The sequence below is a fragment of the Manduca sexta genome, chromosome 21, assembly GCF_014839805.1.
Source record: "Manduca sexta isolate Smith_Timp_Sample1 chromosome 21, JHU_Msex_v1.0, whole genome shotgun sequence".
Classification (NCBI taxonomy): domain Eukaryota; kingdom Metazoa; phylum Arthropoda; class Insecta; order Lepidoptera; family Sphingidae; genus Manduca; species Manduca sexta.
Genome location: NC_051135.1, coordinates 10,026,378 through 10,084,339, shown reverse-complemented (window position 1 = coordinate 10,084,339; position 57,962 = coordinate 10,026,378). Strand labels below are relative to the sequence as shown.

At 40.3% G+C, this 57,962-nt stretch overlaps 3 protein-coding genes across 10 annotated transcripts; 1 reads left to right on the top strand and 2 right to left on the bottom strand.

The window, feature by feature from the left end:
* The first annotated feature begins 6 nt into the window (after positions 1-6).
* On the top strand, positions 7-20,087 carry LOC115440185 (CUB domain-containing protein 2). Its single transcript, XM_037441045.1, has 14 exons — positions 7-52; positions 6,684-6,858; positions 7,233-7,259; positions 8,281-8,492; positions 12,471-12,678; positions 13,229-13,437; positions 13,553-13,688; positions 13,761-13,859; positions 14,179-14,387; positions 14,867-15,095; positions 15,563-15,761; positions 16,127-16,331; positions 16,979-17,108; positions 17,944-20,087. The coding sequence occupies exons 4-14, from the start codon at positions 8,297-8,299 to the stop codon at positions 18,149-18,151; spliced, it is 2,028 nt and encodes a 675-aa protein (XP_037296942.1). The 5' UTR covers positions 7-52; positions 6,684-6,858; positions 7,233-7,259; positions 8,281-8,296; the 3' UTR covers positions 18,152-20,087.
* A 6,830-nt stretch (positions 20,088-26,917) lies between these two features.
* Positions 26,918-27,691, bottom strand: LOC119190091. The gene has a single exon (XM_037441146.1). It carries the CDS (start codon positions 27,689-27,691, stop codon positions 26,918-26,920), a length of 774 nt encoding a protein of 257 aa, XP_037297043.1.
* A 2,178-nt stretch (positions 27,692-29,869) lies between these two features.
* LOC115440178 (heterogeneous nuclear ribonucleoprotein R) lies at positions 29,870-57,691 on the bottom strand. Of its 8 annotated transcripts, none has more exons than XM_037440860.1 (16): positions 55,763-56,111; positions 55,136-55,339; positions 54,761-54,872; positions 49,561-49,754; positions 43,627-43,754; positions 42,666-42,907; positions 40,407-40,542; positions 39,844-39,977; positions 38,154-38,225; positions 37,425-37,574; positions 36,933-37,078; positions 36,437-36,528; positions 34,936-35,078; positions 34,251-34,310; positions 32,006-32,159; positions 29,870-30,839 (listed from the first exon to the last, which is right to left on the bottom strand). In XM_037440860.1, the coding sequence occupies exons 3-16, from the start codon at positions 54,869-54,871 to the stop codon at positions 30,712-30,714; spliced, it is 1,890 nt and encodes a 629-aa protein (XP_037296757.1). In that variant the 5' UTR covers position 54,872; positions 55,136-55,339; positions 55,763-56,111; the 3' UTR covers positions 29,870-30,711. The 8 variants fall into 8 exon arrangements, with proteins under 8 accessions (XP_037296757.1, XP_037296753.1, XP_037296755.1 ...); XM_037440856.1 differs by lacking the exon at positions 40,407-40,542 and adding an exon at positions 40,878-41,013 and having other exon boundaries at positions 55,763-56,107; XM_037440858.1 differs by lacking the exons at positions 40,407-40,542; positions 55,136-55,339; positions 55,763-56,111 and adding exons at positions 40,878-41,013; positions 57,570-57,691.
* Between the last annotated feature and the right edge of the window lie 271 nt (positions 57,692-57,962).

Genomic DNA, 57,962 nt, shown 5'->3' with positions numbered 1-57,962 from the left:
GAGCTCTCAAGCCGGGCACCACTCGCTGAGCCCTCGCCTACTAAACTTCCAAGTACGTCATTTATATAAATAAATACGATATAACAAGATCTCTAAACCTAACACATTAGGAATACTAGATCACTTTTAGCATCGGCGATTCTATCACACCATCCATGCCCTATCGTAATTTAGTAACATCTTGATCGCTATATCGAAATTTTGTCATAAATTACATCTTACGCCTTCGAAGAAACAAATCAACAAACGTCAATGCTATAATTATCACGTCAAAAATTCAAACAGAATTCATTGTTGGCTAAGGATGAAATTTTACGAAAGGGAAGCCGACACGAACTGTAGGTACTAATACTAATTATAATTAAATTTTAGCCCACTACGCTATAAATATTAATTATTCATTTTTAAATAATATCATTGATTTTTATAGTTTGCATATATTATATTACAAAGGTGAAGCCGGTAGGAATCTTCGCCATTGAAACATTTATATCTAACTATAAGCAAGTAATATTCGATCGCTGATGCTAAAACGTGTTTTCCGTCCTCGCAAAAACCTATTACAAATATCCTTAGACTTTCTGAATTCATTTGATTGAACACAACGAGTTTGTTCCATACAATTCCTTAATCGGAGATTAATGGAACTTAGTACTTTAATAATAGATGAACACTCCGCTCCGTCGAATTCAATAATCTTCACTTAATTCGGTAAAGTAATAAGTTTGCGGGTAAATAACAGAGATCTTGTTATGGCTTTATGTTCGTAATCCCGCTGGTACCTGCAACAAAATTAACTGGACACGAAATTAAATTCACTTTTCAAAGGATATTAAATGGAAAGCCGTTTAAAATATGCTATTTAGCAGTGGCGAAAGGTGTAAATTTTCGGAAAGGGAACCCGATACAACGTATAAGTACTAATGTGCATAAATGCGGTCTTCAAATCATTCTGATGATAATAAGATTCTACAGAAATTCTACATAAAGTGAAGCCGGCAGGAATCGGGCTATGTGGACCCTTCGCCACTGCTATTCAGCTTGTTTGAAAAACAATCCTGGCGTATTTCCAAAGGCGACACCCGCACAATGTAGATTCAAATCACGTATGCCCTATTTTTATCGCTTCCTCCCTTCCACTGTCATTGGTTTCGTGTGTTTTGTTCACAAGCATGTCTGTGTTATTTTTATATATTTTTATTGAATGTGGGTTTGAATGTTAGAGAACCTCCGACTTAAATTGTATGTTCTTTATCGATACTTAAAGCAATTCCAATTTAAATCGTATGTTGGTTTTAATTTATGTCACTGGTGATAAAAATAGTTTTGTGCCTCGATGAAAGATTTTTAAAAATAAAACATGGTTCAGATATTAAATATAAAAGTATTGTTACAGAGCTCTAACCGCCACCCACTTTAATCCAACGAGCGCGCATTAAGTCACGTGACGCAAATTGCGGCACACATTTGTAAATACAATGTCATTACTTTTATAAAGCACTCGAAAACGTCACGACTTAACTTTGGCTTCATATTAATATAATATTAAAAATAAGTTAAAAAATACTTTTTGCAAAATATAAATAAAATAAAAAACTAAAAAAAAAAAATAAAAAAAAATTAAGAATCGGAAAAAAAAAAACTTAGACCCCATTAAAAACAAGTGCTTACAATATTAAGCAAAAAAAAATAATAATAATAAATAAAAGAAACTTAAAAATCTTAGGAACAGCCTCTATTTCAACTTGTAATTAACATCTACCGCCGCATTATATACTTATTAACGATACGCAGTGCGACGGCCGGCTCAGTAGGTTATACACAATATCATATTATTTAAATTATTGTAATCTACCTTGTACACAACAATTATAAAAATATATTACTGTCAATGATAGTGATAATGATGCACGGAAAAACTCACTGATTTTATGATTGCATTAGTTAGAAGAATATGCTATGCAAGTTTTTAACAAATATGTAAAAAAAATAAATAAATTATAGTAGATAAACGGACCAGCCCAGTCGTATTTAACCTTTTTGTACGGACCACAAAAATTTCTCAATTATGGTGCTTCAAGCTACGATGTAAATTCAGTGTTGAAAGAAATTATTAAAATTTAATATTTTTTATTTTATTCATGAATATTGATAATTAATGAAAGATTTTATTTTAAAAGCTAATATACAGACCACGTGATCTTGGAAAGTTTCTTTGGCTTTAGTTATTTTTTTGAAATCGGATGAGCCACTTGCATAAGTACAGTCATAAAATATCAGTGTACAGATTAAAGCCCGTCACGCATGACTGTGCTTGCGGCAAAATTCGAAAACAACACGTTTTATTAACTCTGTTTATATTAAATATATCAAGCTGGTATGCCGCATCCGCATAACGCACAGAGATAAGCGTGTCATATAACATTTATTTAATTTGCACTAGCTTTTGCTCGCAACTTGGCCTGCCAGTGCTTTCTCTGAATAACATTTTAAGTAGAATACGCCGAGAAGTCATGTATACAATATTTAATTTATATGATGTGGATACAGTTCCCCCGTGACCATGAAGGCTGCAAAGTCTTCGAAACGTCGGGAGAAAAGTAAAATATTAAAACCGCGATAAAATTCGTAAAATAGTTTAATTTAAATTATATGATGTTTTCAGTGTTCATATAAGTGTTAACCAGACATTTGATGATTTCGTCCTAGTCGAATTTCGTCCACGGTGGCCACTCTCTACGGAGATCAGCCAGGTACGCAGGAGATATTATAGTGCATAAGTGTGTGCGCAATACACAGGTGCACTCTCTATTCTATCACTCTTATAATCCGGTGAGACTGTGATCTGGCATCACCGGAGAGAGATTTGGATACAATTTTACACAAATAGAAAATATTCAATAGTGTACTTTTTACTTCGGAAATTTACTTCCGTGGGAAATCTTTGCATTTCTGAAAGTTTTTTTTTTAAATTAAATGGCGCTGGCGTGATTTCGTATAAGATTATGAATCGCTACAGTAATTTAGGGGTTTTTGTAGTGGGAAGGGCTTTTTACGTGAGTATAGCCTCTAGCAAAACCTAATAATTCATATCAAGTCTCAAACAGACTTAACGCGTGTAGTCATCGCCTTTTCTCCTACAGGCCGCTATACGCTTAATCTAAGCGCCGTAAATCCTAAGTAATGAAGTTGTTAATAAGCCAGTGAGTTCAGTGTTGGGAAAACTTTTAATGACGGCACTAACAGGGGAGAGGGCACTCGGAGCGTGTCTTAGAGCTCGTGACGATTAGACTCTTTGCGACTGGCACCTTTATTGATAGCTAGATTTCGCTCTAGGCGTCAGAAAAGTAAAAGTGTGTTACCTATCTGTGCCAATATGTAAAAATTACCTAATATTTTGTGATTACCTTAAGTTTAAAGCGTGAAATGGAACTGCTTAATACCAATATAATACTAGTCCAAGAGCAGATCCTTATTATAATATGTGATCCTACAAAATCAAAAAGTGTATTCCACCTTCTGTTTTAATATTTTCTTAAACTTTAAAGTCTGTTTTTATCGCTGGTTTATATTCCAACTTTAGAAAAGGACCGATCTATCTGTGAATACCATAAAATCCGCATCAGTCACAAAGTGGTTATCGTTTGGTCGTAAAACCAAATGTAGTATTAGCATGAACCACACTTTGTAGTCATTGAAAATGACAATATTTTTCCGATTTAATCACTTTTTTAAAATTTTGTAATTATACACTTATTAATTGTAGATAGATATTCTAGCTTTGACTTTTCGGACGACAAAAGTCCGCCCCGTGACCATGAAGGCTGCAAAGCCTTCGAAACGTCGGTAGAAAATTAAAATGTAAAAACAGCGACAAAATCCGAAAAATAGTTAAATTTAAAAAGATATTTGTAAACCAATTATCCTTATTCTTGTGAGCACATAGTGTAATACTAACATTTATTTTCCTACGTAATCGAAAAAAACTTTCTTTATCCTTAATCTCATAAAGACATTTTCCATTTCAAAAGAACCGTTAATATATAACGAGATGAGAAATTCTAGAAATAGTTTTCTGATTGCGTTGACTTTTGAAAACTTATGCCAACTAAAGTAATTGCTTTATTTCTGATTATTCCTTAGAAACTTGCATATTAAACACGCTTGGTAAGTCTTGAAGTCTTCATATAGCTATTAATAGTCTGAATTTACCGACGTAATATCCAATTAGCATAAGGTAAAAAATCCTCGCTCTCTTTAATCTAGTGTTAACACATAATATGCGTTAGGGGTAGTCTTGGGTATCATTCCCAAATCGACAGCTAGCAGCTATTTATGAGTTATTCTATTACAATTTGCAAGTAGGTTCGTCAGGATTTGATATCAGGCAGGCAATGGTTCCAAAACTGCTGTGTTTCCACCCCACATTGGACCCTCCGAGACAACTCTTTTGCGCTCGGTCTTCATACCGAATGCACGTCCATGTATGAGGAATATTTATCACGACCACCGACCAGTGTATATACCTCATGGCTATAACTACATTTTGAGGCCTTTGAGCTCCCACGAATATTTCCGGGCCTTGTCCCCACCTTCCCATCTTAAGAGGTTTCCTCCTCTTTCCCCCACACTTCCTTCCTCAGATATCCCGTCTCAACCTCCTCCAGTGCCCGTCAGTCGTCAAGGGATTCCAGTATTCCATTCGCAGGCTTCCCCTAATGTTGGCTGTGGGGTCCGAAAAGGACGGTATAAAGTAAAATAAACTTCGAATTGTTGAAACATTTCCTACTTAAATGAAGGTAATATTTATGCATTAAATCTCTGTCTCTTACGCTAGATAATTTCAGAAACAAAGAGATGAAATACATACTAAATGCCTATATTTTAAGTATATTTAAAGAGGAAAATTTTAGGAAATACCTTTATTTTAAATATATATTTTTGCAATTTTAAAAGCTGTTTTAATACTTAATCCTTTGTGGAATATTTAATTAAGCCAGCAAGCATGTTAATTGCGTACAAAGAGAGTAATGCCTTTGATAGCTTTAGAAAGGATCCTTCAGCATAGTTCAGCTTACTTTAAACCGCTAAGAATATTTAGTAAGGCGAAGGTATTCATTTTAAACTGTATTTAATTGTTTAGTCTACGATATAGTATTACATATCAATGCGAAAGTTTGCTGAGATTTATAAATGTTAGAATTTTAGGTCATACAAAATGAAAGAACTGAGAAACTGCTTAATTTTTTAATTGGTTTTGTATGACGGTATGGGGATAGGCTATGTGAATTGCCTGCTTATTACGTGAGAAAAGTACAGTTTTTTTTATCCGTAGAAAAGTCATTCACCCCGGCAAAGGCTTGAACAACACTCCAACAATCAGACATCAATGCAGCTCCTATCTTGTAGTCTTTCTTTCTCGTTAAATTAATATCGATAAGATAAAAAAGGTATGAGGTCGGTTAACTAAATCATGCTATATTTTCTCACAGTCGATGCGTGAGCATTGCGTTGTCATTGCAACTGATGAATATTAATCTCAGATATTTATACAAAGACATATATGTATGTACTATGTGAATGTATTATACATGCCATCTTTAGATAATCGCCCATAGGTAGAGCTTCGAATAATTGAAAGAATACCTCATCCAGCAAGAAGCAAGGATGTAGCTCGTACGTATACGATACACTCTATATTTATGTATTTATAATGACACAAAAAAAAAAAACTTATAGCTATTGCAAAGAATGGTTGTATTTAAAATAACAGAAAAAAATCATCTGTTTTTGCATAATGATTAAAAACGTTTAACCAAAATTTCATCTACTCTTATAAATGTTCAAGGCACTCCAACATTCTGCCTGTCGAATGAGAAAAAAAATAAATCACGGAGCTAAATTCACGAGAACATAATAACGCAACGCGCACGAGAAATACTGCCGTTTTCATAATTATACAAAACAAAGGGCAAAGGAGTGGTAAAAAGGTCGCCGGCACAGAGCACTTAACCATGACAAGTTTATTGCTACTTACCTGAAAATCCTTAGTGTTTCTCAACATCTGCGACTCCTAAGGCTAGGCACAGATGAAACAAACGAGCGCGAGTAGACGTGAACGAATGTGTAAGGGCGATTTACGAACGGCGAGCAAGCGTGCGGTCCCGAGCCCCGAAAACCACTTTTTCACGTTCGCTCGCGCTCGTTCACTTGATCTGTATCCGGCATAAGCATACATAGAACGTTTTGTCTTTGAATTTATTTATGTAGAACGGTTTAAGAATAGCAAGCGTTTTGTTGTGCGTGTAACTAGGACTTACGAGGTCACTGTGGGGTTTGAATGTACTGTCTGCTTAAGGATACATTGTACTTATATCTTTTAGACTGCATCATAATACTTTTAAAAGTGGTAATAAGCTATGTAGTAATCGCTCGGTTATTCAGACCCAACCGCAGGTCCAGACTTAATACTAGTGGCGAAGGGTCTATACAACCCGATTCCTGTTGGTTTCCCTTTCATAATTTATGTAAAATCTAATTATTATTTTCTAATGATGAATATAGCCTGCGACTTGCAATGTTGTGTCGGATTCCCTTTTAAAAATGTTCACCCTTCGCAACTGCTTAATATTTAAATGTGCGTAGTTGCTTATAGTAATAACTTACCTTCATTTTGTTATCAGAGTGCGACCGCACATTCGTGAGCCGCGGCGGCGCGAGCAACGGAACGTTCCACGCGCCGGAGCTATTGAACCCGAACAACCAGAGCCGACAGTGCCTGTACACGTTCCTCGCGGCGCCGGGCCAGCGCGTGCTCGTCGAGTTCCGAACATTCGACCTGCGAGGCAAGCCGCCGGAGTAAGTATACCTCTTCAGTTCCACCACAGATTAGAAATCTTACTATATAGTTTGACGTTTAGCCGGAGTTGCTAAACTGAAGGCATTCGAAATTTAAACTTTCAAAATGGAGTTCAACGGAAACTGTAATGCCCCATCTTTGTAACAACAAATATAATATTTTATGGTAGGTATATTTAACTATACCATATAGTTCTGTTCTTACTAAAATCATGTATAAATCCTATAAGACTGATCTTCTATATTAGAATTTTTAAAAAAAATATAATATAAAATTTGTACTAAAATAAAAATAATATTATACAATTGTACAGGAATGCAAATTTACATTGTTAAATCCTAAATTTCGCCGCATAATAATACGTTTGTTACAGCGGGGCCGCGGTCGGAGAGCTTCCAACGTGAGTACACATTTTTCTTTCTAATCCGGATCTGTATATACAGCCGGGTATAAATTACCCGGGTAAAATATGTTTTTCCCCCGGCAGGTTATTATTCATGAATGAATGAGGCTCGGGTCAAGTATAGGTATATGGATGAGTATTGAGATATTTAATTATTTAGGTTGAATGCAATGTTAATAAACTTATATATAGGCTTTAGACAGAATTGAGATTATTTTTACAATCGTAATTAAATTTCTGTGGGTTTTATTTTACAAATAGATGAAAGTTTGTTTGCCAGGTTACTGATTTTCATAATTTAATTATTTCAGTATATTGCGACTCCGAATTTTGTATTACGAAAGGTTGCCTTCGTTTTATAACATAATTGATCTTAGTCCCCTCTGGTAGAACTAATCTCTGGAAAATACGATCTAAAACACACACAGATTTTTTCCTTGTATAGTTTTTAAGTTAATTTAATAGAACCTCTAAATATTCTCTCTGGACAATATCTTCTAATTATGATATCCTGGTATTTGCAATTTTCATTAAACACGAACAAATTGTTTATAAAACATTAAGTAGCCAAAGGATCTGATAAAATTAGCTTGTGATGTGGTTTTCCTTTGTGGAAACATCAAAAAGGAATTTAATTGCAATAGAGATGACCACAATTTATATTTTAAAGCTTTACTGTTTCGAGGGTCCTTAACAAAGCCATAGAGAAAATAAATTTGGGAAATAATTTACAGAATTATGTTAAAAGTTAATTAAAATGCCTGAAAATATTTTGGCATAAAAACACGTCATTTAAGGAAGATAAGGTAGTTATTATTTTTGGTGTTGAGTTAATATGATACCGAAGACTGAATTAACAGCCAACAGAGTACAACATCGTGGATTCGTTTTGGTAAAAAAATTGCAGAGTTTTTTACACTTCACTTAACATGTTATTCGTTTCTTGCTCTTTAACCCACTTCAACAGGGTCGCCGCTACACATTATCACGTATTTCGGAGTGATATGTTTATTTCCAGATGCTTGCACGAGCACATGGACATATACTCGGAGATGGCGTCGCTGGAGGCAGGCGAACTCGTGAACTCGGCGTTTGGCGGGCGGTACTGCGGTCCAATCCCGCCTCGACGGCGCGTGTCCCTCCACCGCGCCGTCGCGCTATCCTTCTTTACCGACAAGACGTACACACCACCAACCCTGTTCACTGGCACATACCGCTTCATCAACTCTTGTGAGTAAATTCACCTTTTTCAAAAATGTTACTTTACTAGTGGTCTCTCATATGTGAGAGTCCGCCTGCCAATTTCTATTTCTGCCGCCTGTCTAGTCACTGTTGTGTTCCGGTTTGAAGGCCATTGTAGTCAGTGCAACTAATGGACATAATGAGACTTAACATCTCATGTCTCAGGATAGCGAGCGCGGTGGAATACCATACAATACTTTGTAATTTTAAGTGTGGGATGGTGTTTCTATTGTTTATGAGCGGTCGTATCGCTTACCATCAGCCGAACGGCGGGCTCTCTCGTCATTCAAAGAAAATGTAAATAACAGACTGGTGTAATTGTGTCGATTGGGGATAACAGCTTATCGTCAGTCGACTCTGAATCCATCTGAATTCTACTCTTTTTACCATCAGGTGTATTGGGTTTTTACCGCATCCGTGTAAAAATAATCAAAGAGACTAGTATAATTGTGTCTACTGGCGAGAGAATTAATCATCTCCCTTCAAAACGATATTCTATCTGGATAATTACACTAATTTCATTCAGTGTGCAGTGGAGATATTTTTTGCCGTTTAAAATAACAATTGGCCAACCAGTTTCCTTTGTAGTGGTGTAAAGGCAGACACCGCTGTAGAGGAACAGATGGTTACGTTCCTCTATGGAAGGGGAAGATTCCCAGTCAGGCAGATGTTGCGCCTGACCGGCCGCGGCCCCTCCGACGGTTACTATTCGGAGATGGTATATATGCAACGCGTCGCTCAAATTGTGCAAGCGTGATTCAGGATCGACGTCGCCATCTATCGTGATTGCTGTGTGATATTACTGTAGTTGCGTCACTGCATCGATCCTCTTGCAGTTCCGGCGATGTTGACAAGATGGCGGTGTATGCATCGATTGTACCGCCACACCTTCATAAGATTGTCAAATAAATCGCCGGCACGATACCGAGCTTTGAACACAGGAGTTTTTTCACAAAACATTGTTTTTATAGGCGCGTAAAATGTCATTCAGATGTTTAGTGTAATATGGACCTTATGACAAAAATACGGATCCTTTAACTAACAAATAGCCGTCCGAATACTACTAAGTCCGATAAATTTGTTAAACATATACCAACTTTTACAATTCATTCTTCAACCAGTCACTCGCTAAGGTCGTAACTCATCCAACTTGCACACGATCTGTTTGCGAAACATTGGTTCCCAAGTTGTAGCGTGTCATGCATAGTCTGTGGCGGGAAGTTTGTCCGATGGGCCATGTATTTGAACCAACTATTAAATGGAACTTTGGTCTAAAATAATTTCAGACAACTAGGCCATAGGTCGCCACATGTTTAAGTGTTAACTTTGAGCGTGTAGAGAAACTGTTACAAGATGTTTCGGAACTGTTAATAATGTTGGGTTACAGATGTAAACAACATTGAGTCCACCAAAATCTATGTATTTGCGTATTACATATTATAATAACCGTACATATGTTTACATAAGTATTAAACATATAATAAGAGTATTAACAATGTTTGTTGTACGGAGACCATGGCGGAAGAACAGCCTTAGTTATAAAAATTTCGCAAAGCTATGCTTAGTTAAAACACAAATTAAGTCAAATACTGCCATCTTGCCCTTTAATAAGGTTTAAACTAGGAAACCGGTGATGATGTTGACAGCTATTTAAGCAATTCTTAATCACCTCTTAGCGCTAAAACAAGTTTATAAGTAAGAGTGGTGGTAGTGTGCCGCGTGGTTCGCACGCTAACTGCTCGAGCCCACACTGAGTGCCAAAGTTCGCGCTGCGTAGGCTAGGGCGCTTAATTCAATTAAGCGGGTGATTGCCAAAATAACTTTTGACTGGTACAGGTATATTTTATGATGGTGTTGAAAAGAAATATTAGGAGTTTAAAGTTTTTAATAGAATTTTAAACGTTAAAAATGGCAGGAACGTAGAACTAGTGGTCCGTTCTAAGCAACGTAGATATACAATTAAAGCTTAAAGCATGTTATTTACAACTTTGTACTCATTAATGATCGACGTGGCGTCTTTCTCTGCCACTCGCTACCAGAGGACGGGATAATTTATTCGAAGAATATAAATTTTTTGTTGAACATTCTTATACACATGAATGAGACGTGATTAGGCCGAAGAGTTTGACCCACCGACTCAACTTTCGAAGTAGATTTAGAGACTAATCCAGATAAACGAGTAACAATAAATCTTACAACTTTTAATAAACGCAAAATATTAACGCATTTCTCAACAAAGCTGCCACTAAAGTCTAAGTCAAATTACATCGGCTGACACTAAATTGCTCAAAGGGCTTGATATAAGAAAGAATATAAAAAGAAAACGGCAGCCGAAACAGAAAAGAATAATAAAGATAAGTAATGATAGTAGAAAGTTGTTTACGCGCCTGCAGGAAGGGAGCTGGGATCAATTTTGATTTACGGCGGGCAAATGTCAAAACTATTCCGTGACGTGTGTGTTTTATTGAGATGAAGATATCAGAAAATATTTTAGGAAGTAAAGCAAAATTAATGTTATGTCTGTAGGTTTGACAATTACCGGTACCTTAAACAATGTATGATTCTGAGATGAGACTTCGTTAAGCGTTTATGATACTCAATATAATTCAAGTGTACTTAGGATTTGCAAAATTAAAAAAGCGGCGATAGCCTAGTTAGGCGTGGAACGGACCACCGAGTGAAATATACGCTTCAAAACCCAAAGATACGCAGCTCTGACTTTTTTAAGTTATGTGAATATTCTTTGTGAATATCGCTTGTTTTAACGGGAAAGAAAACATCGTGAAGAAACCTGTATAGCTAAGAAGTTCAATATAAGAATTTCGAGGATATGTGAAGTCTGCCAATCCGCACTAGGTCAGCGTGGTGGAGGGTGGTGGTTTCAACAGGCCGGCAGGGGTAACCATCGCTCGTCAATCGATATTCTATTGGACCCCACTCAACCATCAGGTAAAAAGGTGTCACTTTGCTATATTGTATAAAAAAACAATACGATCACTAAATTGTTACTACTACCTACTACCTGAGCCGAGCTTCAATAAACTTATTGTCATCGAATTTGATTTATTCTCAAGAATCCTCAAGCTCTGACTCCCGTAACGAGTTCTACAAAGAGCAAATAAATTGAACACAGTAAACAAGAAGCAATATCGATTTGTTCCATCTGAGAGATGAGCTAGTAATTTCGGAGTTAACACAGTACTTGTGTCGACGTGCGGTGTGTAAATTAATTACGGAGCAATCAACGCATTTGGATACAGTTGTGAAGGAGTTTGGAAGAGATCGGTTGATTATCAAGAGATATTCGTGATGTTATATAGTTTGTATTTAATTCATTATTTTAAGTCAGTGGTGTGTGTATTCTACCTATTGTATTTATTGGAGTACAACAGTCATTGTAGCTTTTGAGCATTGAGAGAATAAAATTATAAAATAGACTTTACTTGAATGTGTTGTGCTTGTCTTTAAGCGGTAATACTCTTGTGATAATTATTCTATATGTAATAATCGACACACTTCAGACCAATTTGTAGACTATGTACCACAATGTGATGTAAAGGCAATTTTTTCGATATCTATAATTTGTTATCACTTTATTAGCGGCGATAATTGGGTGTGGAGCGACCTAGTTGGGTGTGGAACGGACTGCCAAGACGAATGTCCACAGGTTCAAATCCCAAGGGCACACACCTCTGTGTTTTCTAAATAAATTATGTGTGTATTTTTTGGGAATTATCGCTTGATTTAACGGTGAAGGAAAACATCGTGAGGAAACCTGCATACCTGAGAAGTTCTCTATAGGAATTTTGAAGGTGTGTGAAGTCTACCAATCTACACTAGGCCAGCGTGGTGGACTAAGACCTAATCCCTCTCAGTAGTAGAGGAGGCCTGTGCCCAGCAGTGGAACAGTATATATACAGGGCTTGATGATGATGATGATGTGATAATTTGTTAATGTTTCCCCAGCGGAGTTCGAAGTCGGGACACCAGTGCCGAACTCATTGTGCTCCTTCGTCATCGAAGCGAGCAAGCGCAAGACGGGCCTGCTGCTGTCTCCGACGTACCCGGGAATCTACCCCAAAGACATCACGTGCAACTATTTATTCACCGGACAGCGCGGGCAGCGGATCCGCCTCGAGTTCAGGGACTTCGACCTGTTTTTCGGCGGACCTCAGTATGTTATTTAATTAAATTTTCCACACATACACTCACGCATTGAATCTCCGATGGGGTAGGCCGACGCGTTACTGGTACCCACTTTCCGTCGTGTGTATTCCGTCCCTTAATTTGATAGGGGTACATCATATCAGGCTGAAACTCCGGGCTGATACTGAGTGGGAAAACCCAATATCACTTTGCCCGACTCAGAGACCGAACCGAGACTTCAGCACTGCAGTCGAACGCCACCGAAGCAGTTAATGTTCCATAGGTATTAAATGATTGTATCATGTACTTGCCTGATGGTGAATTAACAGTATGTACTACACATACTTTTTGGATCAAAGCACTACAAGTCACAATACTGCGGTCATCTTATAAACTGCTGATTGACGAAAACTATAGACTAAGGAATTGTACATGGCCAAACAAACTTGCATATACAAAACTCTCACTTATTTAACAATTAAATTATAATTATAAATGTTAAGAGCTTTTCTTATCCTATATCCTCGCTTAACCGCGCCGTACATACATAAGTATTAAATTGGCTACTTTGTCTGCAGCTGCCCATTCGACTGGGTGCGCGTGTACGACGGGCCAGACAACTCGTCGGCCGTTATCGGCACGTACTGCGGCCAGCAGCGCAATCTGGTGCTCTACTCCAGCGACGAGAGGCTCCTGGTGACGTTCTACACGCTGCCGAGGGCGGCCAGCACGCAGAACCGCGGGTTTAAGGGGATCTTCGAATTCTCTGAGAGTTTTGTTAAGTTAGGTGAGTGTGGAGGTGACAGGAAATGTAATAACGCGATCTAGCGGCAAATAATGGAACTATCGATAATTACGTGTGTGGTTAATTGCAATTATATATTATGTAAAATTGTTTTCAGATTTTATAAGTAAACACGACGCCGAGCACATTAGGGGCTCAGAGTGCGACCAAAAGATTCTAAGTAAAAAGGAATCCACTGGTTTCGTGTACCATCCAAATTATCCATTCCCCTATATACAAAAAGTTGTTTGTAGGTATGTATGATTGCATTAGTTTATTCTTAACACTATAAATGGAACATTTCGTAAAAATCATTTTGGTTTTAGATATTTTATATACGGTATGCAAGATCATCAAAACCTGGAACGAGTGCGGTTAGAGTTCCAGAACTTTTCTATACCAAAAGGCGAACTTTCGAAACCTGAGTAAGTGCATCATTTTGACGAAATTATTAACATAATTTTACACTTTTAGTTCAAACGTAACACAACTGGTGATATGAAAAAATATATTAATTACGAAATGCTTAATCTCTATCAAAGTTTATACTATTCAAACCCTCATTGCTTGAGCTATTATAGCGGATATTTTACCAGGCGATGCGTAAAATGGTCGCCATTCAGTCGAATGCAAACCAGAACAACTAAATCCTCAAAGAACGAAAGATTTAAAGTCCTCTATAAAAAATACACAGCTTATTTAAATAGAGAGTACCGACACAATACGTAACTCTGTGGCCCACAGCACAGCCTGCCCCGACGGATACCTGAAGGTGTACCTGCGCGGGCAGGAGGCGACCGACTCGTACGACAAGCATGACGCGGAGCTGTGCGGCGAGGGCGCCGGCACCTTCCCGCCGCCGCTCGTCTCCGACGGGCCCAGACTCGTCATGGTCTTCAGCTCGGGAGAGCTGCAGGGCAGGGGGTTCAAGGCCAAGTATACTTTCGAGACTGGTGAGTGAAAGTTAGAGCGCCATCTAGTATTCGTTGTTTGAATTAGCTATGGGATCATAGATGGCGCTAGTAAGTAAAGATATGACGTAGGAGCCGTTCAAGTATTACGTAACGCAATTTTTGAAGATTTTTGACACCCCCACTTCCCCATGTAACGCGCCGTAACGTTCTCCTGTACGCCCCCGCCCCTCCAAAAGTTATCTAACTCTAAAGTGACAATTATTTTGGAATAGTCACTATTATTTTACGCAAAATACCGGAAAGTCGCTAAAATACCTTTGTTATTGTTTTAAAATAAAAAAAAACAATGTTACCCCTGTAATGCATCGTATCGTTTTACAAGGAAAAATTGCGTTACGTAATATTTGAACGGCCCCTTATGAGGACTACGTTGATAAAGATTTGGGTCTGTTGTAATATATTTTTACAGTGGTAGAGATATTTTTTTATATATTGATCGATTATTGATGATGTTCCAGAATACCGAGTACCCGGTACCGCGGCGCCGGGCGGCGAATGCGCGTTCACATACCGCTCCGAGTCGAAGAAGCGCGGCGAGTTCAACTCTCCCCGCTACCCCTCCAACTACCCCTCGCACACCAACTGCACGTACATGCTGGACGCGACACCCAACGAGCAGGTCACTGTCGTCTTCGATCATTTTAAAGTCAAGGCTGATGCGTGGAACGCTACTGCAGGACTGTATGGGTAAGTAGTCTGATGTTTTAAGGAGTTTTTAGATCAAAATTATAGGATAGGATACGTACCGCAGTATATGGAAGTGGTTTAAAAATGCCTACTTCGTTGTGAGATCGACTTTAATGTTAAAACAATAAGATGTAGGGTAATTTACCTTCTTTAAAAAAATATGAAAATGACTCTACATGAATATGTCTCTTATTCGTCATCCCTATTCAAAGATAGAATCAATCACATCAAGATATTAAGATAGGTATACGTTTTTTAGTGTATATTAAAAACATGAAAGATCCTGATCTTGTAACTAATTTCCACAAAATTATAGACTCAAAAAAATATTAAACAAGTGATTGGAGATGTAACCCTATATTTACCGTTTAGAGTTTGCTGCATTCGTATTTAGACTAATGGAAGACTAGTGTAGAGACGAGAAAGGTTTTGGTTTCGTTCTGGTTTGAATGTGCGGTGTGGTGCAGCGGCACGACGTGCAGCGAGGACTGGGTGGAGGCGTGGTGGGTGGGGCGCGAGGGCTCGCGCGTGCCGCTGGGGCGCTGGTGCGGCGCGGCGGCGCCCGGCCCGCTGCACTCGCCGCGCGGCGCGCTCGGCCTGCTCGTCGCGCTGCACACCGACGGCGACGCCGTGGCCTCCGGGTTCAAGGCCAGATATGTCTTCGAGGTTCGTGTAACTTACCACTCATGTACTACTTCTTATGTATCTTTAAAGGGTTCCGTGAAACTGGTGAATGAATTGTAAAGTAACAAGCTTATCTAGTCCGATATGGTGTAATAACATTATTTTTTAAATCAAGCATGAGTTATGCGTATTCCAACAAGATAGATGTTTAGCCAGTGAATGATTCTACCTCTTTATTATTCGTAAATACAGGTAGGATAGACAGAAATAAGTACACATAAATAACATTCCTGCATTAAGTTCTTCGATTCTCAAATCTTAAAACTTTATTATCAAACATAAATCTCAACTACAAATAAAACCTTCTTCTGTTCTGAAGTCAGTTTAAATACCAATACGTGCCCTAGCCCGCGAAGTCGATATTCGGCGACTGCGGCGGCAACATGTCAGGCGCGGAGTGGGGCGTGATCACGTCGCCGCGGTTCCCGCTCACGTACGAGCCGCCGTCGCGCAGCGCCGCCTCGCGCGTCTGCAACTGGTTCGTCACGGCGCGGCCCGGGAAGCGACTGCTGCTCAACTTCCAGCACTTTGCTGTCGAAGGACATCTTACAGGTACTACTCTACTCTGATATTATTAAAACTTACGCGAGACATATTAAATTAGTCGAAAACAACACGGTTTTATTCTCGTTAACCCTTGACGGGTTTACGTGAGTAAAACCGCGACGCGACGTCCTCTTAGCATTCGCTCCTGAGGATGTCCTACTTGGTCGAAACTGGTCGGCGATTCCGCCTACTTTGTTACGTGAGTAAAACTGTGTCGTTTTCGACTAATTTGCTCTAGTCTGGTTGATTGGTGTACTAAGCAGAGCTGTATTGGCTTCTCTTATAAAGCAAAGAGAAATATAGCACGCTCTACGTAGAGCATGAATACTTTTGAAAAATTGACATTTGTAATTCAAAGTAGGTATAAATAGTCGTAACTGTTCGCCGAAAGGGTAAAGGAGATTTCTATTTAGTAACTTTATTATATCTTTCACTCTTGATTGGTTAATGATCCTATTACGCTGTTTCATTAATAATTGGTCGATGACTATTATCTCATGTGTAAGAAACATGTACCATGGTGATAATTTTGGAATCCAAAACGTGATATTAACTAGACCTTCTCAACCCCTACGAACAATGCCGAAGAAAGATATGCTAATTTGACCCCTCACCCATAGACATAGAGTTGTTAATGTGTAATTGTGTTACAGAGCGTGGTTGCGGCGCGGCGGTAGTGCGGCTGTGGTACGAGAGCCCCGGCCCGCCGCTCGAGCTGTGCGGCGAGAAGGCGCCCACCGACCGCTGGCAGTACCTCTCCTCCTCCAACTCCATTAGGCTCTCGTGAGTGTTCACTACACGTGCTACAGTGGCGCAGGGTCCATGTAGCCCGATGGTTATGGTTATGGTTATGGTTATGGTTATGGTTATGGGCTCCTTTTTTCGCACTTAGCCCGTAAAGTAGTCGGGCCATTGTGCGTGACCATGTGACCCGTTATGCCGGCTTTCCTTTAGTAATTCATGTGAAATCTTTTTATCATTAGATTGTTTATGGATCGCATTTATGTATATTATCTATATGTTGTGTGGGGTTCCCTTTCGAAACATTTCACCCTTCGCCCTTACTGTGCTAGTTCCATCAAGTCGATGGTTTTTGTTAAAGGTAGTTGCTTATTCTCGTGAGTATTTATTACAGAACTCTACTAGCTCCATAAAGTTGAAATAATAACGGTTAAGATAGAGTCGCTTGGTAGGTGGGTAAAGTACTTTGAGTTCGCCAGATGTCGCTAGGAGTAGAATCGATTGACCACATTGACGCTCTTTTTGACTGAGTATTAAAGAAAATTGATATTCAAAATAGTTACAGACTAAATAAAGTTTGTGAAAAGGAAACGTAGAAATTGTTTAACGATTTTGGGTGCAATTTAACACATGAATAGATCATGTCTTAGATTAACATATAGGCTTTTTATTTCGATAATTTTCTCCCGTAGACAGTGCTAGAATTTTAATTAGATTTTTTAAATAGGTGATGCTGGTATCCTGCTCACACTGCTATGAACATTTGCAGTGATTTAGGAACTTTTGTAGCTTTTTTTTTTCTCGCGGGCAAAGTCGATCGCAACACCTAGTTGTATGTCATATTAGAATGTTTGAGTATTACACTAAAATATTGCAGGTTCATAATAGCGGACAAGTCAGTGGGCGGGCCGGGGTGGCGCGCCATCTGGACGGAGGTGACGGTGCCGGAGTCGGGCGCGTGCGCGGGCGCGCCGGAGGGCGGCGGCGCGGCGGAGTGCGCGGGCGCGTGCCTGCCGCGCGCCGCCGCCTGCTCCGGCCTGCCGCACTGCGCGCTCATGCCCACCCGGCCGCCCGCACACTGTTAGTACGCACGCACACCGACGCCACTGCGGGTCGCCTTTATACAAAACAAACACAAACACATCATTTAGTCCCGAAGGGGTGGGCAGAGCCAACGCATCCACTTTTCGCCTTATTGATCACTTCCACGCGAAAGGGGCGAGCATATCGCCATATCGGGCAAAAATTTCAGACCAGAAAACCCAATATCAACTTTGCCAAACTCTTATACACAAATTAATTAAAATATCTCATGTAGATAGGTGGAAGTGTGAAACACTTATAACCATAAAATAATACCAAAGAGTTTGCCATTCATTAAACCTCTACATAGGTTATATTCTGTGGTCACGATTTTATTGTAGTGATGTCTATTATATTAAATATTCAATTTTCATTCACCTAAAATAATATATAGCTAATGAATACATAATATAATATATATAATAATAATATGAGTCCTATATTATATACTGTCCCACTGTCGGGCACGGGCCTCCTCTACTACTGAGAGGGATTAGGCCTTAGTCCACCACGCTGGCCTAGTGCGGATTGGTAGACTTCACACTCACGAAATTCCTATACAGAGTTTCTCAATACATCATATTATTCAATTACTATAAATATAAACAGTTAACTTCCTTTCTTTAAAACCATTTCACTCAATATAAAGGCGATCCCTGATATAATAACATTATCCAATTCCAGTTTCTTCATAAAGAGTTCACATAAGTATTTACGATTTATCTCTTAGCGTAATCGATAAGGAACATAAATGATATTTAGTCGATTTGGTAACTAGCAAGTGTTGTATCGATTAATGTGTTTAAATTTTTCGAAATTATTTAACATATCAAATGTGTCATAGATATACCAATATTCTAACTAAAACACATCAATATACAATTTTAAACATTTACCAAGGCTAACCATAGACAAAATCGTATTTTTTCTAAATTTTTAATTTAAAAATTCTCACTGTATTATATACAATTGGCACCGCACTTTACTTACGATTGTATTACACCTTGCATTTTGTCGTTGCATAAGAGAATATAATAATGGTATATTATAAAATTAACAATATAATAAAGTAGATTGTTCAGTACACGTATACGGGGAAAGCAGTACTTGTAGCGAAATATTTCCGTTTCCGGCTTTATGCGACTCTATTAACTCTATATTAATCTATGGATAATAAAATCGTAGTGTAAGAAAATACTTTAAGATTCGATATGTAATATAATTACTAAAATTAGAGGCGAAGATTACGCTGTGCGAGTTGTAAAATTGAATATTTTATGCTAAATTAATCAATGTAAAAATTCTATATGAAAAACAGAGATAATATATTTTATTCGTCTAGTCTGGATTAATGATGAATGCAAAAGTGAATAGTCTTATAAAAATATATATGTAAAATAAACCCGTAGGGCAAAATATTTTTACAGTAGTATATGCATTTTGGCCAAGAATTCGCCGCTGAGGAAATTATAACAAACATTGGTTTATGGGCCTTTATTCCATAGCCTATTCTTTTGGCATAAAAAAAAATATACAGGAATTCTATATTTGAATTATTATGATTCTTTATTTAAATATAATGTAAGCTATGATTTACCGTTATTGCATATTTTTAACCGACTTCAAATAAGGAGGTTTCCAATTCGTCTGAACATTATAATGCTACGATTTTCTAAATAACGCTGTTAAAATTGCTTTGGTTACAGCCCCTACAAGCGCTGCTTACTCCTGCTTTAATCTTCTATATCGTTGTAAATTGTATTCTAAACACAGTAGAACTAACAAACAACTAAACTATGCGTGGTTCCAACCACTGTACTCCGTCAGTATACGATGGGTCAATGCAATGTTTGTCTCGGAGGATGTATTAGGTGTTAGTCTCGATTCAATTATATATTTGTTGATATTAGCGGAATATATTGAATATGTTGCAAGAAACGTGAGTTTTTATTTCACATCCGAGTCCCCAGTTTAGTCTCTTCTATGTACTAAATGTTTTCATCATTTCTGCATTCATGTCTTTATGTCATTATTTCTAAATACTGTGATGACTCAGGATAGTGATTTCGTATGTTGATGTCATTGGATGTTTATAGTTCGGTTTTTGATCGCGAACGAACGTTGTTTAGCGCAGTTATATCCGATGGGACGAAATTTGCATTGAGTCATCGCACTATGGGGCCCGGGGACTATGCATTCGCATGCGTTTTCTGAAGGGATTTCATTAGTACTATGAATAATTATAAAATATATTTAACGGAATATGCGAATTTAGATGTTTTTTATTTCGTATATATTGTTATTGGGTTCTGTTTTGGTTCCTTCGGAAAGCGCTTATGCATTATATAAAGTGGGTCTGACCCTGCACGGTGAGTGTACCTCTGCCACAAAACACAACGGCTACAGAATGTTGCCAGCGCGACTCCTGCCAGTATGAAATTACATTAGAAACATTTTATGGTTGAGATTTACCCTTCTGTCTTCTCTAAAGTGGGCTGAACGTATAAACTTTAAAAATGTTGGAAAAAATATATAATTATTATTAACTGTATAAGATCTTTTGAAGGGGACATAAAATATGCCGGGTTATAGTTAATTTTAACATTTTTATTTTTCTTTCTTATTTGTAGGAAGTGAACTTTTTATACACAAATTTAAAATAATGAAATTCTATTACAGAATATGTTTAAGCAGCAATTGTCATATTTTTATTTTCCTTGCTTGCGTTTATTCACGTACAAAACCTTGGTGTTCTTATTTATAAAATAAAATATAAAAAAATGAATAACATTCCAAAAAAGAAGACGGAAGTATTAACAAGAACGTAGTTGTCAAAATGGCACTGTGAGTCGCGCTGTGGCGCTGTGGTTGGTCGTGGCGCGTGGCGCGGGTGTGGCGGAGCGCGCGTGGCGTGACGCGTGGCGCGCGGGTTGCAGGCGGCGCGGCGGCGGCGCGCGCGCTGCAGCACGCCGGGTTGTTCGCGCTCGCGCTCGTGCTCGCCGCCCCGCGCTAACCACGTGAGTGCGCGCCTTCACCCGAGCCCCGCCACCTCCTCTACTATAATCATTAGTCGTGTCTACATCAGCCTCGGTTGCTCAGCTGCGTCACTCGCGCTACACCGTGCGCTCGGGATGGACACGGCTTCACACGCTTTCACCCTGCCTAGATATAGCTAGCCATTTTCAAAATGTTTTATAAAGACATTGAAATGTATGTTCATCAACACAAATTTTGAAAATGGCCTTAAATTCATGCAGTGCTTTTAGTTTTGTGTTGTTTTGGCGATGCACTAAGTAGGTATTTCAGAATGATTTAAACTTTAGATAATGTGAGCTTAGACATATTTTTGTAGGTACACAATGTCTGTACAAGTTTAAGTACTTCGTCGAATAGTTTCATAATTTATTTTACATTTAATTACCAACTGTCTTAATGTAGAACATCGAAACATGCAGAAAAATGCATTGACGAATAAGTAAATATAATTTGCATTTAAAATAAACTAAATATACACCAAGATGACAAAATATTGGACTTTATCGAATTCCCGAAAATGAAAGAAGAAGTCTGTTATAATTTAAAAGTATCTGTATAAATGTCTGTGAAAAATGTAGTATGCCAAGTTGTGCTTAATAGCTTTTAGGTTGCAAAGATTTTGGGAAAAGTATCGTAGGCAGTGCTGCGCCACATCTCATTGTGCTTTGTCTTTATGTTCACCTGTGATCACATTGATGTTGGTAAAATGCATGTATAAACTAAAATACAGATAAAAATAACTCAACTAAAAAGATAATCTAAATCTTAAACTATGCTTTACAATATTCGATTAAAATAATAGCAGCGAAAATGAATTTTCTGTGAATTGCCATGATATTGAAGGACTCGTACGTTATGGTGGTAATTGTATTATAAAATAACATGGCATTCGTTTTATGTTTTGCAAATTCTAACAGAGGCAATACTTTAGGCCAATGAGCAACTTAACTGATTATGTAGAGCTGTATGAATGTTCCTAAGTTTGTAGTGTCTTGAATATAGTTAGTGTAAAATCTACGTAAGCACCGATTGAATATTGTAAAGCATACAATAAAACAAAACTTAGGATTTTGGGATTCCATAAATTTAACATGCTGTATAAGACTTTTCTGCGGCAAGACCTATGGCAATAACCAGCAAAACATCTTCATTTCTCGCATTGGTATAAGTAATTGTGGTCAACAAATGTGAATTAGTTATTGCCGCATTTCACACCGGCAGCCAGTATTGTGACTGTCGCCAATAACGGTGTCAGCCGAAGGGGTTTAGAAAACAGGGGAAGTGTGATGGGTCCAGCACGTCGGTAGCAGAGTGGGTGTCCGTAGGCGAGAGCGGCGCGACCGGTGACGCTGCGTCGTCGTGGACGTGGTGGTGGGCGGTGTTCGGCGCCGGCGGGGCGGCGGGCGCGGCGGCGCTGGGCGCGTGGTGCCGCCGCCGCTCGCGCCGCCGCGCGCCGCGCCGCCCGCCGCCGCCGCCGCGCCCGCCGCCGAGGCCGCGCGCCCCCGCCGCCCGCCTCGCCGCACCGCCCGCGCCCTCGCCCCGCGACACCGTATGACGACGCGCCCGGCCCAGCGCCGACACATCACCTCACGTACTTCAATACAACACTTTAACGTATTGCTGCGTTTCATTCAATACCCCGTAGTTAGTAAAATAACTTGTAGACGCTTTACGGTATTATTTGGCACAAATGAGCTAACTTGACCGAAATGGTTTCATAATTTTACGATAAAGTAACTTCAGTTGATTTATGTAGAGGCTAGAGACTTTCCCGCCCTCACACCCATCACTACAACTTCTGTAAGCCAGGATCAGCAGTGGCACGCATTTTATGGCACAGGTGAAGCTCGGCGGGTCTCAGGGAATTAGTCTTTATCCCGCCAGTAAAATTATTAAATAGAAAGATAGAGAGAAGTTGGAAATATTAACTGTCCAATTCCCTCCATAGCATAGCTCTGTGGAGGCTAAACAAAGATGAATTAGTTATAGGATTTAACAAGTCTATGGCCATTCTATCTTATAAACATAATAGCGGATGTAGGTATGTGTTAGACTCGAGTGTAGCGGGTAGAAGTAATAGAAGTAAAGTCCACACGTAAAGAGAGTTTATTTGTACAGAGTAAGAGTACAATTCACACAAGAGTAGAATAAACACACACTACAAGAAAGAAGGAGAGAAAATAAAGAGAAAGTCTACAGCGAAACGAAACGAACAAAATACTATGAACGGTTAAATAATAACAAGCGTAAGCGACAGCGAGAGCGTGAGCGATCCGCGCCGCATGCGTCGGCTGACTGACTGCGGTCGGCCGGGGACTACGTGACAGGCGGAGCGTACGCGTCCCGCTCCGACCGGTTCATGTGACGTAGGGCATTGTTAGCTGACCGCTATATATATCGAATGTTGTACCATTTGTACATTGAAATGTTATTTTACAATTTTTATTTTAATGATAATAGTTTAGTATATTTTATGTTTATTAATTTAAGTTTAGTTTTACAATAGTATTTAGGTTTAAACAGATTGATTATTAGTTTTAAGTTTATTTTATTAATTTATAATTTTGTTTATAAAACTGATGTTTTGTGCGGATAATGCCGCCACATCACCCCCGAGAGACCGTCCTACGGGCGATAATAGTTTGGTAGGCGTACAGATCGGCCTGACCTGGTTCTCGTGACGCACGGCTTCTCGGTGTCAAGGTCACTGGGAGTCTGTAGTGGTTGGGATGTGTCTTGTGGCGTGTTTGGTGTATGTTTGTTTGTGTGTGTGTCTGTATGTGTGTTGGCTGCGTATGGGTCACGCAGTATGTAGGCCGGCTTAATGCGGTCTATGGATACTGTGACCGACTTACCATTCAGGAGAATAGTGATCACCTTATCGCTTCTCTTAAGTACCTGATGGGGACCAGTATAAGCAGGTTGAAGGCGACCGCGATTGATTTCCTCCCTAAGAAAGACATGCGATGCCGTCGCTAGATCTTTAAACACAAAGACACTACGATTACCGTGACGTGATGCTTGCGTCGGCCGAATTTTACTCGCAAACGACCGAATTCTAGATAGATAATCCGTCACGTCACTGGAGTTGTCAGGTTGGGAGTGGAAGAATTCTCCCGGTAACCTAAGTGGCTCGCCATAAACGAGCTCCGCAGAAGAAGCTTGTAAGTCTTCTTTATACGCCGACCGGACGCCTAGAAGAACTAGTGGGAGGGATTCAACCCAATTGTCATTGCCGTGGCAAGTAATGGCAGTTTTCAATTGCCTGTGGAACCTCTCCACTAACCCGTTGCATGCAGGATGATATGCCGTCGTGGTCCTGTGCCGGAAACCAACCAGGTCTGACAGACGTTTAAACAGCGCAGATTCAAACTGCATGCCACGGTCAGTAACAATATTCATAGGGCATCCGAAACGCGCTATCCACCTATTTACTAATGCATTGGCAACGGTCTCGGCTGTAATGTCACGCAGTGGCATAACCTCAGGCCAACGAGTAAACCTATCGACGGCAGTGAGGCAATACCGATATCCATGAGACAGTGGTAAAGGACCGACTAGGTCTATATGGATGTGCGCGAACCTTGACCCTGGCAATTTAAAGGTGCCGACGGGTGACGAAACGTGGCGAGATATCTTGGCTTTTTGACAAGCCAGACAAGCTTGCGTCCAAGTTCTACAGTCCTTCCTTACGCCAGGCCAAACAAACCTCTCAGCCACAAGTCTGGCTGATGCTTTGGCTCCTGGATGACTAAGGGAATGCAGGCTCTTGAAGACACTGTGTCGCAACTCCTGAGGGACATATGGCCGGGGAGTGCTGGTGCTCACATCGCAGAACAGTTCAGCGTCCAAACCCGGTACCTTGACTTTTCCAGCCGTAAGGATGTGTTACTATCCAGTAATTGCCTCAATTCGGAATCTGTTTGTTGCAGTATTACCAAGCGGTTTAAGTCAACCGGCTGAGCAATTTCGTCAATTCTGGATAGTGTATCTGCAACCACATTATCCTTACCGGATATGTGTCTGATATCCGTGGTAAATTGGGATATAAAGTCCAGGTGCCTGAACTGTCTGGGTGAGCAGTTCTCCTTGCGGGCGTGGAAAGCATAACAGAGTGGTTTGTGGTCTGTATATACCACAAAGTCCCTAGCCTCGACCATATGCCTGAAGTGTTTGATGGCTTCATAAATTGCCAGCAGTTCCCTATCATAAGGTGAATATTTTTGTTGGGAAGGACTGAGCTTTTTGGAGAAGAACGCAAGTGGTTGCCAAGAGTTATCTTCTGCCAACTGTTGCAACGCTGCTCTTATTGCCGTATCAGAAGCATCCGTGACTAGCCCTAATTTGAATTGGCTATTAGGATGGGCCAACAAGGCAGCCTTACATAGGCCCTCTTTGCTGGCTTCAAAAGCCTCCTGCTCAACCTCAGTGAATGTGACAGGTTGCGAACCTTTTACGGTACCCTGAAGTAACGCATTTAGGGGAGCTTGTTGTTGGGCAGCGTTTGGGATAAATCTGCGGTAAAAGTTTAGCATACCTAAATATCTCCTCAGGTCTCTTGCGGTCTTCGGGACTGGGAAGTTTTGGATGGCCTCAACCTTAGAGGGAAGCGGTGTGGTACCTTCAGCGGTAATATGGTACCCTAAAAACTTTACCTCTGGAACACCAAAAATACATTTTGAGGTATTTATAACCATGCCGTAGTCCTTTAGTCTCGTGAAGACTTCTCGTAGGTGACGCTTGTGGGTTTCCTCATCGCTAGAGAAAACTAAAAGTCATCTAAGTATGCGTAACAAAAATCCAGCCCACGCAGCATCTCGTCTACAAATCGTTGGAAGGTTTGAGCAGCATTCCGAAGACCAAAAGTCATAAATAGGAATTCAAAGAGTCCAAATGGTGTTGCTATTGCGGTCTTTGAAATGTCTGCAGGGTTCAATGGGATCTGATTATAGGCCTTTACGAGATCTATGGTGGAAAAAATTTTACACCCAGAAAGACTATAGGCGAAGTCGGAATGGTCCGTGCGTTAAGCATCCTATAGTCGCCACATGGACGCCATCCGCTGTTCTTCTTAGGGGCTAAATGCAATGGAGAAGACCAAGGTGAGTCGGAAGGTCTGGCTATGCCGATTTGGAGCATAGTAGCAAACTCTTCCTTGGCGATCTTTAATTTATCTGGGGCCAGCCTACGTGGAGTACATGTTACTGGGGACCCGGTGTGGTGCGAATAAAATGTAAAGTGTTATGTTTGGGCAAGTGATGTGTGCCGGATGGGCGAGTGATGTTGGGAAATTCCTTTAATATGTCGTGATATACAGACTCACCAGTGATTACCTTTACCGAGGGAACGATGTCAGGTGAGCACGCAGGTGAAGCCACTGCAACAAGACTAGTCGTGTTATCGATTAGTCGTTTGTTACGACAATCTACCATGAGGTTAAAATGGCATAAAAATCAACGCCTATTATCGCCCTCGTAACGTCCGCAATAATAAATCTCCAGACAAAGTCACGACGCAGCGCTAGGTTTAAATTAAAGTTAATATACCCGTACGTTTTAATTCTGCTGCCGTTAGCGGCACACAAGTCGAAATCCGTTTCAGGGAGGCGTCGAGCCCTAATTCTGGAGACCGGGAACACACATAAATCACTCCCCGTATCTACTAAAATTGCACTTTAGTCCTAGAGTCCTTAACAAACAGGCGACCAGTACTTGGGCAATCGTTCGTCGCCATTATCGATCGCCCGGCACTTTTCCCGCGAAGTCGCACGGTTTAATGCACCGTCTGGCTTTATCGCCGAACTTCTGGTGATACCAACATTGGGGGTACCGGCGGTAGTTGGACTGCGACCTAGTCCCGGAGCGTGGACGACGAGTCTGGGAACGTGCCCTCTGTGTCGGACGGGATCTCCTAACCTCGGCAGCCAGCATACGGACCTCGTCCGTCAGCATTGCAATTTTCTTGTCCATGACTGCCACATCGTTGTTGTCGGCCGGTACTTGACTCGATGTCGATGCAACTTGCATGTTGGGGGTAACCACATCATGGATTCGGTCTGCCAAGTCTGCTAACTCCTCCAGTGACGCCTTCGGTTGAGACGCGATTATAGACTGGGTAGTTTGTGGTAGACGGCTCGTCCATATTGACCTAAGGAAGTCATCAGGTACTCCTGGTCCCGCAAGGTTTTGCAGGTGACGGGCGAACTGCGATGGCTTCCTATCCCCGAGTTCTTCGTGACTAAGAAGCTGTTTAATCTTCTTGTCCCGGGAATCCGACGATCGTCTGATTAGCTCTATCTTAAGCTTGTCGTATTTGCCGGCGGCTGGTGGTGTAGAAATGACGTCTTCGACTTCCACAGCATATTGCGGATCCAACTGGCTGATCGTGTGATAATATTTTGTCGTATCACTGGTGATATTAGATAGCGCGAACTGTGCTTCCAGCTGAGCGAACCATAATGCTGGTTTCTCGGGGTAGAATGGGGTACCCGTATACCCACGCGGCATGACTCAGCGCATTTGGTGGCACAATCTTGCTTATCTTCGCTTGCCATTGCTGCGACTCTTCTTGCTGAACGGCTCGGGGTCACCACTTTGTAGGTATGTGTTAGACTCGAGTGTAGCGGGTAGAAGTAATAGAAGTAAAGTCCACACGTAAAGAGAGTTTATTTGTACAGAGTAAGAGTACAATTCACACAAGAGTAGAATAAACACACACTACAAGAAAGAAGGAGAGAAAATAAAGAGAAAGTCTACAGCGAAACGAAACGAACAAAATACTATGAACGGTTAAATAATAACAAGCGTAAGCGACAGCGAGAGCGTGAGCGATCCGCGCCGCATGCGTCGGCTGACTGACTGCGGTCGGCCGGGGACTACGTGACAGGCGGAGCGTACGCGTCCCGCTCCGACCGGTTCATGTGACGTAGGGCATTGTTAGCTGACCGCTATATATATCGAATGTTGTACCATTTGTACATTGAAATGTTATTTTACAATTTTTATTTTAATGATAATAGTTTAGTATATTTTATGTTTATTAATTTAAGTTTAGTTTTACAATAGTATTTAGGTTTAAACAGATTGATTATTAGTTTTAAGTTTATTTTATTAATTTATAATTTTGTTTATAAAACGGATGTTTTGTGCGGATAATGCCGCCACAGCGGATATCCGATTTTTAACCCCCGACTTAAAAGAGGGATGTCATAAGTTCGAGGTGTGATCTGTGTATCTGTTTGTCTGTGACATCGTAGCGCTCAAATTAATTTAAATGCGGTTTTCGTTTGAGAGTTGAGGTGATCTAGAAGGTTCTTAGCTATAATGTAGGAAGATCTACTCAGGCGTTTGGAAATCATCAGGCTATTACGTATTTTTTCCGGTCGGATTGGTTTGAAATTAAATTATCATTTCAGTGGTATTTTCATAACTTGGCAACTTTGGGTAGATGTAGCAGCATAACGTAATCAGCAGGATATCCAACTTTTCGGCAAGTTGTACAGCATATACAGCATGTTTGGACTCATAAGAATAAACCCGATTATTAGGTATTATAAAAAGGCTGTGATTGAGGCCTATGGTGGAGAAAATATTGAAGATCGAAATATAAATTAAATAAAAATTTAACTAACGCCGATATAAAAAAGCGCTAAAAAGTAAACAAATAAAATATGGGTGTTAGTCATTTAAGTATATTATAAGTACCTAGTAATATTTTTATCCAATCGTCGTCTCGTTGGGAGACCGAACACGGACCGGCTATTAAAATGCTTTTTGACAGTCGCATTTACATTCTATTTATTTCGTTTTCAGGGTTTTTATTTTTGTCAGAGGTTATTTAATTTTATTTTATTATCCTTAGATTCATCATTACTAATGTCATAGTTACAAAAATATTTGCCATAAATAAACAAGTATAAACATAAGTATATCGCAAGCAGCGCTTTGTCCTTACCACTCAAATTATTTAGTGCAAGGGAGATTTACAACACAGTCGTAAATACAGACGGGTGCATACCACAACAATAGGTCAATGCACCGTTTATTATCGAGGGAAGGCCCTTTTTAATCCCTTGGGTTTCAATCCACCCTAGAAAACAATAGATAAATCATGACTGCAGTCATTATGGGCAGATGTGCGAGCCCTTTAGCACCGCCTCCTTTTTGCTATCGTCGTTTCACTATTGGCCACGATATCATAGACCAAGATAAGCTCAGTGCCCTCTAGACAAATAGCAGCTCTGTCAACATGACACATTATATGTTCACTCTATGTAATAGATCCGTCATGGATAAGGGTTATTATTATATGTCGTGTTTTAGAATAGATACAAAATATGTATTGTTTCCCCGATATTGCGATAGGCTCGCACATGACACATATCGAGTTAAAGAATTAATATCATTTGTGTTTTTACCTTGACTAATTAAAACGTGAATTTATACTGTATGTGTATAAGCAGTGGCGTATCAAGTTAACCAAGGCCCGCAGGTATTAAATAAACTAGGGCTCCAACTAAACTACATATTTAACATCGTTTGTTCGTATTCGTCGTATTCCAAATTAGACATACTCCAGATTCCTCAGTCAGCCTATTAAGGACAGCTCAGAAGGTCTAAAGTATGTGGTCCAGGGCCAGAAGTCGATTGGGAGGTGGGTGCGTGTAGTCGAAAGGAAACAAGAAGTTAATAAGGCAAACACAGTTTTTCAAATTTATTCCACATTAAACTGATACAAGATTGATACAAGTCAGAGTTCTAATAGTACGGACATGCTATGTGATCGAATACAAAAAAAAATTGTTTAGTACAGCAATAATAAACATTACAGAAATCCTGAACTTTTACAATACTACTTCCTCACACTAATGTATTTATTTTTAAAGGGACATATGTAATAAAAATAAAGCAAAAAAACTAAAGCAGGAACACAGTCGGGAAATGTCGAGTACAAGATTGGTGGTTCTATTTTAGCTGTAATCTCTATAGTCGTCGAGAGTTCATTCCATCAATTCATTCTCAAGTATCCTAAATTGTAAGTATGTCAAAAAACAACAGTCAAACTCCTTACAATATAATAATTACTGCTAAAATACACATCACATCGCAAAATGCGTTCTCAGGAATAAAATATATCGAATAACATGTATTAAAAAAAATAAACAGACAGTCGAGGGGACGGCCCCAGCTATCAGAGCGGGCGCCCGCAAACAGGCAACCGCGGGCGACCACTCCGGCTCACGACAGAGAAAACATAAGCATAACGGGAAACTTACTATCCAAACATTTCATAACGTCCTACTTTAAATTTTTTACGGAATCGATGTGATACAAAATCGAAAACTTGAAAATCAAATAAAAAACACATATATAGAAAAAAGAGCGACCCCCGCGGTACAGGGCGGGGCCGGGCGCAAACGTGACCGGGGAGCCGATGGCGCGGGCCGCGGCAGAGGCGCTCCCCGCGCAGCTTGTAGTTCTCCGGAGCGGGGCTCCGCCGCGCGCGCCGGCTCCGGGGGAGCGGCGCACTAGCTGCCGGCCGGCGACGACGGCGACGGGGGCGCGCCCCACCCGCACGCCGCCGCTGCCGCCGCACCCAGCCGCCGCTTCGACTCTCCCCCTTGGTTCTGGTGACCCCCGTCGTATTTGCGTTTACCTGCAACCACACCGCACTGTGCACTGCGCCCGCTCACTGCTTACTTACTCACACGGCGTCACAATACTACACTACGTTACTCTACACACTACGGGTTACCAACCAGGAAACCTAAAGGTCTCCCACAAACTTTCAACAGAAAAAATTGGACTCGTGACTCCGCCGAGCTGTGACTTTTGGAACAAGTTTGTGGCAGCCCTGGGGGATATAGGATAGGATATTGGAAGTGGGTAGTTACCAAAAAAGTGTGAATCGCGATCCAGATTACACGCAAACCATTAAACATGCTGAAACCAAACGAACGGGTATGAGACCGGCGAGCAATGAGCGACTGCGACCGAATCAGAGTCCAATGTTTTCCATTTCAATTTTGAATTTGGTTTACAAAAAACTAGATTTTTAAAATTTGTTAAATTTTCTAGTTTATGATCAGGTGATTAGGGACCAACACACTCGGCACTTTGTAGAAATGATATTAAGACGGGCGCACGTTAGACATGCAAAAATCCCACAAGATGTTAATATTCGATTGAATGCTTTATCTGATTAGACATCAGAGTCCAGTTAAAAATCTTGTTAACAGTATCTTATTGGAAAGTTAAATCATTCATTTTTTTAACTACTGTCCATTTTCACCAAACTTTGTTTCATTATATAAGGGAGATTTTAATATTTCAGTTATATTTGGTGTTTGCAGTTATTGTTTTGTTTAATTTGAACAAAGTTTAGAGAAAATAAATATTAAGATATGAAGTAATACTTAAGTAATGTGATTTAGTGTAAAATACTGAGGGGACTATGACCAAACATTAATAAACTTGGAATTGGCATGTTTTGCAAGCTTTGTTGTGTTTTTTTATTCTGGCAATGCTTCAGGGTCAATTTTACAAAGGAAATTTATCAATGACAACTAATATTACGATATTTTTGTCTGATAACTGAAAAATCAGCTCTTATGTTGACGTTTTAATAAATTAAACTTTACAGTTGTTTAGTAAAAAGTGCGCCATGATAGATAGCACTCACCAGGTGGGACAGATTGGTCGGATTGCAATGCTAAAATGCGCTCCTATATACAATAGACAAATCGCAGCGAGGCGACTCGGCGGAGCGGGTCTAGCTAGCGTGTAAGTGTGGTGGTGGTGTGGTGTGGTGGTGGTACTGACCTGGTAAACTTGGCTTGGCGCGCGGGTTGCCACGCATGGCGCTGTGCGTGCGGCGGCCACGCGCGGCGCGCCGCGCACCACCACGGGCTCCAGCCGCGCCCGCCGCCGCCGCCGCGCGCCGCGCCCATCGCGCGCCCCTCCCACATGACCCAGCCTGCGCACGCGCCGCCCGTCACGTACCGCACCGCGCCGCCGCCGCCCGCCCGCCCGCGCCCACACCACCCGCTTCACCCTCTACCCTCGTACCGACTCGCGACATTCAACCCTTATTTATTACCTGCCTTATATTCACTCTTCAAAATCAATACTAAATATTTCTTAACTACTAGACAAATATTTACAAAAATAAATGGTACCTCATCAAGAATTGTACAATACAGTGTAACTAGCATTGGTGAATACCGCGTAAACGTGAGAAAAAAACTGCTTTGTAAAAGAGTTGAAACTTTAAACCGAATGTCGATACTTTATCAATTTGGCTTTTGTCGTCCTTACGCGATATTAACCAGCGCTAGTTAGCAGTATTATTCTATTCCAAACGATGTGAAAACATGAAACATTTTGTAACCAATAAATATTTCAGTTATATGGCAAATAATAAACATAATTTTCTTAATGGCTCGTTTACATTAAATCAGTTATCAAAATCGAATCAATTTAAAACAAATTAGCTGGCGAATATAAATATATAGGAAAACATAAATGAACCATAACTTAACAGAGTTGCACAACGAGATGGTCAATACTTATTTCTTTGACCAATTTATTGCACTTTTTATTCCCGATACTTTTAACTGCTCCAAAACAACATTTTCACGATAAAATTTCTCTCCTATAAACAACTCGGTTGGCAATCAAAATACTGAATTTTCCATCGATTGTAAAACATAATCGGTACGAAGACAGAACGGCGGCGAGACGGTTTACTCATAATTCGATTCTGACTCACAACACTTACAACAACAACGTTTTCACTAAATATAAAACTACAACTATTTCTACTTACAATACATTAATTTCTAATGATATGAAAGGCCAATACTGTGCGGCCAGAATCGAACCCTTTGCGACTGTGTGCAGCGCGGTAGACGCGGGCGGCGTCAAACAGCGGGCGGTGCGTCGTTGGTACAATTTGTACGTTACAAAACATCGATAAAGTAAAAAATTACATTCCTATATGCGCGTGCGCACCTTCAAACATTCCTCAATTAAAACTAAGCAAATCGAACAGCAATTATTCAGATCTATAACTATACTAATTTATTGTCATCGTTAATGTTTCAAAGTACGCAGCTTCGATACCGTGCTAGAATAAACAAGTTTCGTTCGACTTCTGTAGCCATCACAAACAATAACTCAACATAATATCGACATTTGAGTTGCGAGTTTTGCCAAATATATCATTTTAATTATTTTTTTTTAATAAATAGATTTGTCAAATTAGGAACTAATTTTGGAGTGCAACAACTCAATACAATGTGCAATTATATACACCACACAACCACAGAAATCGTCCAAAACCCATACAATTTAAATTCATCCAAGCAACGACACATTCCAAGTCGTAGTAACTCATTCACTACACGAATATAAAGGACAAAGAATGCGCCCTTGTTGAACAAAAACAGACATGCTGCAAATAAAACTAAGTAATATAGATTCAACTTAAACGTAATCTATCGCTAACGTCATATCCGTTGCTTAAAAACATCACATACATCCATTAAACCCGGAAATGTGTGAATATCCAAAGAGATTAATGTAAAGTGTGTGATCATTGTTAGTATTGTTCCCCATATACATAATGTTAAGTCGTTAACACGGGACGCGGGTTAGCGATGTGCAAAACTTCATCACAAACTGTTGAGCAGTGACGGCGCGGCTCGGTTACTACTGTTTTAAAGAAACGGATAACTAGTACTAGAAAGTTGGAAGGTAAAAAGATTCATTCCAATCATTTCACCGACACAAATTAATTGCCAAATTATGTAAATAAAAAAATATATAGATACACATTGTCAATTAAATAAACATTGAAACAATCAGGTACCTACTAAATCATATTCGATCAAAGTATCAAAAAATAAAATTGCATTCTAGGATGGGTTTACACGAGTCGGCATCTAACGACAGTGCTACAGACGTACATGACAAGTAAACTAGGGCTAACATCGACACGACATGGACTACGTGTAGATACGATAGTACATCAATATAAATAAGATTCATGACGTCATGATGGTACCTGAATGCCTCCGGTTAGATCGTAGTAAAGCGAGTTGGGCCCGAGACCGAGCTCGTCGTCCTGAGTGAGGCATTTACCAAGCGGGTCAGTAAGTCTTCTCAACATATTCTCTACCTCGTTGCAACAACGAGAAAATTATAAACATTATTGGAGCGTTCCAAGCATCGGGGAGCGGCATGCCTCGCCTACTGCGCGTGCGCGTGAACGGTTAGTACTAAGCAAAGCGAAGCGCTACATGGGGGGTGACAAGCGCGGCGACATGACCTTAAGCGGTGCAAACGTGAAATGGCAACTGAAAACAACACATACAGGTCAGATACACGGGCATGTTAGTCGGAGTGGCCTCAGCCATATAGACCTGATGGTGAGATCGGCCGACCGGCCACCCCGCGACCCATTCCCGTTCGTTCCCGTTCCCTCAACACTTTTCCCGGCAGTGACAAGTCGAGGCTGCGGTGTAGCGCCCGCCGGCCGCTCGCGATCACCACCGTCAGGCCTACACACTACCGTCTTTACCGAGTCACTAACTCCATTCGAGGATGGGATTAAAATAAAATATAACTACACAAAAAAACAATAGATGATAAAAATTTGGCAACTCAAAAAATCGATAGAACAATGATGAGTACAGCGACTAGTGACTAGTAATATGTGATAACATTAGTGAGTGTGTGTGGGGACCCACCGGTTGCGGTCTGTTGGGAGGCTGGCGGACGGCGGACGGTTGCGGTGGTCCCGCGTAATCAAAATAGAACTCATCGTACCGGTAAAATGGCTCATTGTAGCCACCTCGGTAATCACCGTACCCGTAATAGTCGTAATCATAATCTATAAACACACAACACAGGCCCATTTAGAGGCTAAGCTATACTAACGTCTAACTTACAAGCTACCGTATGTAGGCTGGCGGGTTGCGAGCCTCCACGACACTCGTACCGGGAAAAGATTTGACAAGTGAACGCATGCTCTCACTTCGCACTGGACACGGGGATGGCACAGCACACGGTTAGTCCCACACCTCTCGGCTGCTGGCGACCCATCCACACACCACATGCACTCGCTGGCTATCCTCACCACACACCCCACTCCCACCACCGCGCCACGGACGGCGACAACACACAATCAGATACCGGACCGGGCTGCAATCCAAACGTCACCTCGGACACCGCGTCTCGTATCCGCATGCACTGTGAGTATTGTTACGACATGGACGATCAACGTACTCTGGACTCGGTAACTCTTCGGAAACCATGCACCGTACCTATTCCTAGATCATTAATCACTAGCCTAGAAAACAGCGTTAATGAAACATGTACTGAGGCCTTAACGATACACTACCATATATATCCCACACGTTCTACGGAATCTCTTGCGAGTAGCAACACTATTACGCACGGCAACACAACGGGGGGTAATCCCGGACTAAGTGTATAGTAGCGGCCATCTTGTTAGTAGGGGACAAGTAGCGGAATGTGCGAGTGTGCGCGTGGAGACCACACCGTGTTCACATTATCATATCGTATGTGACGACGACTCGTCGGGAGGTAGGTGGAGGGAGCCGACGCGCATGCGCGACGTCACGTGACAACTAGATACAAGCCAGGGACATCCCCGCACCTACCTCGTGGTGCAGTCACGTGGTGCCAGTATACACTGTAACGAGCCGCGCGCGGACGCCAGGTGTCGCTAGCGGAGCCGAGGGCAGAGCACTCGCATCGCCTCGACACCAGATCGTCTCCAAGTAGAGCGTTGAAAAACAGACTTAACTGTGTGAACTGGACTATACTAATTATATTGCATCGTTAAATTCAGCATACGTAGTGGAAATTTAAAGCACCAAACAGTGTGTATAAAATAAGACGTATGCCATACAGTCAAAATCCACTTTTCAATAATCTACTTTGTTGCGACCTGCTGCCGAGGCGATGTGACTGCTTCGACCTTAAATTACATATCGAATTAAACAGAAGAGACGAGAAGTACTAACGTGCCGCTGTGTATAAACGTCACTTAGCGTCCGTCGCGCGGGTGTGGGTACGAGTGTGAGTGTGGATAAGAGTGTGAGTGTGGGTAGGAGTGTGAGTGTGGGTATGAGTGTGTGTGTGGGTAGGAGTGTGAGTAGGGGTCGTGGTGTGTGTGTCGGTAGGTGTGTGTGCGTGCGTGTGCGCGCGCGCGGTGCGACTGACCGTAGTCGTGTCGCGGCTGCGGCGGGCGCGGCGGCGGCTGCGGAGTGCGCCCGCGCAGCGTGTGCGCCGGCGAACACCCGCACCAGTCGAATCTGCGCATTACAAATGCAATGTTTGTCAAATATTACGATGATTGGACGTTTCATAGAAATTAATGCACAAATTTGGCACATGGAGAGATCATGTTTCGGATTGACACACAGGCTACTGTTTATCGAGATGTTTTGGGTAATTTCAAATTTTTAAGTAATTTTTTTTAAAAATTGACTAGCGTCATATCAATGGCGTCACAAATCGCTAAATATACGAGATTTGAGCGAGAAAAGCTTTTCACACAGGCGAAGCCGCGGGTCACACCTCATTGTGTTTAATTAAGTAGATTCTCTTTTTAAGTATTTCAGCTGCCCTATAATTTGTGAAATTTGTGGTGTTTATTGTCCTAAATGAACCGAGTTAAAATGACTGAGTGTGGTGAGTGTAGTGAGCGCGCACTGACCCGCCGCGGCCGTGTATCATCTGCATCATGCGGCGCTCGCGCGCGCGCAGGATCTCCTCCTTCTTCTTCTTGTCGGAGGGCGGCTTGGCCAGCGACACCTCGAGCTGCGCGCCGCCCACCTCCTTGCCGTCCAGCTCCTGCATCGCCTGGAACCACACCACGGAAACGTGTACAACACAATCATGCACTAAAACATCTAGTGGCGTCCACCTACCGCACTAAGTATACTGCAAATTTCAGTTTAAAAAAAATGTACATTTCTGACAATATCTAAGATTATAAATAAGTTTGTCAAATGACTGGATGAATATTAAAACTCTCTGCGTTTGGATGAAATTTCAAAAACGCATCAACAATATACTGAACTAACCTTATTATACTATTTATAAAAAAAAACTAGCCCAATTTTGAGAAAGATATTTCCCTCCAACAACAACTGATTTTGAATTAAATATCTACAATGACAAGTGTTGTTTTTGCATGCACCCTCACCTTGACAGCGCAGTCCCGGTCGTCGAAGTGCACGAATGCGTAGTCCTTGATTTTCTTGACTCGCTCCACGTTACCGTAGCGCTCGAACTCCTCTTTCAGCGCCTCCTCGGTTATGTCTTGCGTCAGATTCCGTACGTATAACACCTTCACCTGGACAGTCGTCGTGGGTTTTAGAGGGTTTAAGGAAAAAAACTTTCAGACATACCAACTGTCTCAGTGCCAAAATGCATATGACAGCCATTAATAAAGTTACAAAAAAAATATAATTCTCCAGTTGTGAAAACTTGACTGACTATTTTTCAACCAACTTGAAAATCACCATTCCTCATAGTACACACAAGTTCTATAAGCCAATACACAATGTTTTTTTAAGTAATTAAAGACCTAGTTCAAATGCAAGAGCGAAGCAATGAGAGCGTGGTAAAAACAAAAAAAAAACGCGCGCTTCAAAACGGCACTTTATCGACGTGGTATAAAATGCGCAATCTGAATGGGCCCTTTATAATTATTTTTAGAGTACAAATATTATAAATGGTCAATTTGTTTCTTTGTTTGTAGCTTTGTAACGGTACCAATATGGATAATTATTTCACTGATAGAAAGTTACATTACTCCTGTGTGCTATAGGCTACTTCTATCACGAGAAAATATTTATCCCGGAAAAACTTTCATGGATTCGGAGCCGCGAGCAAAATCTAATAAGTAAAAATTATTATGAAATACACTCACTTTGCTCATAGTTTGCTCGTCGGGTTCTTCTTGGGGGTCCGCCCAATCCACAATTATATCACAGCCCCATACCTACACAGTAAACACACGTCACACATTTGGATATATCATAGCGTCAGATTCTTCAATGGAAACGCTCGTGGCCTGATGGGGACGTAATATCAGAAGCTAACATCTATTATATAGCTGATCTATGGTATAGCTGATGCAGTTGCTCAGATAACCCATGCGTCTTTATAACGACTACTAGCATATTTGATTGGTTATGATCGTATAGCGTGACTAGAACATTGGACAAGTGACAGTTGGACTCGCGTACCGAGGTTTCGGTACAAACTTGTAGGTATCTAAGAAGTTCAAACTCGACAAACTTAACTTTGCTAATCTCTAGACACGGTTATTGCTCAACCACAAATTAGTTTGTAATAGTAAATTCGCTTTTTGTTATGAAAGTATTTTTTTTTTACATGTGTTGTAAGAGACATCGCTTCTTGCCTAATTTCATGATTTTAGGTCAACGATAAGTACTTAATTATTTTTGAATCCTTTGTGGCCACATTTACTAAAGTTAACCTTATCAATACAACAAATTAGTATCATATCCAGTACAACATGACGAAGTTTTGTATTTTTCTGGTCAGGCTATATCAACAATGCAACCAGCGAACAGCAAGCACCTTGCCCATTACATCTGTCTCTAAATTAATCGGACATAATATCAGCGCCATGGGTGAAGTGCTAAGGGGCGTTGGCTGAAATCACTAACCTCCTTATTCATAAACGTTATTTATCTAAGGACGGAGCATTGCTGTGATAACTAGTCTGTTGCTCAGTGCTGATGGCATTCGCAGTGCGTAGACATAGGGCTGATATGATTGGCTAATATTGATATACAACTTGCATCTAGTTGGCTGTCAGATAAACACAGCTGAACTAACAACAAGCTATCAGATAAATAAAGCTGAAAAACAACCTTGTTATCACAGCAATGCTCCGTCCTTAGATAAATAACATCCATGAATAAGGGGTTAAGAGTTCATGTAGCCAGGCCGAAATATATTCAAAATGTTAAATACTAAAATCTACTTGAAAGAAAGGAACATGAGTTTATATTAGACTACAGTACCAATAACGTTACAATTTAATAGAATCAGATCATCAAAATCAGATATTATTTCGGCTTCTTGTCTACGCTATCTTCTACTTTGCAATTTACTTTCCATGTAATAGTGATGTAGATAAATCTAAGATGTATATCGAAAAAGCATTACAAAACTAAACTAGTGCGTCAAATCTACTGCATAAATATTTAAATCTTAAATGTAAATTAGAAATAACAATTATTCTTATAAATTGTTTTGACGTATCCATAAGTGCAACTTTGTTCGTCTGCGTGAAAGTATTTTATTACTATTTAACTTGTTCGGTATGAAGTCAGTAACGGGTCGTGAAATCAATGATGCATAACACGAGCAGCTAAACGACTAACTTCAGACCGTAAAAATTAAACTGCATTTAATATGAATACAGTACTCAGTGGTCAATCACTTCGAACATTAGAAATAATAATTCAAGTCAGTCTCTATAATTAATACTGATTTGCCGATTCCCTTTCTATAGCTCAATGTGAAATTGTTCCTACCGAATACTGCTCGTATGTTAAAGAGTGAAGACAACAGTGCCAACGTACCTTTATTCTTCCAGTGCCCAGCCTGCGCTTGGCTAACGACGCCGCTTTGTGAGACTCGTATTCCAAAAAACAAAATCCTCGATTCTTTTTCTTGTCATCGGGCGAACTATATATAATCACTTCAACCAGTCCAGCTGCAATCACACGACACAATGTAGACAAGGAGCCTCGCGCCACCCTCCAAATGTACAACAAGCTTCCCTCGACCCCGTCGCGACTCATTCCTTCAACGCTACTAATATGAAGCAAATCAAACGATATATCCAGGAGAACATATACGGCACTGAAGAAGTCTAGTCTAGAGAACAACGGCAAGATTCTCCAGTCATTACCAGTGAGCATTCTCGAGGCGGCCAATCATCATCAGTAAACACTTCGTTTGCAAATCTACTACCGGATGCACTCGGCGGGCCGGCGCGCCGAGCGCGTGCGCGTGCGCATGCGTCGCGCCTGCGCCGTGCGCCACCTACGGGCGCGCGCCTCCCGCGCCTCCCGCGCCGCAGTCGGCGCGCCGGCCCGCGCAGTACTCAATAGCACTTATTATGAATTCGACAAGGACTTACGTGCGTGCTTAGAAAACTCCTCAAACAAATCGTCCCGATCTCGATTCTTAGGGATATTCCCCACGAATAACCGGTGATTGTTAAAGGAAACTGTTACGCCAATCTTTTTCCCCTTTCGAATTTCATAATCATTCAGCTGCAAGAACAATTCGAGGGAGAATGGCCAACGGCCGAGGCCGGGTCGCGCAGCGGCGGCCGCGTCCGGGCCCAATGACTGGAGAGACGCGGGCAGGGGTCAGGGGGCGGGGGCGGGGCGGACGGACGGGGAGCGGGAGGCAGGCGGGGAGCAGGCGGCGGGACAGGCGGGTGCGGTACGCGTGGCGCGGAGGGGGGCGCAGGCGGGAGCAGGCAGGCCAGGGCCGAGGGAACAAGCGGGACGCAAGCGGGGCACCCTCAGCGGTCCACACCAAGCCCCACGCACTCAACCCGACAAGGCTATTAACTCCTTAATTCATTCGAGTGACACTTTACCTGTTAATTTACCAAACTCTTCCAGTATCTCCTCTTTGCCTTTAGACTTGGGAATGTTGCCGACGAAAAGTCGCAGATTCGGTACGCTAATCTTAATTCTCAGAGTCTTCCCTGGTTTTATTTCGTGATTATCGAGCTGTGGGAAAAATAATAAGGGAACAATTTTGAAAAAAAAGTGATTCGAATCCGGTTTGGCCGATATGTCGTCGGTCTGGGCCGGACGAGAGATGCGTGAGAATTTAGCGCGTCGCGCGAGGCCGCGAGCGGCGGCTCGGCCCGGCTCGGCACTGCTCGGCACGGCTCGGCCGGCACGGCTCGGCTCGGCTCGGCACGGCTCGGCTGGGCGCAGCTCGGGCGCAGCGTGAACATGATGACGGTTAGAGCCAATCGTGATGAGTTAACTGTTTTTTGGATGATAAGCCGAAAGTGTTGTACGGAGCAAAGAGGAGAGCCTGAGATATATTAAATTCTCAGTTGGAGAACAATTTGAAGCCAATTCAAAGTTAACCCTGTAAGTGGACCGTTTGATGAAGTGAAAATAAAAAAAGCGAATAAGAGTGTGATGGTAACAAAAAAAATCAAAGCAACTTAAAATTGAACGAGGTGCAACAGTAAAGAACGGGATGATATCTCAGGACAAGCGAGGCTAGATCAGTTTACAGGTGTTATGATTGCACATTTACACAAATTCAGTGATTACAGAGAGCGGCGGCGGCCGGCGGCGCGCCCCCGGCCTGCACGTGGCACCCGCGGCACGCAGGCGACCGCCGCCGCGGGATATTAATGTCATGCTGTTTAAATGGTATAACAAGCTTAAATCTATATCTCCCAAGTGTGACTGTGAATATGTTCGACAGGCAAATGATTGGAAACTTGCAAAAGTACTGGCTGATGATACACTAGTAGTCTTGCAAGTGACACACATGTTTGACAGCTTCCGCTGCGGGTGGCAAACGTTAACCACGCCGTTCCGCTCTGCCATATTACATTTATAACAGTTTAACATAGAGCCTGTGTGGGCCATGTTAGCCTTTGCCACGAGGATGGCGGGTGGCAGCGCGAAGCCGTCAAACACGGACCAGCGTGTGCTGTGATTCTGTTAATCTTTCAAGGAAATATACTTAAACATTTCGGCGAGTCACCTGGAAAGCAGACGTTACATTAGAATGAATTTTGCATCAAATTCGGCACACCCAATTAAAAAAATAATCTTATAGAAACAAAAAAATTAAAATCAGGTAGAAAAAGTTTTTGATTCAATTTGGTGTTACCAATTATAAATTATCATATTCATGAGGGCGATCGACGACCACCCGAATGTATCGTGAGACATATCTGTGGCATTGGTAGTCGGTCCACGTGTGTCACGCGAGCATACGTGCCATGTGTGTGCCGTGTGCCGGGTGGCATGCGCACGCGATCGTGTCCGCGCTCGTATCGGTAGTGAAGGTCGCGGCTGGCACGCATCTCCGCTCGCGTCCACACCGAATGCGCCCCGCGTCCAGGCAGAGGACCGGACTTGTGTGTGTTATGGTCCCAACACGGCACTAATGTTTGCACCGATTGGCGCGCTCTCAAATGTCCGTCATCGGTGTATCGATATATCGACATTTTGAAACATCGATAAAAATAGACAACTGACTAATCGTGTTTATAAACGTGAAAAATTTTGCGACACACTGAATAATGACATGTGAAACTGCGCCAATCGTTATAGGGTCTCTAGGGCCCGTATACCACTCTGGACACACAACATATAAACGTGGATTTGTCGGCGTGTATTCTCACCTCGTGGACGGCGCGCTGCGTGGCGTCCCTGGTGGTGAAGGTGACGAACGCGTACCCACGGTTGGTGCCCGTCATGGGGTCCATCATGAGGCGCAGGTCCCAGATGGTGCCGCACCGCTCGAACAGCGGGATCAGCTCGTCCTCGTACATGTCCTTGGGGATCTTGCCGCAGAACACCTCGCAGCCGGCGCCCGGCGTACCGCCCTCCCACCCGGGCGGCGGCCCGCCGTACTTGCGTTGTCCTGAACACGCACACTTGCTCTATTAGCAACTACCAATATACCACCGTAAAAATATTAATATCTTTACTTGTGATCTCAATATAATTCTTACAAAATATATTTTTTTAAATGTCATTATAATTAATCATTAACAAAATTACATATGAGAAAAAATCTTTGTTATGCGAAATATAAATTTTGTTCAATCAATAGAGCAACCAGCCTTTTATGTTTATGTTTAATCAAATTCTTACAAGATTCTTGACAGAGTAAAGGCATTATATTGTCAGCATCTTATGAAATAGCGACGGAGTTGGAATTACCGTAGTTTTATTGGTCAACTTTATAGTTATGGGCATGCTATATTCTAATGTCATTATGAACGTCACTGACTTATTCGAATGACATTTCCATTGTAAACATTACAATATAATATGATTACATCTGTCTACATACTAATAAACTTATATAGGACACTAAAATAAACAATCTATGCTATTGTTGCAGTTTATAAGAATACATAGTTTGTACTGATATAATGAATCGTAAACTGAGTGACTTTTTTCAACGGTATGTTATGTTTTTATATATTTCACTAAATTAACTTTAGAAAAAAAATACGACAATTTAAACGATTTAAAAGGACATAAGCTAAGAAAGAAAATGACGTCTCGTAGACAGATCCGCGAACAAAATATGGTACAAAGTAGGTATAATTATAGAATTAAGGTTATACTGACCAGTGGTAACATCTAACGTGTAACCAGTGCGGACCAATATTTGTTTGATCTTGTCCTCGTCGGGGCCCTTCACCTGGACAGAGGGAGCCAGGGCGGGAGCGCCCTGCACGCCCGCCCTGCTTTTTTGCCTGGAAACAAAAGACAAACATTTTTCGTTTTTTTATAAAGCAACAAATAAATACTTTACGATAAAAACTTTTTATTTTTAATGGTATCTCCTGCCAGCTATGAGTGTTCTATTTTCAAACATAACCCCAAAAGTTTTGCGTGTCAACACGGTCTAGTTCTATACCAACACCGCGCCGTGAAGTTGGCAGCACTGATTTCACCCTCCTAAGTTCTATGTCCACTTACAAACAGGATTTATAAATGTATAGTGAACAGTTCAGACAACATTGCTATGATAAAATGTGAAGTTAGTCTTTAGAACTAACTTCGTTCTCATGGGGCGAATTGCAAAATGAAATTTGTACGAGTACCTTTATTCAATGTATTATGAGTTATGTGGTACGTTGAAGATGTTTTAATCAAGTAAATCCGTTTTCGGGCATATTTTTTTATCTATTGATTTTCGAAATTCGAACGTTTAAACCTTGAGCATAAAGTTTTAAACATAGGCAGTCTTACTTATAAACTTGTTTTAGCGTTAAAAGGTGATTTATAATTGCTTAAATAGCTGTAAAAAACACCACCGGTTTCCTAGTTTAAACCTTATTAAGAGGCAAGATGGCGGATTTTGACTTACAGCTGATCGAGTAAATTTGTGTTTTGACTAAGCATAGATTTGTGATTTTTTTATAAGTAAGACTGAAGAAGTATACTGCTAAAACAATTAACCTTCTTTACAGAAATAATATGAACGGTTTATTACGATTCGATTTGCATAAACACCACATTTATGCCTAATCATATTATAATAAGTTAATCTGATATCGTATTTTCAACGCGTAATGAGAGACGATTTGCCAATGACCGTCGCGGAAACCGCAAGGCTGGGATGGAAGAGATCTGGCTTATTACTGCACATAATTATGTCAATATAGAATTATTAATAAAAATACATTACAAAATATATACTGTAATTTTTTTGTTTGCTATACTTAATTGAATTTTTGCGATTCTTTGCGCTCACGTCGCAATTCTAAAAGTGTGACGTAAAAAATGAAACCTAAGGCTGTGCAAGTGTACTATACTTTTAAAAAAATCCTAATAAGGAATATGCTCACAAAAACGAATTTGAATTTTATGACAACGCTCGTATCCTGTAAGGGTAAGCAGAGGCGTATAAAGAAGTTCATACATAAAGTATTTAGAAGCCCATGTTCGGTATATATCAGTTATGTCTCAAATCGTAAAGCTTATAGTAAGGATTATCTTACAAATCATACCTAACGTTTATTATATTGAACAACTACTGACTTTCCTTATTCATGGTAATTAATTTATTTTATTGCGGCCATTATATAATATATTGTCAATTTAGTTATTATTTTTAGTCATGACATAAAACAGAAACATAACAATTTTAAGGCCCGTAAAACTAATAGATGATGACACATCAAATACATTTTCCGACATTAAAGGCTATAGTTTGGTATAGACGGGACATGAGAACACAATTTGAGCTTCAAACCTTATTACTATTAGTAATAAATCGCTGTCTTATTTGAAATGCCTGTGAGACAAAATGTCACAGTGTCCTTTGATATTAATACGAAAACATTAATATCTAATATATACATTAAAACTTTGCAAATGAAGATATGGAAAAAATATAAGTATTTTACATTGATGTTTTGGTATTTCACGGTACATTGAGTAACCATTGCATGAGCGTAAAATTTTTGCATGATAATCTTCCCAATGTCCGCTGTATGTAATCTTAGAACTCTTTGTAAATATCATTGCAATTTAAATTATACCTTTGACAACAATGACTATAAAGTAACCAACACTGGATTTTAGAAGCGAAGCAATTGTGCAGGCCGGCATAATTATGGCAATTAACAATGGCGTCTGGCTGGTCGATTTTTTAGTTCAATTGGAACATTTTACCGTCCAATGTGGTGTACCTGACTAGATCTTACTAAGCTCAGGTATAAAAACAGTTAGGCAGAATTCAGTTATGGATATCACAGTTGTTATTTTCTGTCATTGGGTAAAGTGAATTTTACACGGGCCATAAAAATTTACTCCGGTTGTACATTGTACGACACCGCACGGTTTCGAACCAGCGACCATTGAAGGTCTCCGGGCTATCAAATTAAAGCTCGAACTAATCTAGCTCCAAAAACATAAAAATAAATCGATATTTAACCTTATCTACAAAAGGAAGTCGAATTTGCACCTACATAGCTCCGAGTTTTGATCCATTAAGCTTATGTCAATCTCATGATGTAGGATGGTCATCCGCATATCGACTAAATTCAGTCGTATTTCGTAATGGTGAATCAGAGACAAAATCGAATCCAGCGCAGCTCGTGTTTCGCCAAGCCGATAAATATTGCACCTTTTAACATATGAAGTTCTAGTTTTCCCACGATTTTTGTACATGTTCACATTCGGTATTAAAAAAAAACACGCAAACATTGCATCGGAGTGCAATTTCTGCATCGTGTCACGCCTTCGCGAGGCTAATGACCATTCGTAATCTAATCTGGCAGCGGCGCAAACACGCTGACACGAGGACAAAATGATCTTATTACATGTCCAAGCCGACGTGTTCCAGCTGCGGACACAGTGTCGCCGCGTGTCGACCCGTGTACACCCAACTGACCGGCGGTTACGGTCGATTATCGACCCTAATTCGATTCTACACAGAGACTGCACCGTCGAGATGGCGTGACGGTGGCTAGAAACTCAATTAGTACAGGTATTGGATTTCAGAAACGGGATATTTAACATAAAAAAAACTGTTGCATAGGTCCTAGGATAGTACACAGAGTGGCGGGTTTCGGAGTTTGGATTATATCAAAAGCTATAGTAGGGGTTGATTTAGACGATAATGTTTCAGCGGTTCGCGCAACCGCTACTTTCCAATATTCAAAAGCGGAACCTTGTGTTATCTGTGATAACTACAAGACGCTCTAACACGACAAAAGCATAAGACCCTAACCCGGGAGATATTTAGTTCGGTCTCAAGTAGACCAAACAAGATTTTTGATTTCCAAAAACACGCCGTTGTTCGGGGTTGGAATTAGTATCTGAAAACTCTGCTCATATGGGACCTAAATAAGTTTGGCGGGCAATATATATGTAAGTTACACCTTTTAACTTGGGCGCAAACGTTAATAAGAATCTGTATCAGACTAATGATTTCTTATGTTTACGCGAATGTTAGACATTAAAATTAAACTATTTTTTGGAGTTTTTTTCCTTGTGACCAAGAAGGCTGCAGTTATCGAAACGTCAGGAGAAAAATTAAAATATAAAAACCCCGATAAAATCCGAAAAATAGTTTAATTCTAAACCAAACTCGAGAAATTTCCACCACACTCAACTCAAATTCCATAAACATTCTTTAATATCTACCTCAAGACGCGTTTACCAGCACAAGGCAAACAGACAAAGCCACTCGCGTCCAACCAGCCCCGTCGAGTATTTTAGATGCGGCAATCATTTTTTATTGCATTTTAATGGCTGGTATCGAGTACATTATTACACTGTGCCCTCTTCTCACAGAGGTCATTGGAGATATTTAATTCGGCAGACCGTCTGGAAGTGACGAGTTGCGAGCCGGCAAGACGATAAACTAATCACGTCTCGAAATGGGCTGGTCGGGGTTGTTTGGTCATTGGTTTTCTGATTTTTTTGCAACAGACGTCTATCCTTGTCATTTAGATTATGCACGTGTGTAGAATCGTAGATAACCAAGGCATCCACACGTCCATACATTACGCTAGAAATATCTTTAGTGATAGCAATTTCCTGTTTGGAAACCTCGGGAGATCTATCATTTAGCATGTGCGACCCGAAACAAAAATCTGAATCTACCCACATCGACGCAAATGTTTTGAAAAAATCAACTTTAGAACATTATATGGAGAGTATACAATCCACTGAAGGTTGACAAATATCAAATAGAGCAGTTACGCAACCGTGAAAAAATCTAAAACTATTGATACGAGATCAGTCAGATTTCCTCATCGGAAAATGAATTACGTCATGCAACAGGCGAGGTGACATCTGAAGCGACGATTAGTAATAATCTAATCAGTTGCTGTCACAAAGGATCGAAACGTCCATCCTTCAAAAAGATCTCTTACAGTATCCCTCTATCCTTAGTATACCATATCTTTTTCGACGTGGTGTTGGCGTTGGAATATTCTTGTAGCATTTTTGTTTTTTAGCCACTTATCTTACGTAAACTACAATCAAAATCATCTAAAATAACTTTCGCCCGACATTAAAATTGAACCCTAAACATCAAGACTCGTACCGTCAGACCAAGGAAGCCATTAAAAAAATCGTCTCACAAAACTTGGGTTCAAGACCACATCCCAGTTAGGATCCATCCGCCTCATGACCATTTCGCACTTCCCATGTCCAATTTGTCGAAGGGAAGTTCTGGAGGCGGAAATCTAACGGTCACAGGCGACAGATTACGTGTCAAATCAATTTTTCAAGATTGTGACCCAGATGCACTGAGTAGTTTGGCAATCATCCAATGTATAGATCGTGTTACTATGCGAAAAAAACTGCACAACTAACTGAATAACGTAGATTATGTGTATACCGTTAATCGTTGAATCAGAATTATTTATTTGTCCAACATAGGTACACGTTATAGATCTTAAATAAATAAAGCAGGGCTCCTTATGATTTGCCATTAAGGCGTACAAATATTAGTTTAAAATGATATGTTATTTAATATTTAAAACAGTTGAAATCTAAACTGTTTATCTTTTTTTATCGCCACATTCCCATAACAAAAACCTTTACGACAAAGGGCTGTATGTAAAATCCAGTAATCACATCAGCTACAACGATCTACATATCAAAGCATCAGTTCTTATACACTGGTACTGGTCTAAACATACAAAGCTATTGTACGTCTAACAGATGTACTTTACATACGCGTGTTCTACCCACGATAAAAATAATGCAACTTAGAAATAATATTAAATTTAAATATATCACTGTACAAAACAATCGAAAAACGACAATAAAGTAATAGTGCTAATTGACTGCAGAGACGTGTGTAATGTACTTTTCCAAGCCAATATTTTTATAGTCATAATCACCTCTATTCTTTACTAGCTTTTGCTCGCGGCTTAGCTCGCGTAATAAGTTTCGGGATAAATGTCCCGCTATATATTTTTCCAGGATAAACCGTAGCCTATGTCCTTCCCAAGGTCTCAAACTAACTCCATACTAAACTGCATCAAAATCAGTTAGGTCTTTGAGTCTATCGCCATCAGACAGACGCGGCGGAGGACTTTGTTTTGGAAAAATGGTTTAGGCAAGCAATATAACAATTTATAATGACAGTATAGCATCGAAGGTAACGTGTATAGACGGGGCAGTTGCACGTTACGGGGCGACACGTGGGCGGTACGCAGCCAAATCATTTCATAACACTCATAACTGGCGTAATAATTATCCAATAACGCTTATAGACGTCGCGATTTTTCTTCCACATGAAATGCGATGACGTACTATGTGAATCGTATACTGTGCTAGTAATTTAAATCGCGCAAACTACTCGCGTACCGCGCACCGCACGAAACACTCTTTAGAAAGTATAAAATAGGGAGTCGCTTTTCTGGTTTTACTTATTAAATACTTGCTTGCGGCAAGATACACGTACCCCTTTAAATAGGGTGAGATGTTTCAATTGATCGGACCGCCAAGACGGTTACTGCAGCAACTTTTACCCACTTTTTTTTTCTGACCAGTCGTCTCGCACAAAGGGCACACAAAACACTGACTCACCTATAAGTCTTCATAACTCCACATAAATAAGCACTTTTATTTGAAACATGCTCGAGATTTGAATCTAAAAATTGTCCAAGTACACTTAAAGCACCGTCGGATGGAAATTCTTTTAAGGCGTCTAGCGCACGCTCGTCCAACTCGGCGTGCGCTAGCTTTCCAGTCTTATAAATGTCGTCCAGCTTGGCAGCCACCTGGAATATCAAACAACGTTTAATTAACGACCATAATATGATTTCAACAAGGGCAATATTTCTACGATTTAGGGCTCATTTTTCAATCATCCGACAAGTTATTCGTAGAGTATAATGCAACGTTTAGAGCCTGTTTCACCATGTTTTAATGTTATTATTAACAAATATATCAGCCGCTCAAATACGAGGCACACTATAATCTTTGCTATCAAGTAAATGTAAATAAAATAAACATTATCTATACTAGCTATTTAATACGAGAACAGCCAAAGAAAGTTTAATTGAAACTTGTAAAACAGGCCCTAATTGTGCAATTAATAAGGACAATTCTATGAATTAGTCTGATCAATTATATATTATTCAGTCAGGGTTTAATTTACTTCAGGGATAATTTCTATCTATATAATAAAGTAGTTAAACACTTATCTTATAACAAAGTAACATCATAATACAGAAATACTACGTGGAAAATCTTACGTGGCAAGAAACTTTGCGCAATATCAATTTATCTGTGACGTCACATGTATCATATTCAGAAGTCAGATTTTGGCGGTAATTACCCGACTACCGTAGTAGCATAATGATTTATCATTATTGTTTGATGTTTATTGTATAACTGCATTTTCCATAGACCTAGATAATTTACGAAAGACATACTCCTTTAAATTATCAAAGGCCAACCTGGCTTATATCTGTTAATTTAAAGAACAAAGTTGTACAGCAAAACATTTGCGATTAAAAATCAGACAAAGACTAATTTGTAACCACTGCCATTACACGGGTGACTAACATCTGAACGATACAATTCTCACGTAAAAATGGGACAGCTTATTGTTATGCCGGTTCACTGTGAAACTTAGCAAAGAGCCACAAGCCAGAACGGTACATTAAAATCACAAAGTGTAATCAACAATTGAAATTCAGGCGCAATGCTCCCGTCGAGAAAATTTCACGCACACACGACCATTTTGAATTATTTATGGTGTGAACAAGGGTATGCACTAAATATGCAGCAGGAGTAAACACGTGGATATGAGAGGGACAATCTCAGCACATAGCAGAGGGGACGGCAGAACCTATTATTTATAGAAGAGCAAAAACTCCTGATGAAGACTTTCATTATTGTAAAATATTCGAAACGTAACCAGTTCGTAGAACAGAAAAGTAATAAGACCATCATCGATGGCATTGGACCGATGAATCCAGACTCAAGCGAAAGTGCAGATAGTAAATGCCTTATATTAATTTAGGTCCAATATAAAAATGTATGCTACACACAAACGAGAGATAATCGAAAATAGCAGAAACATTATGATTCACAGAAAGCACCAGACGTGTGGGCTCGTGACACATACTGAAATCAATTAAGTTCATTAAAAGTCGTTTTACAAGATAATCTCTTCAGAAACATCGACCTAGTTTGTGACAAAATATCGAGTGAAGTTAAGCCTCCTTTCGTAGCGTACAAAGGAAATCTTGTTTTATTTTTTTTGTCGCCAAGACTACGGTCTCTTTGTGAAGTCCGAAAAGTAGCAGCTTTACGGGGAATTTGCTTATGTAGTTGTTTGTAGAAGTCTGTAGTACGGCGAGTAGTCTGCCTCAGAAAGGAAAGGTCGTGGATTTCATACTCGTCTAGTACATAAAATATCTATGGTATTGATATTATTCGCAGCTAAAAACACGGACTAAGGATACTAGTATTATGGTATATTATGTCCCTGGAAGATACTAGCATTTGAGTAAAATTAAATTTAGTCTGACAATTTCATAAATCAGGTTGGTTTTGAAAGAACTGTAAATTAATCCATTTTAAATTCCACTCTCCCAGAAATAATCCCCAAGGTATTACCTTGGGGACAGCTGGGTACAGTGCAGTAGCGAGTTCTAGTGGATGCGTAAATTTTTTAATGACATTGATGCCTTTACGAGAATACAATTGCATTCTCAGACTCGGTAGTCTATTGCAACTTGGCGCCTAGGCAATATACAGTTACTTACTGAAATAGGAATGTGCTCACGGAATACCCAATATTTGGTTATATCGACTATTTTATTGTATAAAGTGGAATAGTGTTTTTTTTTTGACACACATGTTTTTAAGTTTTAATTTTTAAATTTCTTTTTCTAATAAAAAACTACATTATTCCTTAATTATTTCTTATGTTTACGCGAATGTTATATTTCACATTATTCCTTGACGTTATAGGCATTCCAGTAGCTAACTATGAGAAAATGGTATATTAAGTAATTGGCGATAAATGTAACAGACAATAGCATATAAGACCAAAATGCCAATATCGTGCTCTTTTTTTTGGTCATCTTCGAAAATAAGGAAATTGCTCAGGCGCTAACTTACGTGCTGTAAGGTGCACATACGTTGTTACAATCCAGAATAATGTAGGAAGCGACAGACGTACAATCACGTCGCTTCGTGTCGTGTCTAACGGCAAAGTAAGTGGCAAACGGCAAGCGGCTAATGGAAGCCGATGTTATCGAGGCGTCTCTGTCGCTAACCCGTGCAGAGCAGCGCTACTTGACTGCGTTTAATGTCCGGCCAATATGTTGGAGCCAATTTAGCAATGTTGGTGGTAAAGATTATGTCCTTGATCATCATTTAGTGTCCATCATCAATCCGTATAGAGTGGATGGATTGTAGAGATATAAAGTGGATGATTGGTGAAGTGTCCGACTAAATGGTATTGAAATCCAGGTACGGTTCAGGAATTGGCAGTTTAATTTTAATGCCAAGGTTGAACCTACCGTTGGCCCCAATACGTGACTAAACTGACAGTTTTTTCAGCTTTACTCATTCCTATTATTGAAGAAGCTGGATTGCAAAATAAACTAAATTCTAGTAAATTTTACGTATTCTATTAAACTGAACGAAGACCCGTTGGTTTATGCTGACAATTATCTTATGTAATTCGACATATTATAAAAAATAATTCATTTATAAACTTATTAATAAATTTTCCTATTCAAGATCAATCCACAAACGAGTGCATCGGAAGAACATTTCCCGCCAAATTCGGCGATAAGCCATCAGATTGAAAATGTCTCACATATCATTGTAGCTACACGTTAGCCTAATATTCCTCAAGACAAACGTGACCGTATACATATCGAATTGATATTTTAGCATGAAATCAGAACACGTCAAGACACTACAAGGCGAAGCAGCGAGCGATGCTCCACGCCAACATGCACGGCATTTAACATTATCAAGGCTTTCGTTTTCATTACAGTACATACGACTGTAGCGGGTCGACCGTTTACCCAAACTGCAACTCGACGTGTACTTATTTTTACATGCCTATAAAAAGAGGTAAATACCTTCGCACAATGTTATTAACAAAGGACAGTGACGAGGAAAATTACTCAGACTGTGCCCCGCCCCCTCCCCCGCCAACCCCGTGCTCGTCGTGAACCCCGCTAGTTCCCTTCACGCGTGCACCGGCCCGTACCCCGCGCACCACGCGCCTACCGCCCTTCCACCTCCGTCATCACACACGGCCAGCACTGACCTCAAGCCGCAAAAATTACCTACAGATATGCCTTTTTGATCGAGACACGTAATTCAGTAGGTGGTGACAAATCTAATTGGCATCTAGTCAGACAAGGACCTCCTCACCGCACCTCGTCTACGCGTGATAAGATATAAATCGATAGTGATTAGAGGGCATAACGTCCTTTCCACGAAGGAATAATTGCGGGAATTTACCAATACGTAGAATTCTTTAGTGACTTCGAAATTGACGTTGCACGTAACAAAGAAACTGTTGAAAGGCGGTATTAATTCTATACCTGAACATTGCAAAAATTTGAATTTCGCGGGAAAAATCTAGTGCTTGCAGACAGACTATATCTGTCCACAGATTCTCAGCTTAAAAATGCATGATATTGGCAATAAAAAAAAAACAATTATGCTTACATTATGAGAGATATTTCTATACATAGCAACAAGTTTAAAAACAAACAAGCATGCAATGCAGGTGATTAAGTCACAAGGTCACGTTTATCAGGTAAAAAGTGCAATGTATATTCCAAAACAATATATCTAGGTAAAAGAAATGAAATCAGTTGGCGATTCAACATAATTTGCAGCTGGCAACAAATTGCAACAGCTGGCAAGTGGCAACACCAGTAATGGTCAGTGCTCACTTCTTAGAAATGGTTCCAAGATAAGATTAGCAATTTAGAACTCAATATCTAGTGCTCAGACCACTGCATTATCTTAGATATAAAATGTATTTCAGGGTTACTACATTCTTGGCATGTAAATGTTAAATAGGAATATTGCAAATTTTTGCACTTGGCAAGTTTTAGTCTAAAATTAGTATTTAAAATAAAAAAAAAACAGACTGAAACTACTCAATAAAGTATAAAGATAAAAATGCCTGGATATGTCTAGAAAAAGGTTATCATAATTCATAGGTCACCTTTAGGTCTTATTTTTATGACCTAGGTTTAAAATTAATAAAAATAAGGACAAAAATTAAATACATTTTTCAAATAAGTTTTATAATACAAAATGCAATAGGAACATGCTTAGAGCACACAGTAATACAGACCAACAAGATTCTTATAAGAAAAGTTTTCAAGTATCAAAATTTTTTTTGTTACAAAAGATGTAAACTTTAATGATGATAATGATAATGAAGGTCAGCAGATGCTGGCCTTTCATGGCCTGATATAGAATAATCAGGCTTTGTGTGTCCCCGGCTAGTATTGTAACAATGTCACCGATGACCAGCGAGGCTCATCCCGCTTCACATTCTGACCATTATTATTATTTTAAATATTTTCCATATTACTCTAGCTTTAACTAACAGTAAATAATAAATATACAGTTTCTGCAGATATCATAATTTATAAGAAAAAAATATTTTAAACTTTTGTTCCGCATGCTACTACTATTTGGTGGCCGGTTCTTATTTCATCTTTGAAACACTAGAACATGGTCATAAGCATGCTTAAATAGCTGCAAATAGTATATAAACTCTTACCTTAGGATCCAAGCCATATTCAATTAGTTTGCGGTAATCTGGTGTTCGGCCAACGTCGGAGTCCTTCCCAGGTACCTCTTCAATGGGTATTTCTCCGTTGCCCTCCGCCATTCTGCACATGCATCATCAGTTTTACACACACTTGGCTAACACAAATCCTATAACTTCCACACTTCAGCAAGATACAATAAAGTTGAACAAAGTGCCTTCATGTAGAGGTGGGATCTCTCATGGCTCGCCTACAGATGATGTCATACGAATACGACTCATGGAAGCCACGTGTGTGACCGACGCCGAACGTTTTTATATACATCTTTATAAACTTATAAAATTTATATTTACTTTGAATAAACTTTGCAAATAAATTATATTTACCTTTATTTTGTAATTTTTGTAATTTTGGAACAAAATGATAACTCTCTAATCGTCCGAAAAACTAAAAAACAAATGATGTTCAAACATATGAAACTGTGAAACAATGGGTTCCTGCACTCCTCATTCCATCCGGGTGAAGGCGAATTTCAAAAAGCGAATGGCCGGCTTATTGCATTCTGCTAGTGACGTGAAACTATTTTGAGCCTAAAAACCGAAAATCAACATTATGTCAAAAATCTAACAACATCACTAATATAAAGGAGATGCGAATTCCGGCGGTCAATGACCGAAATAACACAGCAGAGTAAACTGTGACAACTCTTTAGAAACTGTTACACATATCACTTTAAACGAATAATCACTTTAAAACACGATTTAAAATCCTTTATTTGCAATTTGCGAACACTAGGAACTTTCCGCGCATGAAACTTTGGTGAATGCAAAACTGCAATAAGTTGAGAGTTGCAACTGCATAGCACCCGATAAGAACCGGCCGGCGCGCGCCTTATTTTCCAAAAAGAATCCAATTGGAATGAGCACAGAGGATGCCAGAAGATGGAAAACACTTTGTCACACAATCACTGAACTACAAAATCAATCAGAAGCACTGTACACGAAAATAATTACCTATTAATTTTGCTAGTTGGTGGCCGAGACAGATATGGCGGCACCGCGCGACGTCAACGTGACCGCCAATAATACGGGGTTCTCATAACGACGCGCGCGGGACATGCAACGAGGAGTGCATTCAAAGTTTCAAAGGCACTTAATTTTCGCAATTTCTTTGTAAAAATTTAATAATCTCTGTTTAACAACTAATTGCAACCGCATCGAAAGATATAATATTTTTATTGCACAGAGAGTTTTGCAATGGTTGCGAATAATTTTGAATGTGAGAAGAGCGCGGCGCGTCGCGCAAGGCTGCCGGCCGCGAGGTGAGACAGGCTAGCGGCAAGACGGCGACGAGCGAGAAGCCGAGAACGAAGGGGGAGGGTGTTGCAACCGCCGGTGCAGGCGTGCAGCAGCGACGCCGCACCGAGCTCGCCTGCATACTTGCATACGTACGCACACTTGCAAACGCACTGACCTTCGTTATTGTAATCGATTCACTCGCACAGTTTTGCTTTTGTTATTACAATTATTTACATAGCACATTTTAACACCTCATGCCTATTTGACACTGGATATTAAATTGATTTACCCTCGGCTACACATATCGCGGTCATCACAACCCTAATTAGAATTTACAAAATACTTATAACTATGCACATTAATTATGACAAAAATAATCGAATAAGATATTACAACAATTGACAATCATATTATTATGTAGGTACCTATATTAAAACCATAACAATAATTTTAAAGGGTTCACTATAAAATTTAAAAATACTTTATAATACTATAAATACCGGCACCTTCATAAACGTTACAGTAAACATGTGAGACAAATACGGACTTTTAGGACACATAAGATCACACGGTTACTAATCGACGTCGTCCAATAGTAGAACAAGGTTCATTACTCTTTGATATGGAAACGAAGGGATAAAAGAGTTAATCGCAATAACCCCTCGCTTTTAGTTCGCTTACACCTGCTGATCATCGAAGCCGTATGTATTTGCGACGAATACACGTATGTGTTTAAAACTGGCCTTCGTACTTCACGTGTATGTGTAAGTAAGAAACTCGGATCTGTATCCGCTGCATTATGTGGGTAGGTAGATAGGCCGGCTACTGCGGGTGCCTCGTTTTGTGCGGACAAGGTTCCAAGGCAGCCCTTTCACTACCAATATGAATCTTAGTGGAGGCTAGTGTCGCGTCTAAAATCGCATAGCAACATGAACCAGACTCTTCCTTTCTTAACGAAGAAAGAAATTGGGTGTAGTGTGCCTTGTAGCACGACAGACACACTTCCTTTCTCACATTTGCACGATATCAATAGCGTTAAAAGTACAGCGGTAAAACGAACTCTCACCGAGTTTCCGGCATTGGCTGAGAAAAGTTCTCGCTCATGTGATTAATTTAATTCATGCCTCCAATGAAGAAATGAGTAGAAACAAGACAGTTCAATTTAAGTATTACTTTCTCGTTACATAACGTTGTGCATAGCAATGACGTTTAATAAAAAAAACATCTTAGGTGCATAGTATCGAACTTTTCGGTTACAATTAGGCCGATAATTTTGTATGTGTCAATCCCTAATTTTAAGTTTGACAGCTTTCGAATTGGCATTCTATTTTTTTTGTCCTTGCATGTCCTTGCAACCAGTCAGTAGAGCAGTAAGTATTCCATAAAAATATAAACGTAATCTTCCTTCTTAGATAGGTGCGTGATAACATTCTTCATAGTTTTACTACGTAGAGTTAAACAGAGAAAAGTAATTTTCTATTTCATTCATGCTTGAAGTTTACTAGAAACTCCTATTACTCACCGTTTCTCGGGACCTTAGAAATAGCGTGAACCATCCGTCACGGACACTCACATCTATAAATAACCATTTTGCAAACACACAGCACAGCAAGCTCGCTTCGCTTGCCGCGCCGCGCACTACATTCGCGATAAGGTACCTACTTTGTGCGTATTTTAAATACGTCAACAGTTCATTGACCCTCGTCGTTTCGCGCCGTACGTTGCTGAATTTATTGTGTCTGTAGATTTGTGGGTCACCGTACTAGCTGACGTCAAAATTAGGGGCCCAGACTGTGATGACGTCATCTTATCAATTCAACTAGCCGGTGATTCTAGTTCTATTTCATAATAATACGTATTCAAAAAAAACGTAGGTACATCTACATAATAATACTCACCCTAATCTGACCTGCTT

Bases quoted from the DNA above. Each gene is read 5' to 3' on its own strand.
- LOC115440185 (XM_037441045.1), top strand. From the start codon at position 8,297: ATGGACATATACTCGGAGATGGCGTCGCTGGAGGCAGGCGAACTCGTG. The intron at 13,860-14,178 runs GTAAGTGCATCA...TGTGGCCCACAG, and splicing joins GGCGAACTTTCGAAACCTGA to CACAGCCTGCCCCGACGGAT. The intron at 15,096-15,562 runs GTAAGTAGTCTG...GGTGTGGTGCAG, and splicing joins GCTACTGCAGGACTGTATGG to CGGCACGACGTGCAGCGAGG.
- LOC119190091 (XM_037441146.1), bottom strand. From the start codon at position 27,691: ATGCCGCGTGGGTATACGGGTACCCCATTCTACCCCGAGAAACCAGCA.
- LOC115440178 (XM_037440858.1), bottom strand. From the start codon at position 54,871: ATGGCGGAGGGCAACGGAGAAATACCCATTGAAGAGGTACCTGGGAAG. The intron at 41,014-42,665 runs GTGAGAATACAC...TTTTTCCCACAG, and splicing joins CGCAGCGCGCCGTCCACGAG to CTCGATAATCACGAAATAAA. The intron at 34,311-34,935 runs GTGGGTCCCCAC...TGCCTCACTCAG, and splicing joins CTCCCAACAGACCGCAACCG to GACGACGAGCTCGGTCTCGG.